Source organism: Patiria miniata, unplaced genomic scaffold (genome assembly GCF_015706575.1).
Source record: "Patiria miniata isolate m_02_andy unplaced genomic scaffold, ASM1570657v1 HiC_scaffold_3, whole genome shotgun sequence".
Classification (NCBI taxonomy): Eukaryota; Metazoa; Echinodermata; class Asteroidea; order Valvatida; family Asterinidae; genus Patiria; species Patiria miniata.
Genome location: NW_024037069.1, coordinates 27,436,427 through 27,489,643, shown reverse-complemented (window position 1 = coordinate 27,489,643; position 53,217 = coordinate 27,436,427). Strand labels below are relative to the sequence as shown.

Here is a 53,217-nt window from a genome sequence, read left to right as displayed (position 1 = left end):
TTAGGAACAACGATCAAACTTGATCCACTCGTTAGCTCATGGTGTTGCTTGTGATCTAATGCCGCTTAGAGGTTGTATACATACCCAAAATTGGGCCTAATGCAAACATCAAAATTTGGGCGATTCTCCATGTTGTTTGCGGCAACCATATGCGCTTCTCCTAAGGCACCGTTTAAGCTTGCATGGTGGGCCCATATGCTTTTCCTCGATTAAAAAAAAGTATGGTAATTTTCTTGGTAAAACCACCAACCCTCTTTGGCACAAAAATCATTACACACACCTTTTTTTACATGCAGGGAAAGTGTCAGCTTCACAGTTAATCTATTATTCCCTGCGAAAAATATCTTGAGACATGCTAGGTCAACCATCCCATACACTAGGGTAAAGGATAAATCATAATTAGCATCTCCAAGGATTTCTGTGGTTATGGCGTTACGCAGTCCACGGATGCACACGGAAGTAATTGAAAACCGCGGAGATTTTTTTCAACGACAGAAATAAGATTTTGATACAGATTCAAATCCATTAATTCAAAATAAATTCTTTATTCAAAAGTTTTTTTTTTTTTTTAGAATATTAACAAGGTTTATGTAAATATGGTATGTCCTTTCTCTATGCTTGTGTCAAAAGGAAAAGAGTAAAAATAAACAAACTAAATAACAATTAATGCAAGCGTTCACGATAAAGTAGTCATACCTACTTTTTGAATGCTAAATGTAAATCATGGAAGAATATGCATGGACCCGAATCATCTGCCCAAGCCGGTTAATCTAACATTGGTCATTTCAAAAACGAAGGCTCCCCTTATCTATTCGTATTATTTTTTTTAAGCGCACGTTGCAATCGACTAAAATGCCGACACTGTATCCGCCGAGAGCACAATCCGTTTTCGTTTTGTACACAAATAATAGGCACGCTAAGATCAGTTAGCCCAAGTACAAGTCATTCTACGAATGCTATTGTAATTGTTTGCACTAGTTACTTTGGAATGGGAAGAACGACATGTCACAGCTGGCTCTGCTCAAACATGAGTTACATTCCGAAAGTTGACCGATCATTCGATGCGAAACCTCCCGCTCTCCGGAGCTCCGCCACTGATCGCCATCGATACTGTAATTTTAAGTCCTGTGACGTGACGTGCCTGACTTGTGGTGACGTAAGCATAATTTATCATAAGTGTACTGCTGGAGTTGTGATACTGGCGCTACCAAAATAGAGCGCAAGCTCCCAGTTCTGTGCACGGCTTCCACCCATATTTTTTACAAACCCTGAAGTTCATGGCCCACAATACTCTCAAATGCTAAAGATTTTGAAGGGCGTAGGCAATTTGGGGCCTATTTACTGGTCTGCACTATGTGATGCGATCATTACATGAGTCGTTTGTCAGGAATTTTCATTTGGAGATACAGGCCCAAAATAGGGCCACTTCATCACATTTCTACATCACATCCCTTGGTTGACCCGGGGTCGACAAACGACTTATATCGTCAACACACTTGCGTGGTCACCGCGGTAGTATCTGTGTAGGCCTACCACCATGGAGGAATAAAAATACTGATTTCGATTTCTTCACGAACCGAAGAACGATTTATTCCTTGTTTATGGAGCAGATTTCGACCTGAAAATATCGTCCGAAAAAAGAAAAGACTTCAAAACGTAAGTCCACTTTTTACGGAAGCGTATTTAGGACATGGCCAAAAAAAAAATTGAGGCCCATTTCGACCGGGCAGATTACTATTTCGCCGGGCAGATTACTATTTCGCCCGGGCGGATTACTATTTCGCCCGGGCGGATTACGTTTGAGCTGTTTTTCAGCTTTAAACAGCTCAAATTAACCCAATTTGCAATTAATATGAATTTGCTGGTATGTTAGGAACATTTTTGGGCGCTTAATATTTTTTAAACTTTTCTTTAGTAATTGGGCTGATAATCTCACTTTTTCAAGTTGGGGGATTATTTGGATGATTATCAGGTATTGCCGACTGATGTTCTTTATAAGCGTGACTTTCGTTCATTAATAAGTTACGATTTTAATGAAAAATCATGATGCTTTATCTGAAAGGCTATAGACATTAATAAATATATCACATTCTCAACAAGGCAAAGTCGCTTGACCTCTCCTTTCTGATAAAAGTATCACTTTGTCCATGTCCACTGTCCGATAAGGATATGTTTCGAGTCATGGTTATGAGATTTTAATATAAGGGGTCTGTCTGCATTTTTTAATTAACCTAAGTTTGACCTTCCGGTTAACCATCCGGATTATCAATGTCAACAAAAAATGAACAGATTTTCATGTTGTTTAAAAGTTATAATGATCAAAATCATGTTCTTTGTGTGTAATGGCTTGTATGTAGTACCTGATGACGTCAAAGTGAAGTAACTGAGTTATCGGACGTCAGGATAAGTTTCAAGTTCATATTGCTATGAACGTTTTGAAGAAAGGTGGCAGAGAATTTTTGTCCAAAATTTAATCCCTAAACCGTAACATTAACAACCCATATCACCTTCAAAAGTCGATCAGATAAGAGAGCATTAAAGTTGGTACTTCTTGGTTGTGGCACCTTGTAAAATGTTATTATATTCAAATTGAATTGATAATTGTCTAGCATTACATTAGTTATTAACTTTCCAATGAGACATCGCACGACATCAAAACTCGGCCCACGACAAGTAAACAATTAATTACATTGAACTTTGGAATTAAGAGTGGGACGCTCCTATTTCGTTCTGAAGAGTGTGCACAATTTCTGAATTAGAGCGCACCATTTAAAAACACTTTTAAAATTGGTATAAACACCTGAAAAAGCAAACAAGCACATTTATTGGTTAAAAGGGCATTATATTCCTATAAATTTCTTTTTGGAAAAAGCACGTATACACCAGCTTTAACATGATTTTTTTCCGTTTAGAATATGATTTATAAATGAACGAAAATCACGTAAAAATCTATGATTGTAATACCTGATGACGTCACAATGACGTCACGGTAATATGTACTACTCTTTGTCGGGATGCTCAGTCCCGGTTTCAAGTTTATGAACCGTTTTAAAGAAAAGTTGCAGAGAATAATACTATTGTCCAATCATCCCCCCAACTTCAAAAAAGTGAGATTAACAGACCGATTACCCAACAAAAGTATTTTAAAATTTAAGCGGTCCAAAATGTTCCTAAAATACCAGCAGATTCATATTAATTCCAAAATTGGGTTAATTTGAGTTGCTTTGAGCTCAAAAACTGCTCAATATGTAATCCGCCATAAAGGGTAAATAGTAATCCGCCCGGGCGAAATACTAATCCGTCCGGGCGAAAAAGAAATCCGCCCGAGCAAAATAGAAATCCGCCCAGGCGAAATAGTAATCCGCCCGGGCGAAATACTTATCCGCCCGGGCGAAATAGGCGAAATAGTAATCCGCCCGGGCGAAATAGAGGGCAGAAAATTTTTTGGGGGTCATGTCCTAAATACACTTCCGTAACTTTTGCTTCCTATCGACGTTTTCTACGACTTTCCTCATGCAGATCCGCCCTTGAGTTTGGACACTGGCGCGAACGATTTTCGTTTTCACAAAGTTACAAGAATGTTACAACAAGAAAATTCGGAGAAAAACGCTTTGAAACGTTAGACAAAAGCCTTTAACCTTAAAAGGGCCCGGGGCGGAATCCGCCCCCCCCCCCCTCAACTTTTTCCGCGATAGCTTTGAATTTTGTTCCGCGTCCCCAGCTGTTACATTCGGAAGCGTATTTAGGACATGACCGAAAACATTTTTTTTAGGCCCATTACTTCGCCCGGGCAGATTACTATTTCGCCCGGGCAGATTTCTATTTCGCCCGGGCGGATTACTATTTCGCCCGGGCGGATAACTATTTCGTCCGGGCGGATTAATATTTCGCCGGGGCGGATTAGCATTTCGCCCAGGCGGATTACTATTCCGCCCGGGCGGATTACTAATTCGCCCGGGCAGACTACTAATTCGCCAGGGCAGATTACTAATTCTCCCGGCCGGGCAGACTACTAATTCGCCCTGGCGAATTGGTAATCCGTCCGGGCGAAATAGTAATTCGCCCGGGCGAATTAGTAATCCGCCTGGGCGACATAGTAATCCGCCCGGGCGACATAGTAATTCGCCCGGGCGAATTAATTATCCGCCCGAGCGAAATAATAATTCGCCCGGGCGAATAAGTAATCCGCCCGGGCGAAATAGTAATCCGCCCGGGCGAAATGGAGGGCCGGAATTTTTTTGGGGTCATGTCCTAAATACACTTCCGTAGTTACGACTTTTTAGCCTCGAGCCTTGCGCATCTTTTGATACCAAAACACATAAGAATCGCGCCGTGAAAATTGAATTTTCTCATATGCGTTGTATTCACAGAGCCGAAGAGAATTAACCCACTCGTACATAATTATAAATAATTAATTAGCCATAATTCCAAAACCCTTTGACCTATAGTCACAAATTTCTTGGGTTTGTTCATGATGAGTTGCTCTATGCATGTACCGAGTTTCAAAATTTTTCGTCACTCCATGGCCGAGATCTTAGGATCCCCCCCCACCACTGGCTGAGAGATGAACAAAATAACCCGGTCCCGCTTTTTGGGTTAAACTAGTGCACGTTTAATACTTCGTGCAAACGAAAATATATATACATACATTGTATACCGAGTGAGCGCATAGTGTAGTTTGGACTTTGGTGTTACTTCGTGACTTGCATGAACTAATTTCGGACTACGAAATACACATGCATACTCGTATTTCATTAAAAATAGAATTTGCGTTAGGTTTTGGTGAACACATTTTTAACAATTTTTTATATATATATATATATATATATATATGCAATAAATTCAGAATATGAGTTAAACAAACTTTGGCATATCTCTCTTTGAAGAGAGATATGCCAAAGTTTGTTTAACTCTTATTCTGAATTTATTGCATGGTTATAGCTCTACAGAGATGTATCGAGCACTGTGAATTGTGATAGAAGACGATTTCATTGGATATTTATATATATATATATATTGCTGGTTTTTTTACGCCATTGGAGTAAGCATACGTTTTTCCCATCGTTTTCATTCAATATACGATACATGTTGTGTGTGTCACATAAATGTTACACACAGCTCCAATACACAAATGTGGTTTCTTATACCGCCCTTCCACAGAAAGCGACAACTGGGCAGCTGGAATCACAACTAGCCCACACTGAATAGATAGACTTACTTTGTTTTCAACCTCGTTTCTAACAGTAAGCCCTGGATAGGAAACTTTTTTCCTGTATCCTGATTCGATACCGCAATTGGAAAGTAATAAATTTCTATCGTGTACTTAATTGGTGTTGTTATTTCCAACGTGCATTACGTGTTTTTAAGTTCTTGTAATTATTTCGTACACACATTTTCTTAAAAATAATCATTTCCTTTCCAATTTGTTCAAGTTGTAAAATGTGACTGTATTATTTGTCTGGTGAAGATTGTAACAAAAATTTTGAAAAAAAAATCGTGTTTCCGTAACTCAGGCAATGCTCACGCCGCGACAAATTATGTTTTTACCCTAGACACCACACAAAAAACGCTGCTGTGAAGCACAGGACGGCACCAGACTATTCCTCATTTGCATATGCCCCCACATGTTCAAAAATTCTGGAAATGCAAACGATCCAAGGGTGAGAGAGCTTTCAATGGTTTCAACCCAGGGGTGTCTGGGGGGGGGGGGGAGGGACTGTTTTCAAATGCACAAGTCTCTGTATTAATTTAATTCTGTGTAATATGGGGCCAAGCAAGTATTTCTTTCTCCTGTCACTGTACCCTTCAAGTTCAACACGTGACAATGTGTTTCCCATAAATCGTGGCGAAAGCTCTTGCCAAGAATATTCAGAAATGGGTGATAACATATCCCGTGCATATACATGTAGTCTTAATTCCAAGACTTATAGAGGTGCGAGGAAGCGCGAGGAAAGTAATCGAACGGCGCTGCTAATGAATTTCAAAACTGCATCAGAATTGATCTCTTCATTATGCACCCTTATTCACAGAAGGATTTAAAGGTCCTAATATACCACTATATATAGCCTTCGTATTGCTGCCAATATCAAATTTGTATAAGTTTCTGAGAAAGATAAACATTAAGGCATCAATAGTTATAGACACTGTCACACAATAAAAATAATTCTGGAAAAGACTTCAACAAATTTTACGTTATGATTGCATTTTTGCTTCCATTATAGAGACGGCAAAATGACGAGGCGAGTCGGAATTCGAATGCAGCGGGTACCATCATCATTGCTGTTATACTGCATCTGTAAGCACCTTTCACAAAATAATAATAATCTTTTTTTGCGGACTCATGGCTGCACTGCATGGATTGTAAATCCAAACCCAGTAATCCCAATATTATTACCAATTAAATTACAGGTAAATTCAGTTTTAAAGTCTAAAAAAGTTTGCGGTTGTATGGGAAATTCCAATGTGGTTAATAAAAGTGGCTGTGAATTACGGGCAAATACCTTTCGGGAAATCCTGACTACATTTGGGGGTGAAATCACTATACGGCAATGATTTTCTTCTATAATGCCTCCAAACACAATCATGAAGGCAAATCTGGCGGTGTTTGACTTTGGGTCCAAATTGAGAAAACTATTTGACTGGAATTAATTTACTACAAATTAAAATTACTAATCAAGAACAATACAATCGTGTCAAAAAGAATGTCAATTGACCTAGATTTCATGTAGGCTATATGTAGTAAAATCATAAATGTGTCGTTCATTAAAGGTTTAGGTACATTAGTCCAAGCGATTACCGATGGAGCCTTGTTCTTAGAACGAGGCCACCGTGGGATCGTGCCCTGTCCCCTGAGCAAAACTTGCAAAATACTGGTAGTACCAAACGTCGACGCGATGTACTGGTACTATGGCTCAACAAGCGACACATCCCTGCTCATCTCGTACTTCTGGGGAAGAGTGGCTCCACAAAACGGGATCCCAGAGGGCGTCTATGATATCGACGATGAGTGCAATCTCATCATTGAGAACGTCACCGCCTCCAATGAGGGCGCCTACTACTTTAAGCTGAAACCACATTTAAAAAGTATGGAGGAGGGACAGATTGAAGTTTATGACAAGGGTGAGTCCATTTTGTGAGTTCTCTTTACTTGTTTGCTTCAAATGTTTCTTAGCATTTTGCAAATTCCTTTAAAATATACACAAACAAAAAAGAAGTTCAATTAGCTCACGATCGCTATGGATATGTGAAAACTACATTTGGAAGAATATTTATTAAGAAAATTCCGACATTTGGATCTGCACACTTCCCAATTTCATTGATATTTTAAACAGCAAATATTGCTTAGCATATATACACGTATGTGCTAAACAAAGATAAGCTGGGAACCTGCAGTCACAAGCAATAATACAGCATGGCATGTTGGCGGGTAATATTTTTGCCAAGGAAATATTTCCTGTGTTTAGGAAATGTCATGTGCCTAGCAGCTCCATGACATTGGTCGCAGGTCGATAACAATAATGACGTCTGGTTCCTGTACTTTGTCTCGAGTCTCTGAATCACACTTTGATTAACATACCTCAATCATTCAAAAACGAAAGTACCAAAATATTATACAAAATATAGAAAATATCCTACTTTAATGGAAGTAAATAATAGGATCAAACATCCTGTGAAATCATTGGGCCTAGTATAACTGTCATTTTCGATGACATTCAACTTTACATAACCTTTAATCCCAACTTTCCAGGTGAAGCTGCTGTTGCTCTGCATAGGCTATCGAAATGAGTAGATGACGTTCGACACTGGATGACTGCAAACAAGCTGAGACTAAACAGCTCCAAAACTGAGTTTTTCATATCTGCATCTCAAAACAATCTCCCAAAGCTCATCAATTACACCTTCCAATCGATAATGAGTATGTGTCCCCATCTATTTCAGTGAGAAATCTAGAAGTAACATTCCACCAATCGATGACCATGTCCTCTCATGTTACATCCCTCTGTCAGGCAATCAATTCCAATCGACGCAACATCTTCAGAATTCGTCGCTTCATTGACAAGGAAAGCTGTACACATGCCTTGAGGGCCCTGATTCTGTCTAGACTAGACTATGCCAACTCTCTTTTGGCCGGTTGCAGCAGCTCTGACATCTCAAGATTGCAGCGTCTACAGAAAATCCTGTTATATGTATACAAGTCAATCCACGGTCTCGCTCCCATATACCTCTCAAACAGCATTTCATTCTTCAAACCTTCTTGACCCGGATTAAGCTCCGCCACAGACACAACCCGGCTCGTGGCAAGGGCGGATCCAGAACACAATTTTTTGGGGGGGCCAAAAAAAAATGTGGTCCCCCCAAAAAAGTGGGTCAAAAAAATTACGGCGTGGGGTTCGGGGCCCGCTTAAGGGCCCCGAAAATTTTTTGGATTCTAGATGCTCTGTGGTGCGATCTGAGGCAATTTCTGACCACTTTAACCAATGTTTTTTTGAGGAAAAGTTGGTGGTGTACTCATTGCCTGCCTTATTGCGATGTCACATAAAAACAAAAAATTTGGTTTCTTTTTTTTTGGGGGGGGGCATGGGCCCCCTTTGCCCCCCCCCCCTGGATCCGCCCTTGCCTCGTGGTGCCTAGGGGCCAAAGGATGGTTGCGGAGAGGTCATTCTCTATCTGTGCCCCTAGATTGTGGAATGATCTCCTATCAACCATCAGACTGGCTCCTAGCCCACAAACATTCAGAAGCCTCCTCAAAACACACCTGCTTGCCCTGATCTCTTATGTGATTTACTCTTCCAATGTCTCTTTTTATTTTCTTTGTTTTTGTTTGTAAAGCACATTGATCATTAATTTGGAACTGCGCTATATAAGCACCACGAGTATTATAGGTTTTCCCGTCCAATTTCGCACTTAGTGCATGCAAGAGTATAAATAGTTCATTCAATTTTGCTATAGGGCAACCAAAAATTCAAACTAGTCATTCAAAATCGCCATAGGGCAGTCAAAAAAAAGAAAAACAGTCATTCAGAATCAACATACGGCAGCCAAAAATTCATAATGGGCATTCAGATTCGCCATAGAGCAATCAAAAGTGTAAAAACAACATTCAGATTCGCCGTAGTGCATTCAAGTTATCACGGAAGGACACGTGACTGAAGATAGAGCATTCAATTTCGCCATGGGGTATTCATGTTCATAACTAGGGCATTCAATTTAGCACTGTATTTACATGACTTGTATACAGTAATACATATTCAAATATTCTTTGCGCGTTTTTCCCAACCTGCAATATGTGTGCCACCAATGACCATTCATAAAACTTCACTGGACAATTTACATTATTTTTGTACAGATGCCTGGACTTCGATAGTTGTATTTGTTTTGTCTCCTAGAGGTGAAATGTAAATTATAGAAGCATTGGCCTGCTTATTGAGCAAGTTATTTTGTTGGCGCAAATTGAATATATATATTCCTTTCATCTCCTTTGGTAATGCATTCTTTGCATTTCACCTTTTGCTTTCGACATATAATTATCATCAGCAGTTTGAGAATTTACATTGGCAGACATTACGCAATTAATATCAATGGCTGAAAACATGACTGAGTTTTGAGCTTTGAACTTTAACATGTATATTTCCTACCAAAGATCAGTAAAATATAGCCATCTGCAGTTACGATATCATATTAAGTATATACATTTAGTTATAATTATGTTTTAAAAACAATATAAAACTTACTTTCTCATGCACTATGTGCGAAATTGAATTACCTATCTTTACTTTTGCATGCACTAAGTGCGAAATTGGACGGGAAAACCTATATTATTATTATATTAATATTCATGGTTTATTTATTTCATTTAAAGGACACATGGCTGTCAAGAGGCTGAATTATGGTTATTTTACAATAGTTAAAAACATTAAAGTTAAAACAAAATCGACAATGAACAATGATCCTAAAAGCTAACATCAGACTGGTAAAAGATAGATGCACATAAAAACAGAAAATGTACTTTAAAATATATTAAGGGAGTGTGTGGGGGAGGAGGTATGGGAAGCTGACCAGGGAATGGGTTTGGCTGGGTGAGTGTTGAGAGGGATGGTACTAGGATATTGACGTGAATAAGATATTTCGGTAAAAAAACACATACAGTAATATAGGTTTTCCCGTCCAATTTTGCACTTAGTGCATGCAAGAGTATAAATAGTTCATTCAATTTTGCTATAGGGCAACCAAAAATTCAAACTAGTCATTCAAAATCGCCATAGGGCAGTCAAAAAAGAAAAACAGTCATTCAGAATCACCATACGGCAGCCAAAAATTCATAATGGGCATTCAGATTCGCCATAGAGCAATCAAAAGTGTAAAAACAACATTCCGATTCGCCGTAGTGCATTCAAATTAGCACGGAAGGACACGTGACTGAAGATAGAGCATTCAATTTTGGCATAGGGTATTCATTTTCATAACTAGTGCATTCAATTTAGCACTGTATTTACATGACTTGTATACAGTAATACATATTCAAATATCCTTTGCGCGTTTTTCCCAACCTGCAATATGTGTGCCACCAATGACCATTCATAAAACTTCACTGGACAATTTACATTATTTTTGTACAGATGCCTGGACTTCGATAGTTGTATTTGTTTTGTCTCCTAGAGGTGAAATGTAAATTATAGAAGCATTGGCCTGCTTATTGAGCAAGTTATTTTGTTCCTCACCAGCGCCTTGGCGCAAACTGTATATATATTCCTTTCATCTCCTTTGGTAATGCATTCTTTGCATTTCACCTTTTGCTTTCCACATATAATTATCAGCAGCAGCTTGAGAATTTACATTGGCAGACATTACGCAATTAACATCAATGGCTGAAAACATGACTGAGTTTTGAGCTTTGAACTTTAACATGTAAATTTCCTACCAAAGATCAGTAAAATATAACCATCTGCAGTTGCGATATCATATTAAGTATATACACTTAGTTATAATTATGTTTTAAAAACAATATAAAAGGGTTCAACAAAGAATTATTATCAGGAAAGAAAACCGTAATCAATGTCTTAAGTTGTGATGAAAAGATTGTTTTAAATGATTAAAGTCATATGAAAACAGATACAAGATACAAAACACAAAAAGTAAATATATACAATATGAAAGAAAAAATCATGATATTGTATACATGTTATGATTTATGTCTCTGGTCAATGCATATAATTGAAGAGATGGTGCAAATGACCACAAGAAAATATACAGTATGAAAGAAAATTTACAAAGATAAAAAAAGGCATATGAATTAACAAAGGGAAATGTTAGGAAATGTTCCCTCTGCTAATTCATCTGCCTTTGGGCCACCCAATAAATATGATTTTTATTCGGCGACTTAATAAAGACAAAGCAAGCTCATTAAGTGGAAGAAGATATAAACATGAGAAAGCTATAAAAAACAAATAGTAAAAAAATTATATGTGCTAAATTGGATGCACAAATTGTATAATTGGATGCCCTATGGCGAAATTGAATGCTCTAACTTAGCTCGAGGGGGTTTCAAGGGCGAACTTGGTTGCACTATGTACGAATTCGTATGCCGATTGGCGAATTTGGTTGCCCTAAAGCGATTATGAATGCCAATTGGCCATTTTGGCTGCCCAATAGTGAATTTGAATGCCGATTGGTGATTTTCGCTGCCCTATCCGCGAAATTGAATGACCTTTTTATACTTTCTCATGCACTATGTGCGAAATTGAATGACCTATCTTTACTTTTGCATGCACTAAGTGCGAAATTGGACGGGAAAACCTATATTTGGAATAAAATCAGATACATAATTACTTTGAAATTCTTACTAGTGATGGGATTACTGAATTTCTATATCTTTCAGTACGACATTTTGGGATTACCATGGCATGATTTCCATTCGACCGCAAATCTTTACAATTTATTTTTTCTAGAGGCAGCATTTGTCGGAATTCTGTTGAAGACATGGGCTTTTTGCCAAATTTATACAGAAGGCTTTGGCGCCTGATATCTAGCGTGGTGATATTTAACCTCTCGATAGCATCATCATCATTAACATATTCATGACCCAGAATAATGCGGCAAGCCCGCTTCTGCACTTCTATTTCTTGTCTCTGTTTTATGGTTATTGAGGTGGGCCTATGCCAGACTTGACTTGCGTATTAACAGAGGAATTCCCATCATTGAGCCGATGGTAAGGACGAACTCATCTCGAAATAAAGTGGGATCTTATTACCACAAAAGAATGCACTTTCAGTGTTTCCTGCAGAAGTTTATCTGAGCTGAAATTTGGGCGGGCTAGTTTGTTGAATAACCTTCTTCACATTCATTGTATTGTTGTTCCTTAATTTGAATCAGTGAAAATGCATATATTTGGCAAAAGTGATGATTTCCATTACCCTTTACCAACAGTATCCCCAAGTCATCCATATCCTACCGTCATCGGCTGCGATCAAGACCAAGACGAAGACACGTGCGAGGTGAGAGTACGACACGACAGCACGGTGCATAACCTGACCTGCGTCATGGAGCAGGTCAAACCTGCCGTGGAATTGAAGTGGTTTTTGGGCGGGCTGACGGAACTCAAGGCCTCAACAGCAGTCAGGTCTGTATTTCTACCGGCTAACACAGGTAAGCAATCGTGGAGGAATCAGGTAATCACTGGCATCGCTGGAGGGGTTGTGAGGCCCCCTATAGTTTAGTTTTTTTGGTCGCCAAAATCGTTGCACTGTCGACAAAATTGTGTGTCCGTCCGTAGTGTGTCTGTTTCAAAATCGCCGACCTTGGAACATAACAGCGCCCCATACACAGTTATGATCGTTTCCGATTTTTTTTAGTTACCTGTTATTAAAACATATATTATGTACAGTATCTATAAATCTATCGATCAGGTTCGTCGTTGAGGAACAACACCTATTCAACTTCAGCAACAATCCAAGTTCCTTCGGATTACAATGACATAGAATATGTATGTGAGGCAATGGGTGTTGCTGTAGGAAGTAGTTCTACACGCACGAGGGTGCGCCTAATTACCCAAACTAAACCAACAACGGCAACTTATGATGAAGTTCAGTCCTCCATCAATCCAGGTAGGTTTCATTTCGCAGACTTAGTATGACTCAATATCTGGCTGCTTGGATTGTAAATCATACATTATGTAATTTCGATGTTATTGTAAAAGTTCTATACTGTTTTGATGTTGATTGGGAAATACCGATGTGGTTAAATAAAACCGGCTGCGATTACGGTAAAATTTAACTACATCATGGGAAGAAATCAGTGAACCACGCGTTGTGAACTCCTGCAATTATGTTCACTTCATAATAATTATGTAACTGCATTCACACACAATCCCGAGTGCGAATCTGGCGGTATTTTGGTTCTCTTCATTAAGAAGAATAATATAACTCGACTTTTGTTTGCTTTAAATGACCGCTATCACGAGTAATATAATGTTGACAAAAAGAATTTGATTTCAGCAAAATTGTAAAACTATCCAGGAATCGTTTTGCTGCATGGGCAAAAGGTCTTTGAATAGACAAACAGATATAATTTCTCGTTCATTTGGTTTAGTCCCTTGTGCTATTGCTTATGCGAACTCTAACGGAACTGTGCTCTAGAACGAGGCAGAGGGATTGTGCCTGTCACCTGAATGTATTATACATACACATTGTGTGTACTAATGCGTATCGAATCCCAGAGGAAAAGGACGTCAGATGTGACGTCAGATGGGGGTCTATTAGGTGATGGAACAATGAAACTCAGTGATTCGATCAAGTCAGATATCAATCGAATAAAGTCAGATGATAATTAAATCACTGAGTTACATATCAAACAAATCAAGTCAGATATTGTGTCAGAGTGCCTTTTGACTCTTTTCAGGAACAACGCTTGCTTTGATAGATTGTATTCCAATTCCCAACAAACCCGTCGATTCGATTGTGATATTATGGGTCTTGGCTTCAATCTTACTCACCTGCATTGTCGCTGCCGGTATCTACATTGTAAGTACAGTGTGTGTAATTGTACATGTATTAAAAAAAAAACAGTTGGTGCAACGTTGCTGCGGGGACCAGGAAGGGGTTAGAAGCGGTGCTAAATATTTTTGTCAACTGTGCATGAGGTGGGGTAGGGAGGACCAGCAGCCTAGGGAAATTCAAAGGGGAGGAGGCGAGGTGGAGTCTCAAAGGGGCGCTGTTCAAACATCATGCCCATCATGCCCATGTAAAGGGTGATAAACTGCGACTTAAGTGTATTGCATAGTTTTAAAAAGTTAAAGTGCGTTGGCTATTTGGTTAACCTTGAGTATATGACGCCAAATGCTAGCTGCTGACGAGGACATGATGGGGTTTGCGTTGGTCAATTGGCGGCGCCAGACTCTAAAATGGGGGGGGGGGGGGCAATTTGGGGTCAGGGAAATATTTGGGGGCAGTCAACTAAAACTTCCTGTGTATTCGCGCGCGTGCCCATTTAGTCCGTGGGACGAGAGGCCGAAAACACTTTAGTTTTCGAGATGCGCGATCTGGTCCGCCGAATTTTATAAAACTTTCCAGACATGTAGATTATGATGAACCATATCTTAAAAAAATATATATTGTTCCCCGATCCACAGTCTGTTTTGAAATGAGATAATCTGGGATAAAAAGGCCGAAAATGTTGCATGAGAAAAAAAAAAATAGAAACAGCGCCCTCTATTGACACAGTCAGAAACCTTTTCGCATGCAATGAGCACTTGCCAGATAATACTTCTTTCAAGTTCCATTTGAAGATCATTACAAATCAAATGCATTCAAGCTGTTGCCGAATGGCAGCATTCAGAAATCGAATTCGTTGTTTATAAATCAATTAGACGAATTACGTTTTTTGACTAAAAAGGTTTGGCGTAGACTAGACAAAATCGATACTAGCCGCTGAGCCTAAACGTGAACTTCAAAATTGCTTGAACTAAATTTTATATTGTCACACAAAACACAAAATTAAACGTTGGAAGTGTACTCGATGGTGATGGGCGAATATGAATATTAGAAACGGTGAATTCGAATGATAAACGTTTTAAAATAGCCGGGAAAACGAAATAATCTAACTTAATTCATTCATTTATTTATATATTCTTTTAGTTGGGGGATTTAAGCCTGCACATGTTGTTACCCACACAAGAAGCATGGTATTTAGATTACATAGGTTTGTTCAATCTGTACTGAATGAGCATTACTTGTTTATTTTTAACTTAAAAAAAAGAGATTGTGAGCACATGTACACATTACAGGCTGGTTAGATAATTGTTGTATAGCATGTCAAAAGTCTCATCAAATTGACCCACTTTTTTTGTTTGCAAACTTTTTTTAAGAAGAGAAAATTAATGATTATAAGATGGAATTTTTGCGCAGGGGTGATATTATTCAAATTAGGTTTTGCCCTTCACCGACGTTTTTAAACACTGTATACTCTGAGTATACAGTGTATACTCTGTTTACTCTGTATACTCTGTTTAAACACCGAGTATACAATGTTTAAAAACGTCGGTGAAGGGCAAAACCTAATTTGAAGAAAATTAATGTATATTCCCCTTTTTGGAAGCTGTGAGAGGCAGCATTACCACTGCAATTTTTGTTCAAGCTGACACCGTTTTACTGATTTTATTATTTTAAATATTGTTTTAGGAACCGATTCCTAATGTTGTTGTTGCTCTGTCTATTCCGTGAAACCACAAATAACCCAACGGCCCACCCGCTTCCTTTTTAAGGCTGCATCAAGTTTGTATTACTTTTTTAAATTTCAGGAATAACATTTCTTAAACACGTTTCAAAAGTTCAGATGCTCCAGCAGATCACGGCCACACACTTATATTATTTTTGAAAACATGTTACCCTGAGATAAGAGTGCACAAAATTATTCTGATCTGTGGTGTAACCATACCAATCGATGTTCAGCTAATACATAACAACGGTAAACATTCAAATGAGGTTTTGCCCTTCACCGACTTGTAAACACGGTATATTTAGTGTGTTACCTCCCGAATGAAAGTTGGAAAAATCACTCAGGTGGGACTCATACCCTCAACCTCCTGCTTTGTAGTGCAGATGTCTCACCACTCGACCACCGAGCTAACGGGATCGGTTGGCCGGTTCAAATCTGATGTAGTAGCGGGTACCGCATAAACTATTATAAGATGGAATTTTTGCGGCAAATTGGAACCGGCCAACCGATCCCGTTGTATCAAAGGCTGCACCCTATCAGTGCTGTATATGAATGTGTGTGTGGCGTGTTTTGTCTACCAAATTACGGTACCAATGTTTATAATGCTTCCATTGGCCCAAAATGTGTCCACAGAACCGATGATTCACTCTCTATCGTCAAGTTATTATGAACGGGGGGGGGGGGGGGGGGGGCAAGGAAATAACTTGTGGTGCAAATCCCCCATGGCGCCCCCCCCAACCCCAGTGCCGCCACTGCATTGTTATGCTTAAAAGAAAGGGAATTGTTTTCTAATGAGATAATTATTGTTCACAGTTCAAACCCGAACGTCTTGCATTCGGGTGACATGATCCACTGCTGATTATCCCAATTTAGCAATAATTTACATAAGTTTTTTTTACAGGTCTGTCTCAAGAAGACACAAAGTGAACTCATTCGTGACTTTCGTGCTGGAACCTACGCCACTGTGTCTATGAGCCTCCAGGACCCTCCATGAGCTCTGGGCATTTCCACCGGGTTGCCCTTTCTCTTGCCACAATCTTGGACAGAATGATTTCTAACCGTAATCACTCCCAAGAAACATTCATGTTGTAATTTTATGGTGGCGTTCCACACACAAAATTATTAGAAATCTGTTGGAAATGATGAGGCATTTTACACTACACATGAACAATACCAGTGTAAAGATTTTGTTTTTGTTACATTATCAAATACCAGTGTAAACTACCTCCAGCGAGTTTAAATGGAGCCCATCACGTGAAGTCAATTTTGAAAAGTGCAATATATTTCTTTGGAGTTTCAATTTTAATATTTAGTATATTGTCATTTTAAGCTCTGACACTCCTGTCAGAGCTTAAAATGAAAATCACTTGTCAAATTAAAGGGGCATCCCCTTTACATCACGTTGTACAATTTTTAAAATCTCTTTTATTTTTGATCGTTAAAGTTTACAGAATGTCAACATAATTTAAAGACTACATGTAATTCTACTTTAAAGAAAAAAAGACAGATCAACTGCAAGTTACTAAATATTAAAATGGCGTTTCTATTGGCGTTTAGTGCATTTACAGCATTATGATAAGTGGCTGGTGGTTCTTAGTGTTATTTGCTGAAGAGGCCACACAGTGGATTTTGAACTACACATTTTGATACACCAGTTCTACACTTAATGATTTAAGCAGTGTATTATGGGCTTATATGTATTTCATTTAAAGGTGGATTGAATGCTTATAAATTATATAATTTATGTTAATTTAGTCTCTATGATATACATGTACCAAAGAGTATCTTGCAAATTAAAAGAAACGAATTATATAAGTAAAAGTGTTTTGTTTGAAATGATTCTCCTTCGGTCTTTGCATTTACTTTAGGCCTACAGGATTTGCACTTGATAATTACTTTCTTTTCTAATTAGTATATAGAGCTCGTGTGCAATGGTAATGTGTGCGCGTCCCGACCGAGTATTTGAACCCAGTGAATTATTATGACTCAAACTTTCAATCGGCCCCCTGAAGAGTAGTCCGAGGATCGCACATTCACGTACGTCTGCAGAGCCACATCGAACGTCTAATACACGTACATGCTCAATTTATCTGAGAATACGTTAGAAACTGTGAGGCCATTTCGATCAGAAATGTGGACTTCGTTGATGATTGGTCAATTTGGATGCCATGTTTTTGTAATACAGCAACGGGTTATACGGGAGATCTGATAAAAGACACGATTTGAGAAACAAATGAAGAGTTTATATCCATTTGAAAAACATGGACAATTTCCATAATTATGAAGTTTGGGAGAATAAAAACACAGCTGTTTCTAAACTTCACTTTTCGCTTTATTAACTTATTAAGTCGAACATGTATTTAACTACATTAAACCTGTCGCAACTGACATTGGGCAGCTAGGGGAGGGCGGGATTTTAAAAGGGAGCAAAATAACATTTATCGTGTTTTGGAAATAACCTTTTCAAATACAATGCACTAATACCAAAAAAAAAACTTTGCATCAAAACAATGCAAATATCTTCCAGTACTTTCTTTATCTTGTAAAAACTGAGTAATACCACATTTTCTAGAGTGGGATCCAATGGGGGCGGGGTTAGGGGTCATAACCCCCCTCTTGGCACCATAAAAAAAGAGGGAAATCGTGCATGAACCACACACAGCCATAAGCAAGCAGTCATGTAGTCACAGCACTTGCAATAAAACAAGTCCATTACAAGTCACTCACAAGTCGCCAAATCCAAAAAGTCAACTCACAAGCTACTCCAATGAACTGTGATAAAGGCATTTATGGCATATTGTTCATCCCGTGCTACTTGAGACTGGACTTGTGAGGTACCCGCGCTCCATCAGCTAGGAGAACCTTGACTGCAACACGGCAGGAAAGCCAGACTTAATCTCACTAAACAGACTTAATCTGTTCATGCGATCAGTGATGGAAGACAAACGTGACTCGGTTGGTTTCAAGCGCCTGCTTCAGGACCGCGTCTGGGATTCCCCGCTTGCCGGCGCAGTGGTTCCAGTGGGCCAGGTCGCTGTTGCAGTCCGTGTCCGCTGGAGGCGGGCGTGCCTGGATGTTGTTGACACAGCGACGGCATTTAATCCTTTGAAAAAAAATAGAGTAAGACAAGTAGATTAGAGTGATTCGCACAAGTGAACCATTAAGATGTCACCAAACAGAGGCCAATGGACCTTTGTGCCTGTCACTCAAGCAGAGTGCATCGACCAATCAGTAAATGACTTTTTGGTCACGTGACCACGGTAGCTCGATCAACTCGGTTACAAGCACTGAGCGAAATGCAGGCATATTAAAGGTGGGCGGGGCTGAGTCTTCAAATGGGCAACAATGGCACTTAAGAGCCGGACTCTGACCCTGACTTGTAGTCACTGTCGGGACGGGGCCTTCTTTTGTATCAGGAATGCATATTGTGCACTGTTTAACGATGATCACTTTTAATGTGGCAAATACTGACAGATTTTGAACATTATATTTGAAACAACCAACAACATGGAAAACTACAGCGTGTGTCAATAAAAACGCAGGATTCAAAGCGATTTTTTTTTCTGAGAAAATTATGCTACTGGTGTGCCTAATTTGGTAAGGATTTGATTGTCCATAATTTCACCTTTGACAAGATTTTTGTTTGGTGGAATTTGGACTTTTGGTTCAAAGTTATGACAAGTTTTGTGAAGCCGTTCTGAAGCAATGATTCAATGACCTTAACACAACGACCAGTTATGTACAATGCAGGTATGCATTGAAGACAATTAAACATGAACAAAACTTTCTTTGAAACAACTGATGATAAGTATCACTTAAATTTAATAACTGGACTATCATTGTTTCAAAACATCATGAATTATTGACTAATAACATTGATTGTGGACTAAAGGATTATGTAAGCCTAATACTGCCACACATGTCCTTCTTTGCAATCCACAAATACTTTCACCTGTACTGAATTCAAACCTTTCATTAGTTATGTGTGATTTCACAAATCACTCACCAGCTTGGAATTTATAACCTTTCTTCAATGTACTCTATCTCTGGACAGGATTGTCCAAATGAGATGGGATAAAAAGCATAGTGAAGAGAAGGAAAGGTACTTTGAAAAGAGGGTTAAATTATGATGAATAGGGGTGGTTTATATTCTTAATATTTTTGTTTCTAATCCTGCGTTTTTATTGACACACGCTGTACCTACGGGGAGTTTCTGCTCTGCCCACTATGTTAAAAGCAAGAAGTAAAGCAAAAGCCGTCAGGAGCATCTGCTACAGGAGCATCTGCTACAGGAGCATCTGCTACAGGAGCATCTGCTACAGGAGCATCTGCTACAGGAGCATCTGCTACAGGAGCATCTGCTACAGGAGCATCTGCTACAGGAGCATCTGCTACAGGAGCATCTGCTACAGGAGCATCTGCTACAGGAGCATCTGCTACATAGATGACTTCAAGGTACGGCCATGACGTAGAGTTGAACCATGACGTAAGCAAGCTGGCGTTTTCTGTTGGCTGCCCTCATTGACACAATTTTTAATTCTAAGTATTCTCGCACTCGACTTGTACCACCAAGCGTCACTTTTTTCATAAATGCAGGGCAAGAAAAGAAAAGGCCCTTTTCTTGGAAACTGGTTAATAATGGAAAAGCGTCCGACGAAAGAGCATTTTTACAGTATAAGGCAAAGTGACTGAGTGAACACTTTGCTGATCCCCACTCACTTGTCATGCGTATCACTGATGGTGGACTCATTGAGAGGAAAGAGGTCTCGTAGCTGATCCAGGGAGAAGTGCCTTTCCACGTCCTCCTCATAATCCACTACACAGCTGGACAGAGCCTTCTTGTGGACCTGACGCTGGAAAATCTTCTCTTCTATCGTTCCCGTCTGACAAATTACACCCAAAGAAACAAAAATAAAAAAGAAATCAGTCAGAGGTGCCCTAGTGCTTAAATATTTGTTTTAATGGAAAAATCAGCAGTGATTAAGGCCAAATAACATAAATTACGTGTTTCTCGTCCCCGCCCTCAACAATTTTTTGAAATTTGAGAATATTTTTGTTATTTTTCTTAATTGCTTCATAACTTGATATTTCATATATTGTTGTGATAAATAGAAATGCCAAGAAGTGCTTAGGTATTAAGTTGTAAACACATTGCACACAATTTCTCCAGGCTAGGGGTAGTAGGTGTAGAGAAATGGGGAAATAACAAAAAATAATGAGGGCCTCTCCAAGCCAAAATGAGCCTAGTTACATGGCAATCGCTATTTTTGCTATCTGGCTGTGCACGACCAAAAGTACTATACGCATAGCAACTAAAGTACTATATGCATAGCAACCAAAGTACTATATGCATAGCAACAAAAGTACTTTACGCATATTGGAAAGACCTTGTGTCTGATTCTGAGTATTATTTAGTTTCTCAACTATTAAACAAAGTCTATCAAGGAAACCTGTATTGTTTCAAGACAGAATATATCTATAATGAACTTGTCTTTATCATTCAATAAAAATCTATTTTTCCACACAGAGAAACCAAAGAGAATATTCAGGCGTAGTATTTGGTACATTAATGAGTTTCATAAACTTTAATAAATTTTTGGGGTATACAAGTAATTTGGGTAAAAATTAAGAGAACTGGGAATGTAACACTTCTCACTTGAGCATCAGATGCTAAGATGGGACTTATGATTTCAGGACACACAACACAATGTGTGGTGGTGCCCTGATAGAACAGCTTACATTATGTTTCTCAATCTTAAGTTTTGCCCTTCACTTACACATAAACACTGTTTACTCAGTGTGTTACCTCCGAGTGAAAGTTGGAAAAAATCACTCGGGTGGGACTCAAACCCACGACCTCCTGCTTTCTGCTTGACCACCGAGCTTGCGGGATCGGTTGGCTGGTTCAAACTCGCTGCTACATCAGATTCGTACCAGCCAATTGATCCCGCAAGCTCGGTGGTCGAGTGAGGTCGTGGGTTGGAGTCCCACCCAAGTGAAATTTCCAAATCTCTCTCGGGAGGTAACACACAGAGTATACAGTGTTTTTACGTCGGTGAAGGGCAAAACCTAATATTGATATACATCACCCCGACGCGAATTCCATCTTATGAATAGTTACATTATGTTTCTATCATGGGCAATTAAAGACTGGACTTGTCCGAGGTATTTTATCATATTTTTATGTCCACCTTTCTCATAAATAATGAAGCATTATAACACCTGTTTTCAGTATTTAACCGTTTTCTGTTTGTATACAATTGTGTTCGTTGTTTTCATCCATGGTTTCAATTTGCCCGATGTGGGTAATTCCAGTGTCACAGATGGGCTGTGTTTTCATAAGCACGAGTTGGAGACTGTATCTTTAAGACATTACTGATGCTTGAATCAATGATCTAGGCATCAGTCTGTTCCTGAAATAGTTGCGAGTCTTGGGCTTGAATCAGTAATAGTGTACATAAGAAATCGCTATTGCCTTTTATCCTGAGGCATGCAACTTTTCCTTGGATCCGCTGTTTTTCTCATTTTTCTCATTTGTTTTCCTCGTTTTTACTTTTCACGAATGCCATTACAAATTGAAAAATACTGTACAAAGTCTTGTGTGGTTTGGAGTTTCCTCATGTTTTTTTTTTAATTCCCAGTTGCATGTCTGTATCCGTCATGTAATTACAGAAATAAAAGTTGGGTTCAAATACAATGTCTATGACACCAGAATTACCTGTATGCACTACCATATGCTGTTTACAGCATATGGTGTAAGTCCTGCTGTAAGTTCTTTTAGAACTTACAGCAGGACTGTTCTAAACAGAACAAAAAACTACTTAGCAAGTTGATAATAAGCAGGACAAGTTCTTCTCAGAACTAATATCTTCTAAGCAGTAGTTATTACCACATGGTGTTACCGCAAAAACCCGAAACGATACCGATACCCCACCATGCAAAGCCTCAAATCTTATATCATATGCTGTTTACATGTACATGTATTTGTTTTAAGTGATAAGAGGTTCACAGTCCATTTATGCTAATAAAGAAAAATTTATCATGGAGTTCTTTATAAACAAAATTGCGCGACATTTTTGCTTTTGCTTCAGGTTTAGAGAGGCTTTTTGAATAGTTTAGACACATCTCAGCATTACAGTGTTTGTATTTGTATTCTGGTTTTTGCTGTTGTAAAGTAGTGTGTTTTGGGTGCCAAGCAGCCTGGTTTTGCAAGTATTGTCTTTCTGGATTAAAAAAAGGGTTGGAAAAACCACTAAGAATTTACAGTATAATTTTCCTTCCAAAGTATTTGAAAAAGAAAAAAAAACAGTGTTGAATATGTTATGATTAGTTAAAAATAGAGGCATAGTAAGATTTCTTTTACATCATTCTGTCGAGAAACACAACAATTCCTCTGGACCAACATGTAAAAAGAGCACATGCAAAGAATAGTAAAAATTTAATTGATAACTTCACAAGTTGATCGTAACTTTAATGAAGTTGGCATTTGGTTTATAAATAGTCTACCGTACACGCATTATGACTGTTACTTGTGTAATATGAAACACATACATGTATATTTACTCTGGAGGAACTACCAAAAAAATATGGTTGTGGGCTTTGCATTTTATGTACTCTATTGTACCTAAGAGTATGATAACGACTTTCCTTTATACCAAAACAAATATGGTTGTGGACTTTGCATTTTATGTACTCTATTGTACCCAAGAGTATGAAAACGACTTTTCAGCATTACAGTGTTTGTATTCTGGTTTTTTGCTGTAATTGTAAAGTAGTGTGTTTTGGGTGCCAAGCAGCCTGGTTTTGCAAGTATTGTCTTAAAGTCTTTCTGGATTAAAAAAGGGTTTGAAAAACCACTAAGAATTTACAATAAAATGTCCTTTCCAAAGTGTTTGACAAATAAAATAAACAGTGCTGAAAATGTCATGATCAGTGAAAGATAAAAGCTTTGTAAGATTTCTTTTACATCATCTGTCAGGAAACACAATAATTGTGGACCAACAAGTCAGCAACGGAGCACGTTCACACATGGAAGTTGTGTACACGTGACAATACAGCTCGAAGTGCATAGGTCAGGTGGTGTTTTATCAAGTTCACAGTATAGTACAGCTCGACGTGATGAGTCATAATAATGCATAATGAGTCCGTGTCGCATATTAACACTAAGGGTCAATGGACGCGTCCATACCTCAGAGGGATTACAACAAATCGTGGCGCAAAACGGCGCATGTATGTATTAATTTTATAAAGTATTTTGAGACTCAATGCTTTTCCAGTACAATTAATGCATTGGTTAGAGACGTACAGAAACGAAAAAAAAAGCTTAGCCCTAATACCGGGGTTTACCCCTGTTATAAACAATAATAAATTGAAGGACTTTATTTTAGATCCCGTGCCATTTCGTGTATGGCATGATCCTACTGAAGTTACCACAAAATAATGTTCTCTGGAAAGAGAGGAGTGCCGGGATTGAATTGGAAAAACACTTTCCCTCCTCCTCCAATCAAAATAATTCTTGTATTGTTGGAAAGAGCATTTCATACGATTGAGTGACGGGGCGGGCCACAGGCGGCACTGAAAAGTGAAAACAAATATAATGCAGGATGTGAGGAAAAAGAAAGCTGGAATGAAATCTATTGTCGCGGAGAGTTATTATTTTATTTTTTTATGAGTAAATGGTGAACATTCTTCTTTTTTGTATAAGACTTACCCTTCAATAAAATGGAATCGTCATTTCCAGAATACCAACGTGACCCCTACGTAGCTTTCTCTACGGTATATCATGATAAATTTGGTTCCCATACCAAAAGATTATGACTTTTCCTGTTTAATTATTAATAGGATACGAAGATTAAAATTTGGACGCGTCCATTGTACCTCAGAGGGATTACAACAAATCGTGGCGCAAAACAGTGCATCTTTATAATTACAAATGTTTTAATTTAATAAAATATTTTGACACTCAATGTTTTCCAGTATAATTAATGCATTGGTTAGAGACTTAAAGAAACGGAAAAAAACTGCGCTTGGCCTAATGGGTTCACCTTTGTTATTTACAACAATGTTATAGACTTTATTTTCCCCCTTTCGTGTGTGGTAAGATCTCTGCCAGCTGGCTATAATGCCGGGATCATTTTTACTAAAATGTGACACACATCATGACAAGTACCAGTCTGCTAGTTGAGTTGCGCGGTGCACCCATACATATTTCGATTTCTTCACGAACTGAAGTACGATTTATTTCTTCATTACGAGGCTGATTTCGACATGAAAGTATCGTCCGAAAATTAAAAAGAAAAGGCTCTTCAGACCGTAAGTCCACTTTTGTATCCTATCGAATGAATTTCACAACAAAGTTCTATTTTTTTTTTATTTCTCCCATATCTTGCTCCAGTCCCCAAACGGATCCGCCCTCGGACACTGTCTGGCGCGAACGATTTTCGTTTTCACAAAGTTACAAGACTACGGAAATACAATTCGGAGAGAAGCACTTTGAAACGTTCAATAAAAGCCTTTAAACTGGTGAGTTTAATACATCGTGCAAACGAAAATATTATACCAGTCAGTTGCCGTGTCACGCTGCTCTATTTTCTTGTCCACACAACTGACAGCAACGCGAGGCCAGCGAACGATGGCCGTAAAAAGGGCTTCAAAAAATTCGCAATTTTCATGGCAAACCACAACCGATCCAAACAAACGAAGTTGTAGACTATGCTGTGAGAAACAATTCTTGCCCCCGGACCTAAAACCGGTTGACCTTCACTTCCGGTGTTACCGGAAGTGCAATAAAAACCGAGTATAACTCAAAAGGGGAAGCATTTTACTACACACATATTATATATGTGTTTATATATTTAGTAATAAGATAGACCATGAATTAATGAACATTTCTTTTCGTGAACGTGAACTCACTTGACCCTTTCTTCCGGGTAAACCGGAAGGTTAAAGTTAGGTGAATTCAAAATGAAGACTATAGCCTGAAATCAAAACAAAGCAAAATTTCTTCCATACGGTTTACGGTATGATCATAAAACCTAGTGTGAATTTGCATCACGTTTTAATACGAAGATACTATATATTTTGTTACGTCATCATGACGTCCTCGAGTATCAAATTACAAGTGATTTAATGAAAATTTTGACAAAATAGTTAGCGCTATATCTTTTGAACTAAATAAAGTATCGTGTTCGTTTTTTTCGTAAAGTTGTAGACTATGCTGTGAGAAACAATTCTTGTCCCCGGACACAAAACCGCTTGACCTTCACTTCCGGTGTTACTGGAAGTGCAATAAAAACCGAGTATAACTCAAAAGCAAAAGCATTTTACTACCCACATATACATTATGAAAGTGTTAATTGAGGAAAGCCAGACACAAAACAGTGTGATGAACGTCATCTTTCGAAAGAGCGCCCCCAGCGGCATATAAAATATTGTTTGCTTTCTTTAATTTGAAAACCATCTGTTAAAATTTTACCAAACCACCCCTCATTATTCTTTGATTAACCACAGATAATTTGGCAAGAATTCAAATTCATGACGTCATCAGACCGGAAGTTACTTCTATGAGAATTTGAAAACGATACTATTTTAAATGTAATTCTATCATTTGATTAATGTCGTATATCTTCGTAGCCCAAATAACGATATGCCTTACAATGTTCACCTTTTGCTTCCAAAAACTGTGACGTCATCCAACCGGAAGTTAGGTGTTATGAATACCTACAGTGAACTTTTACCACGTTACGAAGATAATATATATTTTGTTACGTCATCATGACGCCATCATGTATCAAATTACAAGTGACTGAAGGGCAAATTTTAAGAAATAGTTTGCGCTATATCTTTTGAACTAAATATAGTATCGTGTTCGTTTTTTCGTGAGTCTGTAGTCTTTGCTGTGAGAAACATTTCTTGTCCCCGGACACAAAACCGCTTGACCTTCATTTCCCGTGTTACCGGAAGTTTAATAAAAACCGAGTATAACTCAAAAGCGGAAACATTTTACTACACACATATATATTTTGTAAGTGTTTATTGAGGAATGCCAGACACACATATATATTATGAAAGTGTTAATTGAGGAATACCAGACAAAAAAAAACCAGTGTGATGACGTCACCTTTTGAAAGGGCGCCCCTAGCGGCATATTAAATAGTATTTGCTTTCTTTCATTTGAAAATCATTCGTTAAAATTTTACCAAATCGCCCCTTGAAATTCCTTGATTAACAACAGATAATTTGGCAAGGCTTAAAATTACGTCATCAGACCGGAAGTTACATCTATGAGACTTTGAAAACGATAACACTTTTAAATTTAATTGCATCATTTGATTCATGTCGTATATCTTCGTAGCCCAAATAACGATATCCATTTGATTCATGTCGCATATCTTCGTAGCCCAAATAACGATATCCACAATGTTCACCCTTTGCTTCCGATTACTGTGACGTCATCAAACCGGAAGTTAGGTGTTATGAATACATTCAGTTATATTTTCCATATTTTCATACGTTATTAAACTTCACAAAAAACATTTATCCACTCCGAATTACATCAGTATTCATTTCCAGTTTTGAATAATGACGTCATAAAGCCAGAAATAATTTGTATGTGTACATAAAATGTTTACTAAAATTTATCACACCGTTAAAGATGCATTCTAAACAAAGAATTGATTGTACTGGAAAGGATTTTATTTGTGATCCTTTGGTTCTTACATAAGCATATTCATAACTCAACTCGGCAGTGTTTAATGAACAATTAAATTGCCTGCCCGACCACTCTGCGTTTGTAACAACAAACGCAAACCTCTAGTCTTTATTTTATGTTGCTTTGTACACAGCTCGACATGCATACCCATAACTTGTCCGTGCCACATAATAACACCAAGGGTCAACGGACGCGTCCATACCTCGGAGGGATTACAACAAATCGTGTATATATTACAAAATAATGTTTTCTTTATAAAATACAAGCTGGTTTACCCGATCATAGATCGGGTAGGGCGTAGTGTTGGGGATGAAAATGTGGGGAGTTAAATGTAAATGGGGGATATAGTTGGGGAGACATGCAGTTAAAGAATAGCAATTTCTGTGGTGTGATCTGAGGCAATTTCTGATCACTAAAACCAATTTGAGCAAAAGATCATTTGTGAAAGTTTTGAGTTTTGAGTAATTGAATCAGCTACATGTATTCTGAGCAATAGAATCATTATTGTAGGCTACAATATTTTTATTCGGGGAAGAAAAAGTGTGTGTGTGGGGGGGGGGGGGGGGAGACCAAACAATGTCCCCCCTCAAAATGTGTGTGTGTGTGTGGGGGGGGGGGGGTCCCCTGTTCCCCGTCGATTTACACACATGATAATAATTATGTACCATGGCAACTCTGTAAATGTTGCCGTTGGTCTGTTAAATTGGCTTTTTGTGAGGCAGTCGCATTTGGAAAACGTAGTGAAAAGGTTACTGTAGTACACAGGCGAAGGCTGGTTGTACAATTTGACAATAAATCATAATGCAATAAAACGTGAAGGTGTCATTTAAAATGAAAATGTTGAGTGTTACCATAAAATTACAAACGGTCTGAATCATGGAGGAAGGTCATAATTAAGTTTCAGTATTGGACTCTTCAACAAACGTAAACTTGAACTTCTTACAATTTGCGAGACCGTCTACGATTCAACTTTTATTCAAGTTGGTTCAACCATCTATATATAAGAGCAAGTTTTACTCGGCCTCCGAGAAATGTTTGCTTCTGAAAGGATCCGAGACCGCGGCTTCACGTCCGTGGAAAAATGTGGGTGTCGTCCGCCGGGTCGGACACTTTTTCGTCGATTTTTTTGTGACTTTGTTTAAGATCGCGATATTCGAAGCAATGCATCGATCCTTCGTTGACCCCAAACAGGCCCCCGAAATTATAACGCGACACTGAATTATACGTGGCGGGCAGCGAACTCACAACGCTCAGCCTTGGTGGTGGAAGCATGGAGCTGTAAACACATTATGGAAGCAACAGCACTCTATCACGCGACGTCACATGCTTGCGCTTCAAGTACCCAACCTCGTTTGCAGGGTGTGGAGCAGGCTGCAGTACGCGTTGCCATCGACAGTTTTGCATAGCCCAGAAATACTATGCAGTGTAGACTTTCGATTGGTCAGACCGCGCAAGGGCATACTTATGTGTAGTCCTTCTGAGTATTCGTTGCACTCGGCGCAGGGCGGCAAGGCAAGCGAAGCATATGAAAGAATAGGGACACTTGGTGGCCACGCACCATGGAGAAAAAATATTTTACCAAGGTCACCCCATACTAACGTTTGGTAAACTCTTTTGCAAAACGGCTGAGTAGAACACGTAAATGAAACCCCTACGTTGACCTCGCTGACCTCGCACAGTCTAGACACGCAGAAATAGCCAGCACAGGGGGCGGCCAGGCAGTCAACGTGAAAGCGCACACGACGGCAAATTCCTGCGCAAAACGCAGTCACGAAAAATCGACGAAACGGATCGCCGGTCCGTACGGGAAAATCAGGACGACCCGAAGCGTCCGACCCGGCGGAAGACACCCTCCGCATTTTTCCACGGACGTGGAGCGATTTTGGCGCCGCGGGAGCCCGCGGTCTGGGATCCTTTCATGAGCAAACATCGTCTCGGGGGCGAGTAAACTTCTCTCTTATATATATAGATTTTGACACTCACCGCTTTTCCAATACAATGAATGTATTGGTTAGAGACGTACAGAAACGGAAAAAACTGCGCTTAGCCCTAATGGGTTTACCCCTGTTATAAACAAAAATAAATTGAAGGACTTTATTTTAGATCCCATGTCATTTCGTGTATGGCACGATCCTACTGAAATTACCACAAAATAATGTTCTCTGGAAAGAGAGGAGTGCCGTGAGTGAATTGGAAAAAAACTTTCCCCCTCCTCCGATCAAAATAATTCTTGTATTGTTGGAAAGAGCATTTCATACGATTGAGTGACGGGGCGGGCCACAGGCGGCACTGAAAAGTGAACACAAAAATTAATGGCCTAAAGTAATGCAGGATGTGAGGGAAAAGAAAGCTGGAATGAAATCTATTGTCGCGGAAGGGCATTATTTTATTTTTTATGAGTAAATGGTGAACATTCTTCTTTTTTGTACAAGACTTACCCTTCAATAAAATGGAATCGTCATTTCCAGAATACCAACGTGACCCCTACGTGGCTTTCTCTACGGTGTGATCATGATAAATCTGGTTCCCATAGCAAAACTTTATGACTTTTTCTGTTTAATTATTAATAGGATACGAAGATTAAAATTTGGACGCGTCCATTGTACCTCAGAGGGATTACAACAAATCGTGGCGCAAAACGGTGCATCCTCATATTACAAGTGTTTTAATTTAATAAAGTATTTTGACACTCAATGATTTTCCAGTACAATTAATGCATTGGTAAGAGACTTACAGAAACGGAAAAAACTGCGCTTGGCCTAATGGGTTCACCTATGTTATGAACATCAATGTTATAGACTTTATTTTCCCCCTTTCGTGTATGGTACGATCTCTGCCAGCTGGCTGGGATAAACGGAAAGAACACACAGAAAGTACTGGCCTGCTATAAGTTGAGTTGCGTGGTGCACCCATTCGATTTCTTCAAGAACCGAAGGACGATTTGTTTCTTCTTTACAGAGCAGATTTCGACCTGAAAATATCGTCTGAAAATTAAAAAGAAAAGGCTCTTCAGACCGTAAGTCCACTTTTGTATCCTATCGAATGAATTTCAAAACAAAGTTCTATTTTTTTATTTCTCCCATATCTTGCTCCAGTCCCCAAACGGATTCGCCCTCGGACACTGTCTGGCGCGAACGATTTTCGTTTTCACAAAGTTACAAGACTACGGAAATACAATTCGGAGAGAAACACTTTGAAACGTTCAATAAAAGCCTTTAAACTGGTGAGTTTAATACTTCGTGCAAACGAAAATATTATACCAGTCAGTTGCCGTATCACGCTGCTCTATTTTCTTGTCCACACAACTGACAGCAACGCGAGGCCAGCGAACGATGGCCGTAAAAAGGGCTTCAGAAAATTCGCAATTTTCATGGCAAACCACAACAAAGTTGTTTTAGGTAGTTAAAGACCTACTTCATAAATCCATCTAGGTATTTTTTTTTTCTCAAAAAAAAAAAGATTTCGATGCATTTTGACGATATTATTTCACAAACAAATCGACTAAAAATTAGGTCATGAAATTTCAGGTTTTTTCGAGAACGATGAAAGACTCCCAAATGTTGAGGTAATCAAACGAAAGAATGAACCTTCATCTACAAAAAATCTTGTGAACTTGATGTTGTTAATATTTTAAGAATTCGATATACTCCTAATGTTTCCAACAACTTCCATTTTTCACAACGCGTAAAGATCGTCGCCATTGTAGCTAGGAACCCAAACACGGTGTGACCTTATGATCCATACGTCCACTGATCGGTCAAGCTCGAGTATGGCCTGCTCAATATTCATAAGTCATTCAATGCACGTTATAGCACGTGATATTCACGATCACAAACGTTTTCAGGACGGCGTACAACATGTACTTACGTTCGTTTACACGCGTACACGTGATTGCAAATCATGAAATCTCGCAAAAGTCTTCATTTTTCAACCAGCGATTTGGACCAAACATTAGAAGTCTCCTGCACGTGTTTCACATGAAAATGAAGCGTAAACTTTCCTTTATCTACTGAGCCTTGCCGTTTCTTTCGGCCTTTTTAAGAATCGAATGTACACCTAAAAACTATTGGCCATTGATAATTTTGTTGATAAAAAAAATATGATTTTGTTTGACAGGCCGTATACTACACTTATATTTGTCAAAAGCAGTTATTTTTGGTATCAAGATAAAGCACACGATTTCAACTTTTCACTTATTTTATTTTGGCCAAACAGTGCATGTATTCAGGCACTTTTCGTGTTTTTATGTAGACTCGAATAAATCTCCTAATATCTTGCGTACGCTTTTGGGCCATGCGTGCGCGACCTCGGGACAAGAAACTGAGGTCAAACAGGGCTGCGTGCGTGACACGACTACTGACTGATACCGAGTGAGCGCAGTGTACTTTGGACTTTCGCTCGTACCCCCCGCCCTGCAAACAGGACGCTGGTCAGGGTAGTCTAGGGGCTAGACATCGTTCTTGTTTGCTACGCCGATAACCGCGAGAGGGAACCATCACGACCAACCATGATCACCCACGAACTTGTCAGATCAACGTCTAGGGTACTTGCTTAAATTTCCCCCCGAAAAATGGGGGAAACTAGTGCGCGTGCGCCAATTTTGTACGTAATTTCCTCTTCGCGCACGCGCACTCACGAAACAGATCTGCCACAAAACTGCACAATAGTCTGGTAGCTCGCTATAGTGCTATACTACTGGGTGGACGTTTCAGACGTACAGTGGATTATTGTCTGCTATGCTGTCGGCCGAGCCGCGGGTTGCCATCCGGCCGTGTACGGCGCCGGGCCCGTCCGGGGTAGCATTGCAGTACGCTCGCGCTGTTTGGTTCGTAAAATACGACGGAGAAATGGCGGAGAAGTTGCCATTTCCAACTTAACGCAGTATGATACACCAAAGTATTGCGCCGTAGGCGCCGTACACGTACACGCACACACGTACACATCAGTGTGACCGTAAAGTCAGAGCTAAATTCTGCTAAAAAAATGCACATAAAAAATCTGTCAGGTTTATCAAAAATCTGCCAAATTCCCGAGAATTAATCGAAATACACTATAAACACTTAAAATCACATGTAGATTGGTAGTATTACCCATAATTAAGGTTCAACTCACATTATAAACATTCTATAGTCACATAAAGATCTTTAATAAATTTCGGGCAAAACGCAGATCCGGCCACGACGACGTTTCCCAGTGAACTTCAGCACCTAGACCCAGAGTTGTAACGAGTCACTGATTTTTGTGACTCGAGTCGAGTCAAGTCATTTTAAAGAAGTGACTCGAATCGAGTCGAGTCATTAGGTCAAAAGGTCGAGTCTAGTCGAGACAAATATTTAACTCGAGTCAATTCGAGTCACGATTATTTGAACACTATGTATAGGGCCAAAATTTAAAGGAGGACATAACTTTAGCGAGCGTTCAAATCCAAAGCTTCATAAGAAATTAAAAAAAAACCATGATGAAACAGCGAAATAGAAAATGTGTTTTAAAAATCTGGTTCCCGGATGGTATTTTGTGCGTTCTAGAATCATGGGGTGGGAGTCTGTGACACTTGTATATTTGTATATGACTGCTATTCGCAAAGTAAAGTGAGCATAAATTTTGCACCGTAAGTCATTGCGAATACTTTTCGCAAAGTTGCGCTTTTTTGGGGGGGGGGGGCGGGCTCGATCGAGTCTTATTTCGTCGTTTTGCTCACGAAGTGACAAAAACCTCAAAATTTGACAAAAGTCCATTCTGAGATAATCGCATTTGAAGTTGGTCATATTTTCAAAAGACATTTTCAACCACTTTGCAGTAACAGAATTCGAAATTTTTTGCATTGTCCGATAGGATATGATTTGCTCTTTGTTAATTCATAGTATTTTGTTTGTCAAAATAGTTCGTAATTAAACAGTTATTCATTAATAAAACTTTTTTGCACTTCGTGAGAACATCAATACTTTGGCTCCCATATTTTGTCACTTCGTGGGATCATGAATCGCGGAGGCTTGTACTTTTTTCGACGCAACAAACTTGTTACTTTTGCGCGTCACGACAGTTGAGCACGCGCGCGTCTGTTCCTTTTCAACATCGTTCGCGCGCGCGTGTACGCTCCCATCCTGCCGCGTGTAGACCATTGTATAATTTCTGGCCCTGCTCACGAGGTGACTTTTTGTCACTTCGTGAGAACAATTTACACTTTTTTACACTTCGTGAAAATGAAAATCACCGATTTCAGGCCGCTTGTTGTCAATAATATTGTTTGTTTACAATAATTAAGAAAGTAACAATATTTTGCCTTGAAACTTGGTCAAATTGTTCCTTGAGATAACTATAATAAAATGGCTAGTAAAACTCAAAATCGAATAAATATCGATTTTCGAGGTTTTTGTCACTTCGTGAGCAAAGCGACGATTTATCAGCCTTCGCTCGAGTCATTTGCTCGCAGTAAAGTCGAGTTGAGTCATTTACCCTTAGGAACTCGAGTCGAGTCAATTGACTCGAGTCATTACAACTCTGCCTAGACCAGCCAACTTGTCCCATTATGCCAGGGTTTGTTTGAAAGGATTGAAGCTTTTTAAACAAATATGTATCATTTTTTGTTCGAATTTGTTGTTCAGATTTGTTCATTTTTTGTTCAAATTTGCTCAGTGTTCTCATCAAATCAAATTTACAACCATTTTTGCAGAATTCTGCCAGAAATCTGCCCAAAAAAATCCATTCTGTCAAATTTTCTATCAAACTCTCGTTTTTTTACAAAATGCGGACAAAGTTAGCCGAAAATGGGCTAAAACGGTCACCTTGGTACACATGCACCATTACATGTATACACACGTACATTACATCATGATTCAATATCCGCTGGAAACGGCACGGTATGGTACGTCAGGGAGTCAGACTATGAATATGCATGTATTTGGGGTAATTATGCAACATAAATAATGCGCGCTACATACATTAGCCAAAACAAATGCGCGCGCATTACACAACCAATAGCAAGTACCTGCAAACAGGATGCTGGGATACTCATGATGAATTCACGCTCTGATTGGTTGGATTTTGCGTGACCAGTGACCTGCGCGTCATCAAGGTCATGATTCTGCAAGGCTCGAAACGGCCGTTTAGACTGATTCATTTCTCTTTTATTCCAGTTTAGAGATTTTTTTTCTCGTTGAAAAAGCGTATTAATGTAGGAAATTCTGTAAAACTTATGTGTTGTAAATTTACAATTCCTGTCACTCGCTCAGGCTCCGTTTCGAGCCACGAACGGTCGGATTGCATTATGCGACGCTCAAAATTGTGTCCACACGGTCCGCAATGAAACAGAAATCACATCCGGTATGGAATGTGCGTAATTCTATGGGAAGTTTCGGATAGCCTTTGAGCACATTGTGTAAATGCGGTCTTGATCAGCTGCAGCCTGATGCTTTATACATAGGTCATAGGCCATTTCCTTCACAAGATTTTGTGAAGCTGATCAGAGTATCCCAGCGTCCTGTTTGCAGGGCGGGGGTACGAGCGAATGTTCTGGGTGACAAGTTCGTGGGTGATATTGGTTGGTCGTGATAAAGCGCCCTCTCGCGGTGGCCGGTTATAGCGGTGGCCGGTTATCGGCGTAGCAAACAAGAACAACGTCTAGCCCCTAGACTATGGTCAGGGCTGACTCATTTGAGCTCTCATTGGATAGATTTGCGTGACCCGTGACGTAGAACGCGTCACACAAACTAGCATCCGCTGCCCATCATGCGTAGCGCGCGCTAGCTAGCTGCATGCGAAGGTCAATCCTCTACTTCCTTCACAAGATTCTGTGAAGCTCATCAGCCCAATTACCAGCGCCCTGTTGGCAGGGCGGGGAGTACGAGCGAACTTTGGACTCTGAAAACGCAATACTCGGTTCTGTAACGCGCGCGGACTATTTTACAGCCTTCGGTACGTGTTCGTATGTGTATAATATTCAATCTTGTGCATGAACTAATTTCGGACTATGAAATACACATACATAATCGTCTTTCATTAAAAATAGAATTTGCGTCGGGATTTGGACAAAAAGTTACAATTTTGTTTTTTATATACTGTAGTATTTTTACGCCACTGGAGTACGCATACGTTTTCCCCGTCGTTTGCATTCAGTGTACGATACATGTTGTGTGTGTACAGCTCTATGGTGTGTATAATGTTACACACAGCACCAATACACAAATGTGGTTTCTTATACCGCCCGTCCACAGTAAGCGACAACTGGGCGGCTGGAATCACAACTAGCCCACACTGAAAAAAAGTGCCTGGGTTGATTTTACCATGCTACCTCCATGCTACAACATTTCGTGGATTTCAGGACAATAATTACGCCAGTTACTTTTCGGATGGCTGCAAATGATGGACTATAGCTTTAACATCATTTCGTTCAAAGCGCGTTTTGTAGCCCAATTGAGCTCATTCCAGGATGCAGTGTCTTTTTAACAATTTCCGATGGTACCAACCTCGTCCCCAGTGCTTACTTTATTTCAAACCGTGTTTCCAATAGTAAGCCCTGGATAGGAAATTTTCTTCCTGTATCCTAATTCGATATCGCAATTGGCTAGTAATGGATTTCTTCGTGGTGTTATAGGCATTTCTTTTGTTTGTAAACATTGGCGCCATTTTGTATGGGCTGCCGTAAGTGCATAAATTGAAGCCGTGGTTGGCAACATATTTTTCCAAAGAATTTCCACATAACGCCATCAACACATAGTAAAAAGGCATATGTAGGAATTATTTTGTAGCTTTGTTGAAAATGTTGTTTTTTCAAGTATCAAATAATATTTTGGTGATCTGTAATAACTCTTCTTAATTTTTGCAATGTTGGACCTTCCATAGTTTTGTAGGCCGTGGTTGGCAAAAATGCAGTATGCCAACCAACTCGCAGAAAGGTCTATTCACAACGTGCAGTAAGTTTTTTCACGATCATTCGTCCACGCCTTTGGTATTAATATGAAATGTGATACTGCATGTTGTAACAGTTTAATTGAATAAATCGTGTTTTCGTAACTCACGCTGTGCTGGCGCTGCGACGAATGGACTCTGTTTTTACCCCAGTCACCGCATACAAAAACGCACGATAATGTAACGCACATGCAGGCACCAGACTATTCCTCATTTGCATACGTGTTCAAATATTTTGCACATGCAAATGATCCCGTACCAGGGTGAGAGAGCAGGTCGTGATGGGCGCGTACTGCTTGACACCCTGGAGTCGAAGTTGCGATGGTACAGCTAGGTCCTGAGGGATGTGGTGTTGGGTCAAGCATTTCCAATACTTCATAGGATTTTTCACCAGGTTTAGCGGGGCAAGTTCACGAGATTTCTCAGCAACTTGTAGGCGTCGGTCCCAATCACTAAAGCAGTATGGCTTGTTTCTTTGCTGCGGCCGTGATATCGTCGGCAACAAATATTAAATGTTGCAATTTTCAACGTACTACAGCCATTCATCTTTCCCCTTTCGAAGTTCCACGATTTTACCGATCAGTTATCCGCGTCGCCAGTTTGTAATGAACTAGTTAAAGTCGGTTTTCACGCAATAATTGAGTTTGAAAACGTGCTTTATTCTCGGCTAGGCAAACACTGATCGATCATTCCATTACCATAGGCTATATGGTATTTACAAACTACAAACATCTACATGTACAACAGTCTCGTGGTAATTCGTGTACGACCAGACAGTAATACATTAATTATGCTTAGTCCAAAGTCCAATAGAGTCCAGGACGTGGGTCAAAAGGGCTATGATTATTTCTTTAATAAGGCCCAAAAGAAATAGTTTTGCTTCCGATTACATGACATTCGAAAATAGGGTAGTTGGGTAGGGAATTTTTTTTGCCAATTCTTTTTGTGTACCATCATAATGGAGGGGTCTGCGTGTAGTCAATATCAAGTGATGTAAAAGGTATAAAGTGATGGTTTGGGGTGGTTTTTCTCTCATTTTTCCAATAAAATAATTAGGGTATGGGGCTGTCAGAATAGGATAGGTAGGGAAACCGGAAGCAGAACTATTATTTTTTTTGGCCTTATGCACCTGTTAACACAACGTCGTCCCCAGGATAGGGCTTACTTTAGTTTCAACCTCGTTTCTAATAGTAAGCCCTGAATAGGAAACTTTCTTCCTGTATCCTGATTCGATACCGCAATTTAAACGTAATACATTTCTATTGTGTACTTGGTGTTGTTATTTCCAACGTGCATTACGTTTTTTTTAGTTCTTGTAATTATTTCGTCCACACATTTCTTCAAAATAATCATTTCCTTTCCAATTTGTTCAAGTTATGAAATGTGACTGCATTATTTGTCTGGTAAAGATTGTAACATTTAAATTTTGAGAACAAAATCGTGTTTCCGTAACTCACGCCATGCTCACGCCGCGACAAATTGATGTTTTTACCCTAGACACATGGGCGTCGCGGGGGGGGGGGGCAAAAATGCCCCCCAAAAATGTCCCTGCCCCCCTCTAAACTGAGAAATCGAGAATATGTTGAGGCATACAGGAATTTTCTGGGAAAAATATGTTTTGCCCCCCTCAAGAAAAAATCCTGGCGACGCCCATGCCTAGACACCACACAAAACAAACGCTGTTGTGAAGCATAGGACGTCACCAGACTACTGATTTGCATATGCCCCAACATGTTAAAAAAATCTGGACATGCAAATGATCCCAGGGTGAGAGAGCTGTCAATGGTTTCAATCCAGGGGTGTCTTGGGGGGACCCTGTTTTCAAATGCACAAGACACTATTTTAATTTCATTCTGTATAATTTGGGGCCAAGTAAGTATTTCTTTCTCCTGTCACTGTACCCCTTCAAGTTCAACACGTAACAATGTGTTTCCGATAAATCGTGGCGAAAGCTCTTGCCAAGAATATTGGGTGATAACATATCCGTGCATATACATGTAGTCTTAATTCCAAGACTTATAGAGGTGCAAGGAAGCGCGAGGAAAGTAATCAAACGGCGGCGCTGCTAATGAATTTCCAACTGAAATGCATCAGAATTGATCTCTTCATTATGCACCCTTATTCACAGAAGGATTTATAGGTCCCAATGTACCACTATATACATGTATAACCTTTGTTTTGCTACCAATAAAAAAATTGTAGAAGTTTCTGAGAAAAATGAACATTAAGGCACCAATAATTATAGACACAATAAAAATAATTCTGGAAAAAGACTTCAACACATTTTACGTTATAATTGCATTTTTGCTTCCATTATAGAGACTGCAAAATGACGAGGCGAGTCGGAATTCAAATGCAGTGGGTACCATCATTGCTGTTACTATGCTGCACCTGTAAGCAGTCACAAAATAATAATAATAATCTTTTTGGCGGACTCAAAGCCCGGTTCATACTTGGCGCCAATGCGAATGCGAAGCGAATTCGACGTCAAGAAACGTTCGCTGCGAAATCCGCCCGAGTTGAAATGTGTTCAACTTTTACGAATTCGTGGCGCGATTACTTGCCATGACGTCACCAATTCGCGTTCGCTTTCGCTTTTGCGCCGAGTATGAAACGGGCTTCATGACCTGGCTGCACTGCATGGATTGTAAATCTAAACTCAGTAATCCCAATATTATTACCAAATTACAGGTCAATTCAGTTTTAAAGTCTAAAAGAGTATTGGGATTATATGGGAAATCCCGATGTAGTTAATAAAAATGGCTGTGAATTACCGGCAAATACCTTTTTGGAATCCTGACTAGGCCTACATCTGGGGGTGAAATCACTTTATGGCAATGGTTTCCTCCTATCCTATAATGCCTCCAAACACAATTATGAAGGCAAATCTGGCGGTGTTTGACTTTTGGTCCAAATTGAGAAAACTGTTTGACTGGAGTTAATTTACTACAAATTAAAATTACTAATCAAGAGCAAAACAATCGTGTCAAAAAGAATTTCGATTGACCTAGATTTCCGAAAGACTCTATGTAGTAAAATCAGGAATGATTTCTCGTTAGTTATAGTGCAAGCGATCACCGTTGAAGCCTTGTTCTTAGAACGAAGCCACCGTGGGATCGTGCCCTGTCCCCTGAGCAAATCTTGCAAAATGCCGGTAGAAGACGTCGACGCGATGTACTGGCGCTATGGCTCAACAAGCGACACATCCATCCTCATCTCGTACTTCTTGGGAAGAGTGGCTCCCCAAAACGGGATCCCAGAGGGCGTCTATGATATCGACAGTGAGTGCAATCTCATCATTGAGAACGTCACCGCCTCCAATGAGGGAACCTACTACTATATGCTGAAACCGCGTTTTCTAAGCATGAAAGGGGGACAGATTGACGTTTATAACAAGGGTGAGTCCATTTTGTGAGTTTACTTTACTTGTCTGCTTCAAATGTTTCTTAGCATTTTGCAAATTCCATTAAAATATACAAAACCAAAAAATAAGTTCAATTGGCTCGCTGTCGCTATAGATATATAAAAACTAAATTTGGAAGAATATTTATTAAGAAAATTCCGACATGTGGATCTGCACATTTCCCAATTTCATTGATATTTTAAACAGCAAATACTGCTCAGCATATAATTATATACACGTATGTGCTAAACAAAGATAAGCTGGAACCTGCAGTCACAAGCAATAATACAGCATGGCATGTTGGCAGGTAAATTTTTTGCCAAGGAAATATTTCCTGTGTTTAGGAAATGTCATGTGCCTAGCAGCTCCATGACATTGGTCGCAGGTCGATTACAATAATGACGTCTGGTTTCCGTACTTTGTCTCGAGTCTCGGACAAGTTTTTACTCGAATGTAGCCCCCAATCTCTGAATCACACTTTGATTAGCATACCTCAATCATTCAAAAACGAAAGTACCAAAATATTATAGAAAATATAGAAATTATCCTACTTTAATGTATAAATAATAGGATCAAACATCCTGTGAAATCAGTGGGCCTAGTATGCTGTCATTTTCGAGAAAACAGGAATTCCCATCATTGTCCCGATGGCTAGGACGAATTCATCTTGAAATGACAAACTGGGATCTTACCACAAGAGAATGCACTTTCAGTGTTTCCTGCAGAAGTGTCTGAGCTGAAATTTGGGCGGGCTAGTTTGTTGAACAACCTTCTTCAGATTAATTGTATTGTTGTTTCTTGAATCAGTGAAAATCCATTTTTTTTTGCAAAATTAATGATGTCCATTACCCTTTACCAACAGTCTCCCCAAGTCGGCCATATCCTACTGTCATCGGCTGCAATCAAGACCACGACGCAGACACGTGCGAGGTGAGAGTACGACACGACAGCACGATGCATGACCTGACCTGCGTCATGGAGCAGGTCAAACCTGCCGTGGAATTGAAGTGGTTTTTGGGCGGGCTGACGGAACTCAAGGCCTCAACAGCAGTCAGATCTGTAGTTCTACCGGCTAACACAGGTGAGCAATGTTCTTCATAAGATCATGGAGGAATCGTGTAGTCACTGGCATCGCTGGAGGGTTTGTGAGGCCGTGGGGGTGTTGCACTCCTCTCCCCTCCCTAGTTTTAGTTTTTTTGGTCGCCAAAATCGTTGTACTGTCGACAAAATTGTGTGTCCGTCCGTCGTGTGTCTGTTTCAAATATCATCGACCTTGAACATAACAGCGCCCCATACACCCCAATGATCGTTTCCGATTTTGTTTAGTAACCTTTTATTAAAACATGCATGTATAAATCTATTGATCAGGTTCGTCGTTGCGAAACAACACCTATTCAACTTCAGCAATAATCCAAGTTCCTTCGGATTACAGTGACATAGAATATGTGTGTGAGGCAATGGGTGTTGCTGTAGGAAGCAGTTCTACACGCACGAGGGTGCGCCTTACCAAAACTGAACCCACAACGGCAACTTATGATGAAGTTCAGTCCTCCAGCAATCCAGGTAGGTATAATTGTACATGTACATGTACATGTACATGTATTAAAAAAAGACGCTGTGGGGACCAGGAAGGGGTTAGGAGCGGTGCTAAATATTTTGTCAACTGTGCATGAGGAGGGGTATAGGGAGGACCAGCAGCTTAGGGAAATTCAAAGGGGGAGGGGGCGAGGTGGAGTCTATCTCACTAAAAGGGGCGCTGTTCAAACATGTATCGTCAACCGGGTTTGCCGCCCATCATGCCCATGTAAAGGGTAATAAACTGCGATTATGTGTATTGCATAGTTTTAAAAAAGTTAATTTGGTTAACCTTGAGTATATGACGCTGAATGCTGCTGACGAGGATTTGATGGGGTTTGCGTTGGTCCATTGGCTGCGCCAGACTTTAAAATGGGGGGGGGGGGCAATTAGAGGTCAGGGAAATATTTGAGGGGCAGTCAACTAAAAGCCTGTGTATTCGCGCGCGTGCCCATTTAGTCCGTGGGACGAGAGGCCGAAAACACTTTAGTTTTACGCGTTCTGGTCCACCGAATTTTATAACCCTTTCCAGACATGTAGGTTATGATGTACCAATATGATGTAGCAATAATTTACATAAGTTTTTTTATTTGCATTGTAATGTTTGTCATTAAAACAGGTCTGTCTAAAGAAGAAACGAAGTGAATACATTCGTGCTGAAACCGACGCCATTTTGCCTATATGAGCCTCCGGACCCCTTGATGACGTGTCTTTGGACATTTACACCGGGTTGCCCTTTCTCTTGTTACAATTTTTGACAGAATGATTTCTAACCGTAAGCACCGGCCAAGAAACATTCATGTTGTAATTTTATGCTCGCATTCCACAAGAAGAAAATATTACAAGTCTGTTGGAGATGATGAGGCATTTTACTCTACACATGAACAATACCAGTGCAAACTACCTCCGGCGAGTTTAAACGGAGCCTATCACGTGAAGTCAATTTTGAAAAGTGTAATATATTTCTCTGGAGTTTCAATTTTAATATTTAGTAACTTGCAGTCGATCTGTCTTTCTTTTTTTTTTTTTTAAGAAGAATTAGTCTTTAAATTATGTTGACATAGGCCTACTGTAAACTTTAACGATCATAAACAAATCAGTTTTGAAAAGAGATTCAAAAAATTGTACAACGTGATGTAAAGGGGATGCCCCTTTAATTTGACAAGTGATTTTCATTTCAAGCTGTGACACTCCTGTCAGAGCTTAAAATGAAAATCACTTGTCAAATAAAAGGGGTATCCCCTTTACATCACATTGTACATGGCACTTGGTGGTCGATCGGTCGATCCCCGGAATGTTGATCAAAATAAGCCACTAAGTTTCCTCTAAAATATAACTACCAAATTTTGACTTTCCAAAAACAAGCAAATACAATAAATTGAAATACTTATCAAAAATTGTTTCTAACAATTATAACAACTTATGGACAGTTTTTCTTTACCTGTATTGTAAGTTGTTTCATATAGCCATGCTCAACTTTTCAGTGTTGGTAACACAATGGTAACTCTGGGACAAAATTGACCATATTCTGGTCAGGAGCGTGGAAGTAGAGGCAAGTGCAAGGCTATTTTACTGGTTCATGTAACATTTCTTTAGTTTTCTAATTTTTTGAATAGCTTAATCTTTTTCATATTTTTTTACAGGTTAATTGGCCGAATCGTGCTGAATTTGTTTTAACCCTAGCTCCCTAGGGGGTGTGCAAAATCGTATTGAAATTAGAGGATTCAGGACTGTGAAGGCTAAAAAATTTAAATGTAATTTTTTATGTGGAAAAGATTAAAATGTCAACCACTGCAAAGGAATTGCTTAAAAGTTATGCATGTCGAATTTTCCTACCTTCTTGATCTCTTGATGTATTTCATATATAGTTTTAAACTTAAGATTTTTAAAAAGTTTCAAAGCAGCTGGAATGATAAAATTAGCGCTGTCAACATGTTGGCCTTGATCAGACATTTAAAAATGTCCATGGTCACCTCTTTGCCTGACCTACAGTTATGGGGTCAAAGGTCAAATTAAGGTGAACACAAATTCGTTGGCCCCGCAGCTTCCGAGACCGATCGAGCTTCTTTTATGATAATTAGGCAGTATTTTTTGTGGTATATGAATCAATCCATTGTTACGTCCTTATGATTGGCTGAGAAAAATGTGTGCGTAATGTTTGTCATACTATAATCAGCTAATTTTTTACATGAACTGAAATAACTATAAAGTATAGACTTCTAAACAGTCCTGGTCGCAAAATTTATACTGAAATATAATTAGGTTTTCAAACGAAATATCTTATTACTTTTAAATAAAAAATAAGAATTTTCTCAGAAATTTTGAATAATAGAAATAAGATTGTAAAAAGACATGTGGCCATTATTCCTTAATTACTTTTCTTTCAAAATAATTCTATCATATATCTTAAGCAGCGACAACCAGGGGCGTAAATCCCGGGGGATGGAAGGTATGTATCCCCCCCCCCCTCTTTACTTTTTGACCGGGGGGATGGGCTATTGAATCATCCCCCCACTTTTTCGTGATGACAAAAGCAAAATGGGGATTTTGAGGTATTTTGTTAACATCCCAACAACCCAAATATATTCGATAGCACTGAAAAGTTGAGAAACAGAGTACAAAAGCTTTTAAAATGCGCCTTTTTGATGTAAGCGCAAGCATACATATTGATATCCTGAAGAGTGCCCCATGGTGTATTGTGGTGTCCAGCCCCCCCCCCCCCCTTCAAATTTCCACGAACTGGCAATTTTTGGATTTACGCCACTGGGGACACCAGAGTACATGTAGGTTGATACTCGAGTTATTACTTGATTATTGTTTTTTATATCCATTTCTTTCCGGTACATGTACAGTTTGTATGATCATGCTTGCGGTATTAAGTGTTCTTATTTGCCGAAGAGGGCACACAGTACATTATTTTGTACAACTAGTGCTTACTCTGGGACAAAATTGACCATATTCTGGTCAGGAGCGTGGAAGTAGAAGCGGGCAAGGCTATTTTACTGGGAGTTCATGTAACATTTCTTCAGTTTTCTAATTTTTTTAATAGCTTTATTTATTTCATATTTTTACAGGTTAATTGGCTGAATCGCGCTGAATTTTTTGCAAAAATGTAAAAAAAAAATGTTGTGGAAAAGATAAAAGTGTCAACAGCTGCGCAGGAATTTCTTAAAAGTTATGCATGTCAAATTTAGAAATTTTCTATGCAAGTTGAAATTTTTCTACCTTCTTGGTGTATTTCATATATTTTTTTTTAAATAATTGTTTTTTTTTTAATTTTCAAAGCAGCTGAAAGGACAAAATTAGCGCTGTCAACATGTCACCTCTTCGTCTGACCTACAGTTATGGGGTCAAATTTAGAAATTTTCTATGCAAGTTGGAATTTTCCTACCATCTTGGTGTATCTCATATATATTTTTAAAATAAATGTTTTTTTGTCATACTATAATCAGCTAATTTTATACATGAACTGAAATAACTATAAAGTATAGACTTCTAAACAGTCCTGGTTGCAAAATTTATACTGAAATATAATTAGGTTTGCAAACGAAATATCTTATTACTTGTAAATTAAAAAAAAAAAATTTTCCCAGAAATTTTGAATAATAGAAATAAGATTGTAAAAAGACATGTGGCCATTTTTCCTTAATTGCTTTCTTTCAAAATAATTATATCATACATCTTAAGCAGCGACAAGCAGGGGCGTAAATCCCGGGGGATGGAAGGTATGTATCCCCCCTTTACTTTTTGACCTGGGAGATGGGCTATTGAATCATCCCCCAATTTTTCGTGATGACAAAAGCAAAATGGGGATTTTGGGGTATTTTTTTAACATCCCAACAACCCAAATGTATTCGATAGCACTGAAAAGTGGAAAAACAAAGTACCAAAACTTTTAAAATGCACTGTTTTGATGTAAGCGCGAGTATACATGTTGATATCTTGAAAAGTGCCCCATAGTGTTATGTGGTGTCCAGCCCCCCCCCCCTCAAATTTCCACGAACTGGCAATTTTTGGATTTTGGTCATCACGAAAAAGTGGGGGATGATTCAATAGCCCATCCCCCAGGTCAAAAAGTAAAGGGGGGAATACATACCTTCCATCCCCCTCGATTTACGCCACTGGGGACAACAAAGTACATGTAGGTTGATACTCGAGTTGTTACTTGATTATTGTTGTTTATATTCATTTCTTTCTGGTGCATTTACAGCATACAGTGTATATGATAGGTGGCTGGCAGTACTTCTTATTTGCTAAAGAGAGAACACATTGGATTTTATACTATACATTTTGAAACATAAGTTCTGCACTCGATTTAAGCAGTGTATTATGGGCTTGTAGATATTTTATCTATTAGGGGATTACGTGAGGAGAATAAAAACACAGCTGTTTCTAAACTTCACTTTTCGCTTGAATAATTTCTTAAGTACATGTATTTAATACATTAAACCTGTCGCAACTGACATTGGGCAGCCAGGGGAGGGCGGGATTTTAAAAGGGAGCAAAATGACATTTATCGCGTTTTGGAATAACCTTTTCAAATACAATGCACTAATACCAAAAAAAAAACACTTTACATCCAAACAATGCAAATATCTTCCAGTACTTTCTTTGTTTATCTTGTAAAAACTGAGTAATACCACATTTTCTAGAGTGGGATCTAATGGGGGCGGGGTTAGGGGGTCTTAACCCCCCCCCCCCTGCCACCCAAACAAAGAGGAAAATCATGCAGAAAATATCAACAAATGCCTATTAAATCCCCCTCTTGGAAACTTACACTGAGGTAAACGTGCCATTTATTACTTTTCCAGACAGAAGAATTTGAAATTAGCGGATTAATTTTTTTAAGTTTCCTGTGAATTATTATGTTTTTTCTTTCCTGCAGTTTTCATGGCAGTGGCAAGCATATTCTATTAAAGGGAGATGGCTAGCTTTACTTTAGCCACCATTACTTCTGGTTGAACAATGCAGAGTCAGTGTGCAAATTAAACAAATGCTGATACAGTTTGTGCGTGAATGATACACGGCAATAAAATAAGCAGTAATGTAGTCACGGCACTTGTGATGAAACACAATCCATTACAAGCCACTCACAAGTCGCCAATTCCAAAGAGTCAACTCACAAGCTATTCCAATGAACTGTGATAACGGCATTTATGGCATATTGTTCATCCCGTGCTTCTTGAGACTGGACTTGTGAGGTACCCGCGCTCCATTAGCTATGAGAACCTTGACTGCAGCACGGCAAGAAGATCTTGCTGGACGCCATCCCAAGGTTGGCAAAGTACGACTGGAAGCTTGTGCTCGAAGAAAGAGTGGTATTAAAGTTTTGGATTTCGCAACTACAGGCCCCATGTTCATGGAATAAGTGATGTAAGATGTTCTCAGCGGGGTAGTTCACGGTAGACGGTACAACCTTTGCACCGCGCACCGCGCAGTTCCCGTTCACGAAACCCGACTCGGTCAACCAATCACACGCAAAGAACGTCTTGGGAATTACGCATTGCACTGGTGGACTCAATATGCAAAATAACAGCACGTGCACATTCGTGGAAACAAAAGAGCTTTTCGGAAAAAAACTGTTAGTCAGGGGACGTACCGTACATGTGCAGAAAGAATAATTTCACTGGGAGTTTATGGTCATTAAGACAAAGACGCATCGTTGGAAATTTCCGTTTGGGTACAGTTCATCAGGTTAGTTGTTCAGCACCCTACTTTAGATTTTGAGCACGTTTGTTCATTCAAACAAACATGGAATGTGCTTTTAAGCAAACGTCACTTGAGAATCAGACACAACTGACGAATGAATACCACATAATATTTGGTTGGTCACGTTTCAATTTATATTTTCCACGCTTACCAACTGCCTGTGCTTACCAAATGTCTGTGCTCTGCACTTTTATTCCACCCCTTGTTTCCCCCCAGGTAACAGCCAAAGAATCTGTGATGGTGTGATTCTACTGGAGGGTCTCTGACAAGACTTCATCACTAGGTCAAAGGTCACTGATTGTGTTGGGTATGCTTACACATGTGCTGCAGAAAATGAATGTGGTAATCACGGGAAAAAAAACTAGAAAAATCTCTTCTTCTTTTTAATTATTATTGTGAATGGTTTCACTGTCTTGTTGCACCATAAAAATCCATAAATGGGCCAAACTATGTTAAACCATGCTGTTGGATTGAACATTTTATTGGTTGATCATAGTTTACTTGACATACTGCCTTATTTTGATGCAATGGATTGACCAATCAGGATCGAGGATTCAAGCAAACTTGAATCCTCGATCCTGATTGGTCAATCCATGGTAAAAATGGTATGGTATTATTCTGTATACCACAGTCGGTATAGCTCTCCATGGATTGCACTATTATAAGATAGCGAGTTTGCATGCCGCTTGCACGCAAACTAGGATAACCCCTAAAAAGTACAGCGTGTGTTGCATCTTTACTGTGCGTCAAGTTTGCTTGAAAATAGCTTTGTTTGTCAATTTTTACTTCTCATGAACAACACTGTACAAAGTCTTTTGTGGTTTGGAATTTCCCCATTTTTTCCTCTAAATTCTCATTTGCATGCCTGATGAAGGAGTGCATCCACTGATCATGCACTTTGGGTACCTCAGGTACATCACCTTGTGTATGTAAAGCCACACCCAAATTCTGAAACTTGATAAGCCGAAATGAAACTAGTCACATGGCACTCGCTATTTTTGCTATCTTGCTGTGCACAACCAAAAAAAAGTACTATACGCATAGCAACAAAAGTACTATATGCATAGCAACAAAAGTACTTCAGCATAATAGAAAAATTTGAGTCTTATTCTGAGTATTATTTAGTTTCTCAGCTTTGTCTCTTTCAAAAAAGCTTTGTCTCTTTCAAGACAAAATTTTTCTATAATTAACTTGTCTTTATCATTAAATAGAAATCTATTTTTGCACACAGAGAAACCAAAGAGAATATTCAGGCGCATGTATTCGGTACATTAATGAATTTCATAGGCTTTGATATATTTGAAGGATAAAAAAGTAATTTGGGTAAAAAATAAGAGAATTACGAAAGAGAATGCTTCTCACTTGAGGATCAGAAGCTAAGATGGGATTTGTGATTTCAGGACACACGCAAAAGTGTGTGGTGTTGCCCTGATAGAACAGCTTACATTATCTTTCTCTATATTAGGTTTTGCCCTTCACCGACACATAAACACTGTAAACTCAGTGTCTTACCTCCCAAGTGAAATTACCTGTCTGCATTGCCGTATGCTGTTGACATGTACATGTATTTGTTTAATGTGATAAGAGGTTCACAGTCCATTTATTAATAGTCAAGGGAAAATTTATTATGGAGTTCTTTATAAAAAAAAATTGTTTGACTTTTTTGCTTTTGCTTCAAGTTTGGAGAGGCTTTTTGAATAGTTTAGACACATTTCAGCATTGCAGTGTTTGTTCTCTAGTTTTTGCTGTTGTAAAGTAGTGTATTTTGGGTGTCAAGCAGCCTGGTTTTGTAAGTATTGTCTTAAAGTCTTTCTGGATTAAAAAAGGGTTTGAAAAACCACTAAGAATTTACAGTATAATTTTCCTTCCAAAGTATTTGAAAAATTAAAAAAATAAACGGTGTTGAATACATATGTTTGGTTAGTTAAAGATAGCTTTTTAAAGATTTCTTTTACACCACCTGTGGAGAAACACAATAATTCCGCTGCTTAGGGTGGACCAACAAGTCCGACAAAAGAGCACATGCAAAGAATAGCAAAATCTCAGTTGATAACTTTACAAGTTGATCATAACTTTAATGAAAGTGGCATTTGGTTTATAAATAGTCTATCGTACGCTCATTATGACTGTTACTTGTTCAATATAAAACACACATATTTACACAGATGGAGGTACTACCCAAAAATTTGGTTGTGGACTTTGCATTTTATGTACTCTATTGTAACTATGAGTATAATCAAGACTTTTCTTTATGTAAAGACTTATTCCAAAAAGTTATGTTGTGGAAATAAATGGGTTTAACATTTTACTTATTTTAATCTCGGAATCACGTTTATTGAAGAGTACACTTCTGTACACTTTTTTTTACCTAGGATTATGAAACTTAAATCAACCATGCGTTCAGTGATGAGAAGATTCTTTACTAAATGTGAATAAGTTGCACCTGTTCTTGGTACTAGTAGCCCCGCTACTAAGGCTGAGTAAATATAGTCACTGATGTATTCACTCTGTGCACATAATAAATGATATGATCTTTGACACCAGCAGAATGTATTTGTTGCACGTGATATAAGAGGTTCACAGTCCATTTTTAGTCAAGGGAAAATTTACCATAGAGTTCTTTATCAAAAAAATTGCTTGACATTTTTGCTTTTGCTTCAGGTTTGGAGAGGCTTTTTTGGAAAATTATACACGTCTCAGCATTATAGTGTTTGTATTCTGGTTTGTATTCTGGTTTTTGCTGTTGTATTAAGTAATAATTATGTTTTTGGTGCCAAGCAGCTTGGTTTTGAAAGTATTGTCTTAAAGTCTTTCTGTGGATTAAAAAAGGTTTGAAAAACCACTAAGAATTACAGTAAAATGTCCCTTCCAAAGTATTTGACAAATAAAATAAACAGTGTTGAAAATGTTATGATTAGGCCAAACAAAAAAATGGTGTGTTTACGGTAACGGCCTGAAAAAAATCCAGGTAGGTAGGTAGGGAAATAATTGTATTTTGTAATTTTTTTTCAGTTCAATTCTGCATGCCCATGCGTGTTCTTTCGCAAAAAAATTGTATAAAACCACTCTTCAAGCATTGAAGATATTCAATCGATACATTTCAATCCAAATTAATTTGCTGTGATTCAACAACCCGAAAATGTTTGAACTTTAGAAGCTCTCTGGTGCATTTTAGAGCAAATCTGGGGGTCTTTATCTTAAGATTTGTCCTTGAAATTCAGAGGAGATCTTGTAGGTCACTAATATTTTTGTAATTAAAAAAAAATCAAAATTGTTAACTTAAAAAAAAAATAACATTTCACAACCTGTGTTTCATTGCTTCCTAACTAGAAAAGTATGAATTACATTTACATGTAAGTTTCAAATGAAGAATTTAAGGTGGAGAAAAAAAAAACAGCTTTTGCTTCCGATTACATGCCTTTCAAAATAGCGTCAGTAGGTCGGAAAATTATTTCGCCAATTTTTTGGGGGTGCTGATTAATGGAGCATCATTTGTACTAATCATAGAGCAAGGAATCATGTTTATTTTGTGCCTGGATTATTTTCATTTGCGCCACGAAAGTTATCAAGACTGGCTATCAAAAGTGATTAAAACTTGCCTCACCTAATTAAAAATATATTTGAGGTCGGTGATTCCACTTTATGCTTAACATACATCACGGCTGCTGGCACCGCCAACATTCTGCCTGGCTGGCCGAACATCGCGCCGTGCTCACGGCCCACGTGGCCGAAAATCTTGCACTACTGCAGAAACACGCTACGATGTTTCGCCACAAGTTCGAGCTTTACAATCTCGTCATTTTAATGGAAAACACATACACAGAAAGTAAAGATCACGTTCTTTGAATTAATTCGCAGAAATTCTCTTTCTCCAGCGATGTTTGTTTGGTAATATTTTTACGATCCAACTTCGGCCCACTACATCATCATGCTGTATGATACGAAGTATGGACCGGAGAGAGGCAGTAGTCACTGGTTCCAGTCCTTCATCATAGCATTGATTCCGTTAGCTGGCGAAGGGAACCAGTGTACCATGCTGTTTGTTAGCTGGGTGCTGCTGGTGGTCGACAGAACACGTCATCGTGTGCATTTTGATCACACATGCATCGGAAAAACAGGATTTTGGTCAAGATTTCGCATGTCAAGATGAAATAATGGCGTATGTAACGATCAAATTGTGCATTTTAATGGCGTGTATGATAATTATATTGTGCGTATCAGGGGCTAAAAAGTGTGATCGGCATTTTTTTGTCGGCGTATCGGGCCGGCCGCAATTCCAGCGTATCGGGCCGATACGCACGTTTGTACGTGGGGAGAACCCGGCATGCCGTCCGTCGGGCAGCCAGGCGTATCCCGATGCGTTTGTGCAAAAATAATCGTACTTCGTAGTTTGAGAATTCAAGTTTTGAGATCGTCGCGATTTTCGCACGTTTAACACAGGTATGTTTGTGTCAAATCATGGTCAGATTCAAGTGTGGAAAATGGTTTTTGTTCGTGGCAAATAATTAAAAGTACTTGAAATGTTTGAAATTTGTCAATTATCAACCTTCAAAATGGCAATAAAAAGTTTGAGGTCGGCAATTTGACCGAAAAAAATCCAGGTCGGTCGGGTTACCGTAAACACACTATTATTTTTTGTTTGGCCTTGGTTAAAAATAGAAGCTTTGTAAGATTTCTTTTACATCATCGAGAACGCAATTCTTGTGGACCAAGTCAGAAACGACCTGTTCACATGGAAACGGACGATTGGTGGTTGTGGACCAAGTCAGCCGGCCCGTTCACATGGAAACGGACGATTGGTGGTTGTGGACCAAGTCAGCCGGCGCGCCCGTTCACATGGAAACGGACGATTGGTGGTTGTGGACCAAGTCAGCCGGCCCGTTCACATGGAAACGGACGATTGGTGGTTGTTAACGAAGTCAGCCGGCGCGCCCGTTCACATGGAAACGGACGATTGGTAGTTTTTATCAAGCTCTGTACACGTGATAGTACAGCTCGAAGTCCATAGGTCATTAATTATTATTCCGTGCCACATATTAACACCAAGGGTCAATGGACGCGTCCATACCTCAGAGGGATTACAACAAATCGTGGCGCAAAACGGCGCATGTATATATTACAAAATAATGTTTTCTTTATAAAGTATTTTGACACACTGCTTTTCCAATACAATTAATGCATTGGTTAGAGACGTACAGAAACGAAAAAACTGCGCTTAGCCCTAATGGGTTCACCCCTGTTATAAACAATAATAATTTGAAGGACTTTATTTTAGATCCCATTTCGTGTATAGCACGATCCTACTGAAGTTACGACAAAATTAATGTTCTCCGGAAAAAGAGGAGTGCCCTGATTGGCTTGGAAAAAAATCTTTCCGCCCTCCTCCAATCAAAATAATTATTATATTGTTGGAAAGAGCATTTCATACGATTGAGTAACTGAAACACCCCCCCCCAAAAAAAAAAACGGCCAGAAAACGTGTTGACCTCGAGCTCCATAGGAAATCAAGTTTGCTGGTGTTTATTTGCATTATAATCCCCTATAATCCCTATAATCCCGAACATGTTATACATAAAAAAAATGTGATCATCTTGAAGAGTATTGTCATACTTTCAAATGCTTAGCGGTATGGTTAGATATGACTTTTTATGTAACGTCAATCCTTTTTAACGGGCGAAAGTTCGGAAGAGGTGTGTGTTTTCGTGGCGAATTTATTTGTTAAGCACATTCGTGAGGACTGTTAATGTCCGCAAGTTTTCAAAATACTTCTTTGGAGAGGTGAAAACCACCTCTCCCCCCCCCCAGAAAAAAAAATCGGGGCGGGCCACGGCGGCACTGAAAAGTTAAAACAAAAATAAATGGCCTAAAGTAATGCAGGATGTGAGGGGGAAAAAGCTGGAATGAAATCTATTGTCGCGGAAAGGTTTTAGTTTTTTATGAGTAAATGGTGAACATTCTTTTTTTTTTAATGAAGACTTACCCTTCAATAAAATGGAATCGTCATTGGCAGAATGCCAACGTGACTCCCACGTACGTGCCTTCCGTACCGTACTGCATGGCCTTCTGTACCGTATGATATATCATCATCAGTCGGCGAATATCGTCAATACAGTGCAACACAGTTAAGTTGCGCGGTCACCGGTTGCATCTGTATACCACCGTGGAAGAAAAAAAAATACTGATTTCGATTTCGATTTATTCACAAACC

The 53,217-nt window shown here is 39.1% G+C and overlaps 3 protein-coding genes across 3 annotated transcripts; 2 read left to right on the top strand and 1 right to left on the bottom strand.

Annotated features, from left to right (window-relative positions):
- The first annotated feature begins 6,227 nt into the window (after positions 1-6,227).
- On the top strand, positions 6,228-16,702 carry LOC119736612. The gene is made up of 6 exons (XM_038210627.1): positions 6,228-6,295; positions 6,769-7,119; positions 12,424-12,642; positions 12,903-13,100; positions 13,894-14,015; positions 16,610-16,702. Exons 1-6 carry the CDS (start codon positions 6,232-6,234, stop codon positions 16,700-16,702), a joined length of 1,047 nt encoding a protein of 348 aa, XP_038066555.1. The 5' UTR covers positions 6,228-6,231.
- Positions 16,703-18,626: 1,924 nt separating this feature from the next.
- LOC119736610 (DNA repair and recombination protein RAD54-like) lies at positions 18,627-37,784 on the bottom strand. Its single transcript, XM_038210626.1, has 3 exons — positions 37,780-37,784; positions 20,428-20,652; positions 18,627-18,811 (listed from the first exon to the last, which is right to left on the bottom strand). Exons 1-3 carry the CDS (start codon positions 37,782-37,784, stop codon positions 18,637-18,639), a joined length of 405 nt encoding a protein of 134 aa, XP_038066554.1. The 3' UTR covers positions 18,627-18,636.
- Positions 37,785-39,686: 1,902 nt separating this feature from the next.
- On the top strand, positions 39,687-41,974 carry LOC119736609. The gene is made up of 4 exons (XM_038210625.1): positions 39,687-39,720; positions 40,579-40,806; positions 41,094-41,288; positions 41,920-41,974. The coding sequence occupies exons 1-4, from the start codon at positions 39,687-39,689 to the stop codon at positions 41,943-41,945; spliced, it is 483 nt and encodes a 160-aa protein (XP_038066553.1). The 3' UTR covers positions 41,946-41,974.
- The last annotated feature ends 11,243 nt before the right edge of the window (positions 41,975-53,217 follow it).

Coding starts and splice junctions, on each gene's coding strand:
- LOC119736612 (XM_038210627.1), top strand. CDS start 6,232: ATGACGAGGCGAGTCGGAATTCGAATGCAGCGGGTACCATCATCATTG. Junction 13,101..13,893: donor TCAGTCCTCCATCAATCCAG/GTAGGTTTCATT, acceptor GACTCTTTTCAG/GAACAACGCTTGCTTTGATA. Junction 14,016..16,609: donor TCGCTGCCGGTATCTACATT/GTAAGTACAGTG, acceptor TTTTTTTTACAG/GTCTGTCTCAAGAAGACACA.
- LOC119736610 (XM_038210626.1), bottom strand. Junction 18,812..20,427: donor ATCAGTGATACGCATGACAA/GTGAGTGGGGAT, acceptor TTTTTTTCAAAG/GATTAAATGCCGTCGCTGTG.
- LOC119736609 (XM_038210625.1), top strand. CDS start 39,687: ATGAAAGGGGGACAGATTGACGTTTATAACAAGG. Junction 40,807..41,093: donor AGTTCTACCGGCTAACACAG/GTGAGCAATGTT, acceptor TCTATTGATCAG/GTTCGTCGTTGCGAAACAAC. Junction 41,289..41,919: donor TCAGTCCTCCAGCAATCCAG/GTAGGTATAATT, acceptor TCATTAAAACAG/GTCTGTCTAAAGAAGAAACG.